The 60,948-nt window shown below is 45.6% G+C and overlaps 1 long non-coding RNA gene and 1 other non-coding gene across 2 annotated transcripts; both read left to right on the top strand.

Annotated features, from left to right (window-relative positions):
* The first annotated feature begins 1,623 nt into the window (after positions 1-1,623).
* Positions 1,624-1,697, top strand: TRNAV-AAC (transfer RNA valine (anticodon AAC)). The gene has a single exon. It is a non-coding gene; the product is annotated as a tRNA-Val (tRNA).
* Positions 1,698-20,104: 18,407 nt separating this feature from the next.
* Positions 20,105-25,456, top strand: LOC140694525 (uncharacterized). The gene is made up of 3 exons (XR_012070141.1): positions 20,105-20,182; positions 25,045-25,192; positions 25,361-25,456. It is a non-coding gene; the product is annotated as an uncharacterized lncRNA (long non-coding RNA).
* Positions 25,457-60,948: the final 35,492 nt, after the last annotated feature.

Raw genomic sequence — 60,948 nt, 5'->3', positions numbered from 1 at the left:
CCCACACTAGCTCATCTGACACATAAATGCTTATTGAGCAATTACCAAGCACCAGGTTCTGTCCCAGATCTGAAAGCCTTCGGTGCCAATCAACAGAGGCAGAAAAGCCAAGAAGTGTTGACAATTCAATGAGATAAGTGCTGTACCAAAGACACATCACACAGTGCTTTGACTGTACAAAGAACGGTCCCCGAGTGTCCTGGGAAGACTATTCAGAGGTGATGAGTCACTTCGCTGAGTCATGAAGGGTGAGTATGTGAAACAGAAAAGGAGGAAGAATTTCAGGAAGGGCGTGGGTCTGCTCAGAAAGCGCAAAACGTGGGACGTGCAAAGCCGCTGGCCCAGCGAGGTCGCAGCGATGATCTAAGGAAGAGAGAGAGCGTGGTTTTCTCTTTCTGTCATCTCCCCACTGCTGCTCCTCGGGGTCAAGGGGGCGAGGACACAGTCTGGCGGGAGAACACATCCTCCTCACCGAAGGCGAACCCGCCTGATGTCGGCTGCTGGGAGAGGGACGGGGAGGAAGGCAGCGCGTGTCCCTGAAGGACTCAGGTTGGTGGTCTTCTCTGTGGACCGTCACCTCTCCCCTAGCGCTGACTGGCGCTCACTGCTTTCACAGGACAAGCGAGTGGGAGTTCCCGCTGATGGGAGCCGCGGACCGAAACAATGTTGCAGAGCCACTTTAAGGAAAAGGATGCAAAATTGGATGAGGAAGTGAATACCTACACAACATGAAAAGAGAAATCACAACAAATTATGACAATTAAAGAGCTGATGAAAACCGCAAACACGCTGGAATTCAGGGAAAATATGTAATTTTGTTCTCAACTGCTTAATACGCATTTATAACTTTTTTCTTCATTTTCTTGCTTCATAATCTTCAGTAATTTACATGACAATGACTTTGCATTTCATTTTTCAATATTGTAAGTTCTCTCAGTTTTTAAAAAATTATCGATAGCTTAGAAAAGCCTTCTTTAGCCTGATATTGCTAAAAACTGAATTGTTTTTAATAACATCTAGTACATCTGAGGGTAGTCATCTGCCTATTTTCCTTTAAATATGAGCTATAGTATTTGGTAGAAAAATTCTACACGTAGCTTCTGATTCCAAACATTTAAAACTGTTTCTCTACCACTATTCGTGTACCTTCTGTGATGAGTACGTAGGACACACTCATGTGATGACATGACCTCCGGCCCTCATGCCATCTGGACGCCTTCATGCCAGAACCTCGGGTGGATGAGGACACCGAGTGGTAGGAGTTTTCCTGAAGGTCATTCCTCTATGAGCAGGGCCAGCAACAACCCAGCTATGAATGCACGTGACTGAGGCCCATGGGAGTGCATCCCACCGACCCCAGGCTGTGTCTATTCCCAACTCCATTTCCTCTCGGCTACATCCCAACACCCCCCAACCTGGGACGAAAGATGACTGAAGGGAAACTGAAGTGGAAAAAGATGATGATGTCAAGAAGTCTTGGTTAGACATTTCTAGATTATCAGATTAAGATGGCAGAGTAGGCCCTTAAGCTCACCTCCTCTCATGAGCATAACAAAATCACAACCAACTGCCAAACAACCATTGATTAAAAACAACGACAACAACAACAAAAAACTGAAGAGGGGAGGGTAATAGCTCAGTGGTAGAGCGCATGCTTAACATGCATGAGGTCCTGGGTTCAATCCCCAGTGTCTCCATTAAAAACGAAGAAGGAAAAAAACAGGACTGGAACCTATCAAAGAAGATCTTCTGTATCTAGAGATATAAAGGAGGAAGAACTGCGAGGCAGTGAGGGGCACATTTGCCATATAGTCCAATCCCACAGCCCTGGGTGGGTGACCCACAAACTGAAGGGTAATTGTATTACAGAGGTTCTCCCACAGGAGTGAGACTTCTGAGCCCAGTGTCATGTCTTCAGCCTGGGAGGGGGTGGGGGGATCCACCAGCAGGAAGAGGAGCCCCCAGGGCATTTGGCTTTGCTGGCCAGCTGGGCTTAGCTGAAAGGGCTCCTCAGGACTGGGGGAAGCAGGGACTTCACTCTTACAGGGCGCAGAGAGGCTCTCATGCACGGCAGGACCAAGGGCAAGGGCAGTAACTTCACAGGCCCCTTGGCCAGACCTACCTGCTGGTCCTGGAGGGACTCCTGGGGAGGTGGGTGGTGGCTGTGGCTCATTCTGGGGACATAAAAGCTGGTGGTGGACTAGTGGGGAGTAGTCATCTGCATGAGCTCTCCTTGAGGCTAACACCTCACTTGGATCCTTGGCACCAGGACCTGGCTCCACCAAACAGCCTGTGGGCTCCAGTGCTGGGGTGCCTCAGGCCAAACAACGAGTGGGGCTCCACCCACCAGCAGACAGGCTGCCTAGAGACCTTCTGAGCCCACAGCTGCCTCTAGACATGCTGCTAGGCACGGCTCCGCCCACCAGAAGGCCAAGCGCCAGCTCTACCCACAAGTGGGCAGGCTCCGGCCCTTCCTGCCAGAAAGCCTGCACAAGCCTACAGGCCATCACCACTAGGGGACAGACGCCAGAAGCTAGAAAACTATGATCCCACAGCCTGTGGATTAAGTCCACAGACACAGGCAGGACTCTGCCTTGGAATCAGCTGGCCCCCAGCCCTCGGGTGATGAGAAGGGAGTGCACTGCTGGGAAGTACAGGTGGCTCCTACAGCGGGCCACTTCTCTAAGGTCAAGAAACATAATTAACCTGCCACACACATAAAAATGCAAATGGAAATTAAGACAAAATGAGGCAGCAGAGGAACATGTTCCAGACAAGGGAACAAGGTAAAATCCAGAAAGAAGAACTAAGTGAAGTGGAGCTGGGCAATCTATCCAAGAAGGGGCCCAGGATGGTGATTGTGAAGACGGTTAGAGACCTTGGGAGGAGAACGGATGCACAGAGTGAGAAGTTAGCACAAAGAGCTAGAAAATATAAGGAACAACCAGAGCTGAAGAATACAATAACTGAAATGAAAAATATACTAGAAGGAACCAACAGTAGACTAAATGAGGCAGAAGATCAGTGAGCTAGAAGGCAGAGCAGTGGAAATCAGTAACACAGAACAGAAAAAAGAAAAAGGAATGAAAAAAAATGAGGACAGATTAAGAGACCTCTGGGTCAACATCAAACACATTAATATTTGCATTTTAGGGGTCCCAGAAGAAGAGAGAAAGGGCCTCAGAAAATATTTTTTAAACACTTTTTATTGAGTTATAGTCATTTTACAATGTTGTGTCAAATTCCAGTGAGAAAATATTTGATGAGATAATAGCTGAAAACTTCCCTGACTTGGGAAAGGAAACAGTCACCCAAGTCCAGAAGCACAGAGAGTGCTGTACAGGACTAACCCTGAGGAACACCCCTAGGCATATTGTGATTAAGATGGCAAAAATTAAAGATGAGCAGGGAATATTAAAAGAACAAGAGAAAGGCAAAATATATATAACCTGCTGATAACCTTGTGGGTGAATAACCCACAAGCTTATCAGCAGATTTTTCAGCAGAAAGTCTGCAGGCCAGAGGGAGTGACATGATGTATTTAAGGTGATGAAAAGGAGAAACTGACAACCAATGATGCTCTGCCCAGCAAGACTCTCATTCAAATGTGATGGAATTAGCAATAGCACAAAAATAGTGGGGGACCTTAACACCCCACTTACATCAATGGACGGACCATCCAAACAGAAAATCACTAAGGGAACACAGGCCTTAAATGACGCATTAGACCAGATGGACCTAAATGATGTCTAGAGAGCATTCCAGCCAAAAGCAGCAGAACACACACTCCTCTCAGGTGCACGTGGAACATTCTCCAGGTTGGATCGCATGCTGGGCCACAAAACAGGCCTCAGCAAACTTAAGAAAATGGAGATCATATCAAGCATCTTTTCCAACCACAAGGCTAAGAGATTAGAAATAAACAATACGCTACTAAACAACCAACGGACCACAGAAGAAATCTAACAAGTAATAAAAACATACCTACAGACAAATCAAAACGAAAACACGACAATCCAAAACTTACGGAACGCAGCAAAAGCAGTTCTAAGAAGGAAGTTTACAGCAATACAAGCTTAGCTCAGGAAATAAGAAAAATCTCAAATAAGCAACCTCACCTTCCACCTAAAGCTGCTAGAGAAGGAAGAACAAACAAAACCCAAAGTTAGTAGAAGGAAAGAAATCATCAAGATCAGAGCAGACATAAATAAAATAGAGCCTGCAAAACAATAGAAAAGGTCAGTGAAACTAAACACTGGCTTTCTGAAAAGATAAACAAAATTGATAAACCTTTAGCCAGACTCATCAAGAAACAGAGGGAGAGGGCCCAAATTAATCATACCAGAAATGACAGTGGAGAAGTTACAGCCGACCCCTCAGAAACACAAAGGATCAGAAGAGGCTGCAAGCATCAGTACATCAATCAAATGGACAACCCAGAAGAAATGGACAAATTCTTAGAAAGACACACGCTCCCGAAGACTGAGCTGGTAAGAAACAGAAAATACAAACAGACTGAGTGCCAGGAATGACGCTGTATCAGTCATTTAGAACCTCCCAGCCAGCAAGATCTCAGGGCCAGGCGGCTTCACAGGGGGATTCTACCAGGCACGTACACGAGAGTTAATGCCTGTCCTTCCGAAACAATCCCCCCCAAATTACAGGCCAGTATCACTTATGAACACAGATGCAAAATTCTCAACAAAATACTAGCAAACCGGAGCCAACGATGTATTGAAAGGATCAGACACCGTGATCAAGTGGGATTTGTCCCAGGGGTGCAAAGAGGTTTCAGTATCTGCAAATCACTCAGTGTGATGCACCACATTATCACACTGAAGAATAAAAGCCACATTATCTCAATAGGCATAGAGGAAGTTTTTGATCAAATTCAACATTCACTTACGATTAAAAACTCTCCAGAAGGCAGGTGTAGAGGGAACGTGCCTCAACATGATAAAGGCCACGTATGACAAACCCACGGCCAACATCACACTCAGTGGTGAGAAGCTGAAAGCATTTCCTTGAAGATCAGGAACAAGTCAGGAATGTCCACTCTCACTACTTTTATTCAACATAGTTTTGGAAGTCCTGGCCACAGCAATCAGAGAAGAAAAGAATGTAAGAGGGATCCAAGTTGAAAGGAAAAAGTGAAACGGTCCTATTTGCAGACGACTTGACACTATACACAGAAAATCCGGAGGACGCTGCCAGGAACCACCAGCGCTCATCAGTGAATTCGGTAGAGGTGCAGGACACAAAATCAATACACATACATATACACATAGAACTTAAACAGCTCAGCAGGGCCACCGGCCCATATAGCACCTTTGTCCAAGTCAGAAAGACAGAATCCCTGTCCCCAAGATATTTTATTTTTGCCTGGCATTAATTGTTGTAATATGCTAAATGACTTCGAACCAGACTCTTTACTGCCACCTGCTGGGAAAATATTAAAATCAATATGCAAATCAATAAACGGCTCACGACCTTTTGGGGCCCTGAACTGAGGCTGAAAACATACTTTTTTCCTTGTTTTAGTTTAGATTTTAATAAAGTTTAAATTTTACTTTTAAGAAATGTGACATCATCACATGAGGAACTTAATGAGCGCCAAGACCTTTGTTTCTGTGAGTTTGTCTCGGCAGAGGGTAGTCTGTTGACAGAACATGGTATTTTCGTAAGTTAGAAGTCTTAGATGTGCTTTTACCGTTTTAGGATAAAAAAGCCCAAGTCTCAGATTAGTAACTGAACAATGCCTGATTTTAGACACGTGTAAATACTAAGTGGTCAGATTTGCATTAGGCATTACAAGGCCACTCTTTGTATGTCTCACCAACACGGGGTGGATCCAAGTTTGGGTGAACTTGATACTTACATGCTTTTGGAAAATTTAAATAGAAATGTACAAAATTATCAATATATAGTCAAATGCAAAAGTGGGTACGTGTCCAGAATGAGTAAAGAAACTACAAGAAATAAAAATGACAAATACCATAAATATCACAAAATCCAGACAAGTAACAATATTTTTTATTAATTAACTGCTTGCATACTCTTGGTTTTCCTCTTGTAACGACAAACATTTTGCTGTAATTCTAGTAGAGAAAATAGAAAACGAATTCAGTCTCTTTTCCCTACAGTTGATAAACCCTGGTTTCTGATTATTGTCAGATGGAATGCGGAAAGCATGGCATTTCACAAACATTCGTGCTGTGTGTAGCACCCCTACGGGTCTGTGCTCTGCAAACCAAAGGAGTTCTTATTTGATTCTATTTCATTTGATTCCCCCATCAAAAAAGAAAAAAAAATAGCACAGTGCTTTGTAATTTATATGCTTCATTATCAAATGGTAAAGAGAAGCTCCATTGTTCTCTTTTGAGTGGAGACCCAGCGCCCTGCCTACAGGTGTGCTCACGTGAGGGCTGCTGAGAAATTTCCGCAGATTAGCTTCTGCCTTGAATGCTTCACCCCTTGTTTCCGCCTCACTTTTCACTGCCCACGCACCTCTAGGACCGCTTGCCAAAACTCACACCATGTGGGGTATCTGTTCATGCCCTTCTGTGTTACAGAGTTCAACGAACAGGCAGAGGGAGTCCTGAAAGTCATTCCTGCACAGGCACCGTTGGCGGCGAGTCAGCTCTCCACGGAGGTGCCTGGGAACCCACACGCACATCTGGCTTCTCCACATCACCTGGCCCACTGCGCTGGCAGCAAGCAAGCCTTATGTGGACCGGATTCGACGAGCAGGCGGTAGTAAGTACTTCAAAAGCCTGAGTGAAACAAGGTGGAGGAGAGGGTGGAACTCCACAAAAACTCGGGGTCCTGCCATCTCAGGGAAGTCTGCGGGTTTGGAGCCTGCCGATCTGCCCTCCCCACGGTGGGAAACGCCTGGCTGCGCCTCGCACCGCCGACGACACTACGGATCCTGTCTGAATGCACTGCTTCGACCCGCCTGAAGGGGCGCCCGCCTGGCTGCCCGACCTGAGCAGACTGGGGAAGCCTCGAGCTCCGCCGGTTCGGGGCCCCGGTCCTCAGAGGGACGTGCTCCCCGCGGGGCGCCGCGCTGAGCTGGACGGGGAGACCCGCCCGCGGCCACGCCAGGCTCCCGACGCACCGCACCGACAGGCCGTGGGAAACGGGTTAATTTTCCAGCTAAGTGATTGCACCTGATTACCAAGGACTCGGGCTACTGCTACAACGCGGGTGGGGGGGGCGACGAGGACAACCGGGGCCCAGGGGACTCTCGGGGCGTCTTTAGCGCTTCCGCACCCAAGCAAAGGGTGATGGAAACCTTCACCAACAAACACACAAAAACAGCAACAAAGGACGGGGCAATGGAGTGCTCAGACCCTCATGCGGTGAAGGGACGCGTCACCCCGCAGGTGAAGGACCAGAGCAGCTGAGGGGCGTTAGGGTGGGGAACGAAGGAAGCAGCCCGGGCGGCCGCTGCCTCGGGGCCCCGCACAGACACGCTGGCCGCAGCAGCCTCCCGCAGTTCCCCTTCTGCACATGGCAGCTTTATCTGCACGTCCGTGCCATTTTCTCCTTTTTTCTCCTTCCCATTTTTATTTCATATCCAGGTTGCTGGATGTTCATTTTCCAGCCGAGTCTGAAGACTCAGCTGAAGGTGGTAGCGTTTGCGCTGGGAGGGGACTGAGCACGGGGAGTAGCGAATAAACGCGACAGTGGATACAGTGACTGCTGGGACCGTCATTCTCATTCGGGGGAAGGGATCTGTCATGAGGTCGATCGCTCCTTTTAGGTGGAGATAGGAAGTTGTTCCGTTGCTGTACACGAGTTCAAGTGCGTGTACAAAGGAAAGCGCACATGGAGGCTCGGCAGCCGAAGGGGTGGACCGTGCTAGTTATCAGTTTATCACTTCTCAGTTCCAAACTCATTGCCTGCTCTATACGAATGGATCATGGATCCGGGCCCCTTATTTATATTTTTTTCTTTGCCAGCTGGTGCAATGTTACGCTTTGTCATTAGAGGACGCTGGAGAGACATCACAGGACAGAAGGGCTTTGCTTCCTCCTTGGGTGGATTCCTTAGCGCTCAGCTCCTGCAGCTCAGAGACCTCGCCACACCGGCTCCTGCAGCCTCTCCAGAAACAGCCTCCTGCGGCGCACAGGGCTCAGCAACACAAGCAGCTAGCGGCTTCTCCCGCCTGCACCCCCGGCGTGCTTCCAGCAGGATGCTGCCCCATAAACAGCCTTCCTGGCTCCCTGGAGGGCAGTTTCTTGCAGGATCCACCAACACAGCACCAAGATGCTTTCTCTGGACCTCAAGGAACCAGGGCCATGCCCTTTCCAGCAAGACGGGTCTCTGTTAAGGAAGGCCCTCCTCTGGGCACTTGATCTCAGCCCTGGGCATGGCTGTCCCTTATACCCGTCATCCCTGTGCTTTTTACATTCTCTCTCTCTCTCTCTCTCTTTTTTTTTTTTTTTGCCAGCCAACCCCTTTTTGCTCCAATCTACGTTCACAGTTAACAATTCTTTATGTTAAGTCTTCCCACCTAAAATTACTGTGATTTTCATCTCCCAATTTGACTCACACCAATACTCCAAATTAAATGAATTCCCACCAAATGTAGTTTCATGCAGCCACTGTGGAAAACAGAGTGGAGATTCCTTAAAAAACTAAAAATAGGCTTACCCTATGATCCAGCAATCCCACTCCTGGGTGTATATCTGAAGAAAACTCTAATTTGAAGAGATCCATTCACCACAGTATTTATAGCAGCAGTATTTACAACAGCCAAGACATGGAAGCACCTAAATGTCCATCGACAGATGGTTGGATAAAGGAAATGTTGTGTACACACACACACACACACACACACACACACACACACACACACACACAGGAATACTATGTAGCCATGAAAAAGAATGAAATCATGCCATTTGCAGGAATGTGGATGGACCCAGAGATTGTTGTACTAAGTGAAGTAGGTCAGATAGAGAAAGAGAAAGACAAATGTTGTATGATATCACTTACATGTGGAATCTAAACAAATGATACAAATGAACTTATTTACAAAACAGAAATAGACTCAGACACATAGAAAATAAACTTAAAGTTACTGGGGGAGAAAGGACAGGGGCTGGAGGGATAAACTGGGAGTTTGGGATTTGCAGATACACACTACTATATATAACATGGATAAACAACAAGGTCCTACTGTACAGCACAGGGGACTATACTCAATACCTTGTAATGGCCTATAATGAAAAGAATATAAAAAGGAATATATATATATGTACAACTGAATCATCATGTTGTGCACAAGAAATTAACACAACACGGTGAACCGACTATACTTCAGTAAAAAAATAAAATAGAAAGGTTAATGTGCCCCCACCTCTGCGTCCCCTCAGCTGCACCCCAGAGAAGTACACAGCTCCACCACGGCATCTGACAGGAAGGGGGGACCCACTGGTGTAGGAGATGATCAGACTCTTACCCCATTATGTTTAAAACAGCTAGCTTTTGTGAATTTTGCAAGATTATATGACCCTGTGAACACACTTCTGAGTCACCACCCTGGCCCTCGGAAGGGTCCGTGCAGGGAGGGGTCCCTAATCCTGGGCTTCACGATAAATCTAAAGCTGTATGTATAACCATCTTTGTCAGTGGATTTCACCCCAGAAAGCATATATTTCTAATTTTCCTAAATATTTCATCCCTACCTCAGCCTTATGTCCCTTCTTCTCCTCTGTTTATTGAATTGGGTTTGATCTTTTCCCATATGCTGAGTTCAACTGTCAACTTGCTGTAAGAAGATGCTGATGGTGTCCCCGTTAACTGCGCCAGGACATGACCTGTCATCGCAGAACTTGGTGACATCCTGGGGTCAGTGTGGTATTTCACCAAATCCCAGAAAAAAGTAAACGCTGCCCTTCCTGTTGCTCACCTACCACCCCCAGCACCGCTTACCCATGTCCCATTTTTTTCTGGATCTCCTCCGGTGAAGAAAATAGGAATTTTCATTTGAAAATTCTTGATCCTCAGTTTTATTTTTCCAAAGACGTAGGTTTTACTCCCAGGGTCTGTGAGCTGTAGTGGGCGCTCTTGAAAGGAATGTGTTCCGTCTGCTCCTGCCGTCAGTGGCCAGAATGTCAAATCTCTCTTGGGTTTGGAACATACCAGTTAGGAAGTTAAAGTTAGATTATCGTTAACGGCTCACATGTTTTCTTGGGGGAAATGAAGGAAACGGTTACCATTAATTGATACATGTTTATATTTGGACATGAATTTATTTAAAAGTAAAATTTTGCCTACGAGACTTATTAGGTCTGAGAGTGGAGGAGTTTATTAATTAAATGTGGAGCTTTTAGTGGGAATTGAAACCATCCTTGGCTGAAGTCTGTGCCTTCTCTCAGCCTACCATCTCCCAGCTCCCCTGACGACTTTTATTCATCCTTCACCTCAACGATCCGGAACACAGGCTCCAACCTTTCTTCAGACTGTGGCTGAATCCAGCCGCTTCCCTCTCCACCCACTTGAGCAAGTTCAAACACTATCCTGACTTATAACATCTTTTATTCTCTAAGCCTGACATCAGCAAATGAAAAAAGAAGCTTCTTTGGGTCATGTTTATTAGTTACCAAAAATGCATGGATGTTGGCAATAGTTTTTATGAAAAGTACCTTCCTTAACTGTATTCACAGAATGATTGATTCCTGTGGAAATATCCAAATACAGTAAAATATAAAGTACTAGATTTTGTTGGATAAATTTTAAAATATTTTAAGGGTTAACTTTTCAGGGAGTCCAGACTCTCTGTTTTTTTAAAACTTCTTCTGTGTATTATGACCCAGAGACATTTAGATGACGACTCAGAAGTAAGCGTTTAGAAAAAAGGTTTGTTTTTAGTTGGCTTGCTTAAATGTTTTCCCAGTTTTTACTCCCAATCTAATTTCAAGAGGCTTTGCGGTCAAAAATTTCAGAAGTTGGGGACAGATCAGTGGTGGGAGACAAGAAATGCCACCTCCTTATATGGTGAAGCCATGTCAGACGCACAAGACCAGAACCGAACACAAAGGAAATGATTTATTTTATTACATAATGTTTCAGGTCTGGTTTTTGTTACCCTGCAGCTCAGAAAGGACTATGTTGATTTGACCAATGTAAATACATCGATGAAAACTTGAGAGGGAGTTTAAGGGATGGAGACCTTTTCATTAGGACTGTGTGCATGGTTTAAATTCTGAATAATTCCCTGCCACGTCACCAGTTACCGAGAAAGGCAAACCACTACCTGTATGCGTAGAAATGACCGCAAGTTTTGCTTCATTCAGGGAAAAAAAACCCTGTGTTTTTAATTTTTACAAATCATTTAAGGATCTGAAGTATTTTCTCTTTTGTAATCAACAATCACAAAGATCCTGAATTGGAGTAGAAGAGATTAAGTATCAAGTATTAAATATCAAGAACAGGTTTTCACAAGTAAGTTAAATCCCAGTTTACTCAGAGGGGTTAAGAAATCCTTTTTCTTTATGCATCTCACGGCTTCGTAGAGAGGATTAGAGAAAATAAGTGAGGCATACAGTACAAACTCAATAAATTCACTGCTAATGTCGTATTAAAGGGGAGGATGAATGCTGTAGAAAGAAGACACGTTTGGGGAATATCAGAGTGAATGAAATCATTTATGTGATTCTTGTATATGCAACAGATCAGCTTACGAGCACATTAGGACAAGTCTTGCTGTGCTGTGGGGGAAGGAGGGGCTACGTTCATTTCTCCCCAGGAGAGACACGCTGTATCTGTAGGTATACGCGAGATTTCTGCAGCTGAGAAAGGTAAAATCTGATTCCTGAGCTCCTAAATGAACTTAGATTGCATTCTGCACACCCCCCCCCCAGTTTATCCCCACTCCAGTGGAAGGGATACATTTGGGAGTTTGAGATTTGCAATTGTTAACCACTATATATAAAAATAGATAAAAAAAACAAGTTTCTTCTGTCTAGCACAGGGAACTCTATTCAATATCTTGTAATAACCTTTAATGAAAATGAATATATGTATGTATATGCAGGACTGGGACGTTGTGCTGTGCACCAGAAACTGACACATTGTAACTGACTCTACTTCAGTTAAAAAAAAGGTTATGGTCCAAACAGACTGAAGGACCTACATTTCTCCAAAGGGAAATTCAACCCACACTCAGATGTTTCTGGGAAGCTTGGGGGCTCCTAGCAGTCTTTGAAAGGGATTTTTGTACTCATGTTCTGGTGGATCAAAATTTTGTTTTTTACAGAAATCTTCCACCTCAGACCCGCTTTCCCCTAAAGGATGAGGAATAGGAGGAAAGAAAGTCAAGGACGCAGAGAGTGGTTTTCTTTCTTCTCATCGAGATGTCGGGTTCAGGCTGGTGGCCGGGGTGGGCTCCGGGTTCTGCCTTTGGGAGCACTGCTTCCTGAGGAGCAGCATGGTGGGCGGAGAGAGCTGCACCGTCTGTAGCAGGTCGACCTGAGTTCGAATCCTGTCACAGCCACGGAAGAACTACAACCTCAGCCGAGCTACTTGGTGTCTCTCGCTTTGGCTTCAGTCTCATAGCAGAGGTAACAATACCTACCTTGAAAACTGTCAGGTGTGAAACGCGGACCATGTTCAAGGGCCACGTGCTCGAGGGTGTCCTGCAGATCACTTCCTGCAGGAGACAGAAATCTGTGCTCTGACAGCTACAGCCTCTCTGGTCAGATACGTGTGGGGGACACGGCTTCGCTAAGTCCCCTTCGGGGGTTCCAGCACACACACTGGCAGGTGGATTCACAGCTCTGAAAGTTCCGTGGTGAAGAGGGAACCTGGTTAGCAGTTGAACATAGCAACTTATTTGTTTGGGACCTCGTTTTTCTTGGGTCATCTAATGACTCCCCACAGAATACCTTGACCTTCACATGTTTGGGGAGCGGTGGCTGGTGTAGCAGGTGGACAGGACAGATCTGGGTAAACAATAGCCATCATCTGTGGACTTCTGGGGACAACTTGAGGACAACCAAGGAGAGAAGGTGGGGTCTTTTGTCCAGTATAGAGCTGATAATTAAGATGGAATGTTCCTGTAGAAAGCAAGGCTAACATAATTGGGTCATACTTAATCTATGTGGCTATTTTTTTTGTCTGTTGGTAGTGAATTAAATCAATACTGAAAGTGTAAGTGTTTGAAGAAACATTTTGGAATCCCAGAAATGATCTCTGACAAGTTGAACACACCCCCATTCCTCTACAAAGACAATAGCCGATGTTGTCTCTGTTTTGATTAATTTTAAAATAAGCTACTTTAAGAACTCATCATTAACCAATTCTTAGTTCTTTAATGACGAGATGTCCTTCCTGTACTTAGGAGAATAATTATCGGCTTTCTAATTAAGATCAGGGACTCGAGCCAGATGGTCTGGCTTTAGTTCTACAGTTTATCAGTCACATGACCTGGAACAAATTATCTCATTTCAGTTTTCTCATCCGAGCAGTACCCACCTCCAAACCATATTGCAAGGATTGAATAAATTAATCCGTGGAAGGAATTTATTCCAGTACTTGGTGTGGGGTAAGCAATCAATACATTTTAGCGATTAGTGTCAAATATTTCTATTTAGATACGAACCTAAAAGCATTTGTTTAACAAAAAACTAACCTACCCGGGGCTGATTATTGCTCTAAGTGCTCTGCAAATCATTTGACCCTGATTGAAACCCCAAGACGTAGACACTGTTTCTAGTATCTATACGTAGAGATGGTTTTCTTCATTCCATGAATGATGGAACTGACACAGAAAGAGGAGCAGGTAACCTGCAATGGTGACGCATCTGCTGAGGGCAGAGGGGCCGACGGCTGGCTGCCAGGCTCTGCTTCTCACCTGGATGCGGTCACTGGCAAGGAGCCGCAGAGCTGCAGTGACCTCTCAGTTTTCCAGCAGAAAAAGAATCTTGTCACCTCCTTCTCTCTGCTCAAGGCTTGAAGTGCACACCGTTTTCTGTCTTGTGCTGTGAAATCGGTGAGGGAAGTTCCCTCTGCTGAAACAGGTCGGGGATGCATCATTCTAGGTGGATGGTTTTGATAGAGCTTTGGGTTTCATCCATCTTACCACTCATGGTGTGACATTCTGAAGGTGAGTTTGACTTTACCCCCTTCTCCACCTTGGGGACGTGTGTTCTGGGCTACCGTGTGTGCAAACGTAACTGCGTATTTCCAAGAGTTTCACTTTTCACGGCTTGAACATGCGTCTTTGACTGTAGTCCATGACATGGTGAGGATGTGTACATACATCCTCCCCTTCATGGGGAAGTGCCAGATACTCTTTCCTTTTTCTCTAAAAAGAGGTTTTTGGAGATGTCTGAGTTGTTCTCATCTTACAAAATCTTTCAAAAAAAGTGATCTCAGAGGCACATCCGAGGCTGGGTCAGCTTTGAAACCAGATAGCACTGGGGCAAGCACTGGGCTCTTCTCTCTGTAGCTGAGCTTTGGATAAATTATTCATCTTTTTAAGCTTTCATCTCCTTCCAGTGTTGTTCAATAAGACAACCCATGAAAAGCATTTAGCATGTGCCAGACACACAGTAGGTGTTCAAAAAAATTAGCAACTATGTTACCTTAATAACAGCAAAGTAATATTCTTTGTATGTAGACCTGCTAAGCTCCTCCCTTCCGCTGCTGTGAGTGCTGCTGAGTACCACATGGGACACTTGGATGAGGGTAACACTTTTTTTCCCTTAACCAAGTTTTTAAGTGATTTTTGTTTTGTTTTGCTTTTGAAAAGATGCTACTTCTCTTCCTGACCTCTGAGTTGTTTCTATAAAACCACAGATAAATCAGACCCAACCAGCACCTTTGAACTGGAGCATTTACTGGCCACGACCTCCTTTGTCCTCAGAGAAGGAATTGCACTTCCAAGTCCTTGCTGAATAATTTATTTGTATTCAGAGGCTTCGAAACATTGAGTAGACAAATGGTTCACTTTTATGTTCTATAGCTGTGGTCAAATGTAAACGCAAGATGAGTGTGTGCGTGTGTGTGTGTGTTTGTGTGTGTATGTGTGTACACACGTGCTTCTAACTTCTTTCTGCTCCAAATCATAAGGGGGCTGAAAATTTAAAGTAATTCCTGTCCAACATGGACGGACCTAGAGATTATCATATTGAGTGAAGTAAGTCAGACAGAGAAAGACAAATACTATATGATACCACTTATATGTGGAATCTAAAAAACAATGATACAAATTCTATTTACTAACCCAAAACAGACTCATGGACATAGAAAACAAGCTATGGTTACCAAAGGGGAAAGGATGGGGAGGGATAAATTAGGGGTTGGCATTAACAGACACATATTACTGTATACAAAACAGATAAACAACAGGACCTACTGTACAGCACAGGGAACACTATTCAATTTCTTGTAATAACATGTAATGGAAAAGAATCTGAAAAGAAAAAACATATAAATGTATATGTATAACTGAATCACTTTGCCATACACTTAACTCCACTTCAATAAAAAATTAACCCCCCTGAACAAAATCCCGTCAGTTGATCAACTGAAGCTTCATACAGTGCCCTCTACAGGAATCACAGGGAAAAGCCCTGACTCTCAGTGAGCCCTCTCACTGCCAGTCACAGCCATCATTGCTTTTCATCTGTGACTTTAATTCTCACATCTTATTGCCTCAGTTTTGCAGATGAGAAAGTGGAGGTTCGGGGAATTAAAGGACTTGAGCAAGTCTCTAGAATTACAGGTGTCAGGAGCAGACTCTAGCACCCTGGCTACGCCCACAGCCAGCGTTCTGTTCACCACGCTGTCCTATGACCATGTGAAACATTTCTGCTCATTTGGAATTGTGCACACACAGCACAGAGAGCTCCGGGGACACTCGGAGAGGGCTCTGCTCGGTGCCCCAGTGTTTCCATTTTTCCACTTAAAAAGTTTGCTGCTCATATTTAATGTGTTTGTCTTTGACCACCACGTGGTAATAAAAGTTAAGGTTGTTTTACAAACTAAACTGATGAATGATCAATGTGGTCCCATAAAAAGATAGATGTAATTGATAGAAAAAGTGGTGAACTTGAGTCCAGTGAAATGGCTGTACTCACTGAGGGTTTCTATAGCCAAGACGTTCAAACACCAGCAGATTTCACTCTGTGCATTGACACACTATTGGGGGCACACCATTTTTTGACCATTAAGTTCTCCCTAAATTAATTCCTAGAGAAATTACAGGCAAATAGCACCTTCCCCGCAGTGCTTTTTTTTATGCTATAAGATAAGGATTAAGAGCCCCCCGTGGCCCGGTGAGCAGCCTAGTTAGCAGTCTCTTTGTACTGATAAAATTTCTTCTGGCACTGAACTCCCACTGTCAGAAGTACTGTAACATTTCACTAGTTTGCGAAAGATGAAAATGTTACCAGATGTTAAATTCAAGGGGCAAATTAACAACTCCTATTTTCCAATAGGTAGCTTTCCACCTTGGAAAGAAATTAGAACAGACTTCATTTGCCAACCACAGCATAAAGAACATTGAGTTGTTTCTGACTTGAATTTTGTAATCATTTAGCCTCACGGGGCTGAGCTTTTGAATAATGGGGTCTGTGCTAATGACCGTAATTCCCAGCAGGATTTCTGAATGCCTTCTTTTGAACCCAAAAGGCGTGGGTTTCCAGAACAGAGTAATTAAATAACTTCTACCCAGTGGCATTATGGCCACAGATAAGACGTGCCTGAACGCTGGCAGTCTTACTATTGTTCGAGGGTCGCGTCTCTCTTGCTTTACTGTGGGGATGGCTCTCCCGCCCCGGCCGGGCTCCTCAGCATGAAAGGTTTGTTGAAAGGGAGGCATTTTGGAGGCCACTGCCTCCCCTGACTCGTTCATGGGGGCAGGCCTTCCCACCACGCCAGCGAAGGGACAAGGACATCGGGAGCCCCCAGAACGCGCGAGGGAAGAACAGGACGTGTGAAGACGCGTAGCAGGCGTGGGCCTGCGTTTTCATGAGTCGTTTGACGGTGGCACCGGTTCTCGGGGAACACGCGCGCGGCAGATTTCATCTGCACTCCGAAACGATTTGCAGCGTCTCACCTTGGGTTCTTCAAAGGAGAAGTCTGGTTCGGGCAATAGCTGTAGAAAGCTTCGCCTTTGATGTCCAAGGGCGGCCAGAAACTCTTCTTTTGATTAAGGGCTGCTCAGGCGGTTGAAGAACATTACAATAGATGAAACAGGGGAAGCAGGCCGGTCGGCTGCCGTTAAGCCAGGCCTCGATGAGAGGCAGCGTCGAGCCTAGTGCAAAAGGGTGTCGGACTCCTTGTGCTAAAACGTGCAAAGCGGACTCTGCCGGCCTTCTGTAATTTTTCCTTTTGGGTTCCTGCCTGTGATGAACTAATATTTTCAGCCTTTTTTCTAGACACTGTGGGTGACGACAGTGTCAACAGGGCCAGCAAACTGGCACAGTGATGGCTGCTGTTGTCACGCAATCTGGGTGCTTTTGTTGTAAGTCCTGACAACTTTGGCTGCAGGGAGCCCCCGCACGGACGGCGCCTGTTGGAACGCCTGAGATTTTCTGAAAAGTTGCACCTCACTGCTGGAAGTGGGGCAGGGACAGTGTTCCTGGAGACGCTGTGGTGCTCCACACAGGAGTGCAAATGAAGAATCATCAGTTTGCCACCACACTTGCAGGATGCTTTGAAAGCAAGAGAGGATGATGTCTCGGTGACAGACACTAACTTAGAATTAATCACGTAGGTGCGGCTTCGCTGGAAACAGACATAAGCACATGCAGAACATGCCCTTTAGCCGACAAGCAATTTGTCAGTGTTTAAAATCTACGCTGGAAAAGTAATATATATATAAAGGGATAACTGAGTCACTTTGTTGTGTGCTAGAAACTAACAACATTGTACACCAACTATGTTTCAATTAAAGAAAGTCTGTATTGGGACGGAGGAGGGAAAACTGCAAGTGTGCGTCAGCGACTCAATGTCTTTGAAATCAAATTTGGGTTTCGTGTGAATGAGTCTATTTGCAAACTCACACATGCCTCCCCTGGACTCTAAACCCACTGTACTAGCCACCCACTTGCCTCTCTCCATCTCTCCCTCCCTGTCTCCACTTCTCTTCTCCCCCCTCAACTCTTCTTTATTCCCTAAATAAAGCCGAGTGCTGCTTCTGCACCAGGCAGCCTACTGCGGGCTAAATGGCGTTCACACAGTTTAAACCCTACAGGGAGACCTATTAAAGGTGCAGTCTCCGGGGGGAGGGTAGAGCTCAGGGGTAGAGCGCGTGCTTAGCATGCATGAGGTCCTGGGTCCCATCCCCAGTCCCTCCATTTAAAAAAAGAAGGAAAAAAAAAGAACCTTAAAAAAATAAACACACAATCCCATAAATACATACGTCGTTACAACAGAGATAAGTAACAGACTCAGGACTCTCCTGCAGAAACTGCATCCTTCTGTTACCCTCCTTCCCTCCGAGAGGGACCCAGGACCGCTGAACCACCCAGACAGGCCTCTTTGCTCTCTCCTTAGCATCCAGCCTCTGAACTAGAGAAGACAGTTTTACTCCCTAGCACGTGCCGGCCACTCCCGCCCGTCCCTCCCCCCTGCTCCTGCCCAGGCGACATCATTCTTCCTCTCACCTCTCTTTCAATAATTACAAAACTAGTCTCTTTCTCCAAACACACCTCCCCTCCAGGACAGACTTCACATTCATTCTCCGTTATCACATACGTACCGAGCGCCCGACAGTGCCAGACGCTGGGCTAGAATGACCTTTCTAGCACATGAGTCTGATCGTGTCTCCCACTTTCCAAGCTTATAAACCTCTGGTGGGTTGTCTTAGCCTCCGAGCTCAATGTCAGGGTCTTCATCGTGGTCTAGATACTCTTCAGACTAAGCCCCGACTTTTTTCTTTCTTTTTTCCGCCTTCTTCGTTCGTTCGTTCCTTCCTTCCTCTCCCCTCACGGTCAGTCTTCGGCGCATCTCCCCTTACCAGCCCTTCCATCGCTCTCAGTCTTTTCAAAGATCAGTCTCTGTGCTTGTCATCGATTCTCCAGCTGATGGAGCTCTACTTCTCCTCTGACCCAGGCTTCCCTCTTCCCTGTGGAAGTCTATCCCACTTCCCCACCTGCTTCATGCCTGTTTCTCACCATCATGCTTCATTTACACGATACCACTTGGGTTAGACACCAGGCAACTGGGGCCTGGGGCTGCCTCTCAGTCATTTCTGTGTCCCCATATCTGTCTCATCACTAGCACATATGAGATGCCCAATACAAACCGAACATGGGCTCAGCGACTTGATGAACTGACATTTAGTTTGTTTTCACTTATTAACCAATCAGTTGCCAAATGTGTTTTCACAGCTTAACTAACAGAGAAGATGATTTTATTATTGATTTTTAAATAACTATCCCACGTAAGTGGAATTGTTTAACCAGGGTCCCACAAAGACCCTGAGATGATGGAACTTTACCTGGGGAGGTGTTCCCGGCCCTTTTCCTGTCCCGACTGGTAGGGCTGAGCTGCTGCTGAGCGTCTGACGTGTCTGGGAGAACGGGATGGAGGCAGACTGGGGGAGGCAGGGTTACTTGCCGGGCTAGGTGAGGAGAAGGCGATCTCTGGGTGCACAAATCTTAGAACCTGCGTTTCCTTCTCATCACGTGTGCCTTCCCGAACTCAGCTGTTTTCTCCATCAAAACCCGGCACATGATCTTAATCACTCTGCTACAGTTCACAGGTGAAGCTACCTTGTTGTGCACAGTTTTCTGCCAGGATCTCCCCATTAAACATTTGCTTTGAGTTGTGTTGCTCGGCCCCGCCTGCGCACGGTGGCCGTGAGCTCGCCCGTGCTGGCGAGTCGGGGCGCAGGGCGCCCCCCTGCCTCCTGCTTTGAGCGGCGCAGCGGGAACGCGGTGCCTGTGGAAGAGAAAGCGCCCCCTTCCTGCTGCTCGAGGCGGCCACCGGGTGAGGGCGCATTTTCGTCGGTCTGTCTGAATAGCTTCCATCGTCTTTCCATTTGGCCACTGAAAACGCCAAGTATTCATTGTCTTTTAGAACAAGAGGCCTACTCGGACTTCATGACGGGATAAACGTGGGATTCTGTACGCCATCGCTGGTCAGACTCACCCCGCCCGGCCCGGACGTTCGTCGCAGTCTCTTGTTCTCCCAAGGGAGCCGACCGGCGAGGATGAGGGTAAGTCCGGGGCCAGAGCACAGACTCTCAGGCCGGGGGCACCTTCTCGGCCCGGCAGGACGGCGTCCCAGGTCAGTATTGCCTGTGACGGCCGCGGCGCCTCGAGTGTGACAGGTGGGCCTCGCAGAAGGCCCCCGGGGGTCCGGTGGTTCCTGGAGTGAGTGAGGGGGACTGAAGCAGTAATCTTTTCCTCAAGTGCAGATCTGACAGCTGAGCTCTGTCTGACGAATATCGAGCGCCCGTATCGACCGGCAGAGGTCAATAGCCGGGCTTCGTTATGCTCCGTATTGACCGCTTGGGCTTCCTAAAGGACAAGGAAACGGCCAAATGGGAAAATTTAATTGCACCTGGAGTAAGCTGGGTTTTCTTTAAGGATAATTTAATGGTATATGGCAAATGAAGGCTCTCTTTTGAAAATGTGGTTGGAGGCTGATTTTGCTCTCGTGAATTAATCCCATAGCGATCGTGTTTTAGGGGAATTACGATGACAGGGTTATTTTCACTCAAATGTAGATCTTGACCAAAGTTGTTTTTTATAAACCAGGAGATTGTGCAGCAAAATGGAAGAATCTTTGGCTTTGGGTTCACAGAGATTTGTGACTGAGTTTGGCCCCAAAGTGTTTATGCTCGATGCCATCTTGAACAAGTGTCTTCAGCTGTTTGGTTTTCTTTCTCTTAATAAATAATAAGATATTATCAGTAATTAGAGGACCAAGAAGTCCTCTAACCCAGTCTAATTAGGACTGGTTGTTAATTAATGAGAAAAGTAATTTATGTGGGAAAATACAAAAATGAGATCTGTGCAACACAAAATTTTAATTTTATTTCAAATGTCTAATAGTGCATTCATTCAACAAGCCTTTGGTGCCAGACCAGTGTCAATTTTCTGGATAGGTTTTGCTGATTAGCATGAACTTTCTGACCTAAATCATGCCTATCACGTATTAGATAGACTTCCAGTTTTTATTTGTCAAGTGGGAAATAACAAAGTGCCTCATGTAAGAAACTCAATACAGTGCCCCTTGATACACTTCCAATTTGTCTCCATCTTTCACATTCGTCACATCTACACTTAACTTGGTAGTAATTTATTTGAGCAACTTGCCATTTTCAAGTATCTCCTAGAAATAAAAGCCTCTTTTTGTTTTACATTTTAATATTTAATCAAGTTGCATCATGCTTGACAATACAAGTGCAATGGGTGACGAGCCAATGTGTGGAGGAACCTGGCTGATCCCTGCTCGGGGCACGTCACCCTTGCTAGGAACAGAAGGGCCCCACTCTAGATCCATGCTGCCGCCCAACTGCAAAGATGAGTTGCTGCTGTAATTTTAAATTTTCTAGAAACCACATTAGAAAGGAAAGAGGAAAAGGTGCGATGAATTTAATGATGTCTTATATTTAACCGAACGTATCTTCCATTGATTGCATTCAATTAGGTGATCAATATAAAATGACTGAGGTATTTGCATTCCCTTCTCACATGCAGTCTTCCAATCTGGTACGTACTGTATACCTGAGGCCCATCCCGGTTCCGACTGGCCACGTTGTGAATGTTCAGTGTCCACGTGGGGCTGATGTCCACCACGCTTACCCACCAGTGCGCAGTGTGCCTTGGGCCCTGGTCCTTATTTGTGCCAGAGGAGTGGGCAGCGGTGGTCAATCCAGTGATGCAGGGAAGGGGGACCTGTTGAGGCTGGCGGTGTAGAGCTACCTCATGGGCTTGTCGAAGGATGGGTAATATTAAGAACCAGCCACAGGCGCTCCTCGCCCCAGGTGCGTGCTCTCTACCCTGTCATGTAATCCTCACAGCAGCCCTTGGAAATTTGCGTTGTCTGGAAACCAGGTGAAGCGACTTGTTGGTAATTACAAGCCTAGTGTAGAAGGGAGCCGTTTAAAAGCCACATTTCTCCAGCTCTAAAGGCACTGTTCCAAAAGAAGGTTGGTATTGTTTATTGTGATAATGGTAATGCAGACAGGGTCACCGTGGTAATGATACCTGCAGAGGTCGAGTTCTCCATCTGTGGCCGGTTGTCTCTGATGCGAGCCTTCTGCAACCCCCAGCCGGCAGCAGCTGCGTTGAGTATCACGTGAGCTGGTGCTGTGCAAACACCTCTCTCCCTCCAGACTGGGCGGGCTGCAAGCCGCGTTCCCTGGTTTGAGATCACTCCCAGCACCACCCTCTTGGCCCCGTTTAACAGACCCAGTTTAAATGCTCTCTCCTGCCTGCGGCTTCGTGGACCCTCTGCTTCCCACGCCTCTTCATTTGCTCATATCAGGAGCGGGATCACTCGTTCCTCTCCTGGGGAGGACGCGTTGGCTTCCCTCCTAGACTGTTGTCTGATGCCTTCAACGTGGACGGCATCCTGTGAGCCTTCTCACTGCTGCTTTAACAAATCACGGCACCTTGGTGTCTCTTAAGAACAGAAGTGTGTTCTCTCCTACTTCCGGAGACCAGAAATGTGGGCTGACACCTTCGGGGCTCAGCCAAGGTGTGGGCAGGGCTGCTTTCCCCGGGAGGGGGTCTGCTTCCCTGCCTCTTCGAACTTCTGGTGGCTGCTGGCATTTCTTTGCTTCTGGCCACCATGCTCCAATTTCTGCTCCCTTTGTCTTTGATCTGCAGTCAATCTCTTGGTCCCCATTTTACAAGGACATTGGTGATTACCTTCAGTGTCCGTCCGGATAGCGCAGGGGAATATTCCCACCTGAAGGTCTGTAACTTCGCCACACCTGTCAAGTCCCTTTTGTCACATAATGTGAGCGTCACAGGCTCCAGAATTAGGAGCTGGCTGTCTTCAGGGCTTGTGTTCAGCCTACCACAGGCATTTCGAAGGAAGAGACAATGCTTCTTTGTAGCCTTTGGCACCGCGTTTAGTGTTATGCTTAAAATAAGTGCTTAGCAGGGTCTGTCACCAGTTTTACAGTGGGGCTCACATGGTGAGGTTTCCACGTAGTATGTGGAGCATATGCAGCTTGTCTGATTTGTAGGCAAACGTAGACGTGATGAATAAAAATTGAAGATGGCTGCGTTTAGGAAAAAAAATTAACTTCTAATCCCCAAGAAGTCTCGAGCCCTTTAACTTCTCTTCTTTGAAGACTGAAGGGGAAGGTCCAGTCAAGCATTCCTCGCTGCCCAACTCCAGAGGCCCCGTGCACATCGTATTCTGTGTCTGGTGTTCCCTGGAGGCACGCTAAACGTCAGTATCTTTTTGAATCAGAGTTTCCTGCAGATCTATGCCCAGGAGAGGGATTGCTGGGTCATAGAGCCTATTTTTAGCTTTTTTAAGGAAACTCCAGACTGTTCTCCACAGCGGCTGCACCAAACCGCATCCCCACCAGCAGCGTAGGAGGCTCCCTTTTCTCCACAGCCTCTCCAGCGTTGATTGTTTGTGGACTTTTTAATGATGGCTACAGCAGAGCATGGGGAACAATATTAATACCTCGTAATAGCCTATAATGAAAAAGAATGTGAAAAAGAATACATATATGTGTATGAATAACTGAGTCGTTTTGCTGGACACCAGAAATGAACACAACATTGTGAGCCGATTAAATACTAAAATTAAAAATGCCCCACAGTCTGCACGGGAGCAGACATGCGTGTGCTCCGGACTCACGCAGGGAACGGCGCCGTCACAGGGAGGTGCCATGAGTGTGGCCATGTTTCTAGCACTAACATTCAGTATTGATCTCGATGATATTTAAGGTTCTGTCATGTTGAGAAAGATTTTGCTTGTTTTTCCTTGGCTCTGCCTCCATCTCAGACGACTGTGGCATGGGACGTATTTTGAAAGAAAAACATTTCTGGGGTGGAGGGGACCTGCATGCTGGGGACCTGTGTGGATTTGGGATTGAGGAGGATGATTCCAGGAGGCAATTGAGGTTGAAATCCCAACGTCTGTGATGCTGAAGAGGTATTCTAAACATCCCCCCAACCCCCTGCCCGCAGATAGCCCGCCCTCAGTCTTCACCTGAGTTAGCCATCCCCCCGACCCCGGCCCTGGGCACCCATCTCAGCGGTGACGTTCTCCACCACGGCGTGTTGGTTGCAGCTGCTCCTCTGGTCCTCCTGGCTGTAAGCTTCTGGGGTTTGGGGTTCAGCTGTGTTCCTTCATTAAGCATACCATGTGCCAAGACCTGGGCCAGACACGGTGGATGGTGGGGCAGACAGACAGCATCACAACTTTCGCAGGGCTCACCATTTACCAGAAAAAAAATTCTAATCAAAGCTGCCATTTACTGCGCTTATGATGTACCAGGAGCTGTTCTAAACAGCGTGTGTTAACACACCTAGTCCTTTCAACAACCCCGTGAGGTGAGTTGTTCATATCCTTATTCCGCATGAAGAAACTGAGGCACAGAGAGGTTAAGCAACTCCCCCAACATCACACAGCTGGGATTTGAACCATGGTGGCCTCACGTTAGGACTCAGCTCTTAATCTTTATGCCATAGTGCTTCTTGGCCAGTGATTATGTTACACGTGTCGTGATTCAGGCATGGGCATTACACTGATACGTGAATTTAAGGCCAGTTTTGAGAAAGTGGGGGTGGGGCAGGAATGGGTGAACACTTTGTGAATGGAAGTTCAAAATGCCACTATACTTAGAGGAATATATAGTGGCATATATATTATATAATGGATATGTGGTGAGAGGAATAATAGAGGAAGCCCAGTGGAACCTGTCCCCATTCTGAGAAGCTAAGGATGGCATAGATACGTGTGTATATATAAATTTTTAGTAATATAAAATACATCTAAAATTAGATATAATAAAATATAAATATTTTTCATAAAATATTGAAAGATAATTTTACATACATGTATTTTATATAAAATATGTATTTATACTTTTTCTACCAGTGAAGGAATCCAGTTGAGCAGGAGCCCACAGCAGGAGCGGGAGAGGTGGCAGAAGGGAGCTCTGGGCAGAGGTGATGAAGGCTACAGCCTGGAGATGACAGAGACTCTGCCAGAGTTGAGGGCACAGAGCAAACTGCCGGCTCTGGAGGTGCGAGCATGCGGGTGAGCTCAGAATGCAGATCTTTACCTTTAAAGATTTTAGCACGAATCTCAGCAGAGAACAGACACAAGCGTAACCACTTAATTCATGAATAAATCCATGGGCACGGGATACGTGATATGTTTTGATGTTGGTATTTTTGGATTTTCCCAAAAGTTTCTGACTGTGTGGATGATGAATTGATGTACAGTTCTCACCTACTGCGTCGGGGGAAAACCAGTTTTCCAGGAATCAGGAGCGTCTTCGTGGCACTGCTGCACGCGATGGTCTTTGACTTCTCCACTGGGGGTCAGCGAACCCGCCGCAGCCCAGACCTGTCATCACGGTAGCAGATTATCAGCGCGCCGAGTGTGCAGGTCCTTGTTAACGGAGATTCCTGGCTGACAGAATCCTGCGTGACAGTTCACCTTTCTTCCTTTTCTCCAATTAGTAGCATTTTATTTCAGTATCCATACCCACGACTGCCCTAGAATCAAGAAAAATTCTCGGAATCAACCTTCTAAGTGCAAAGCACAACAAATAAATAAATAAATATAAAAAATAAACAAGGTACGCTCGGGGGCCTTATTTTGCTTTGTTTTTAGCTACCGCAGTACCTGATTATGTTGGATGCTCGAGGGACGGTGGGCAGGGAGCACATGAAAGCCGGCTTTTAACGTTTTCCTTAAAGGAGCCTCAGCGATGAGATGAAACTGCTTCAGAAGAGAAGGGCGCTCTTCAGAAAGCAGGAAGAAGGTAAAAGGGGATGAAATCAAAGTAAGAAAGAAGGGAAAGCATTATAATAAAAGGCTCACACGTACGGGAATGTCATTTGGGCTGAGGGAATAGCCTGTGAGTGAAATGGGGAAATACTGAAGACCACATAAAACAAAAGGCCTTTGAAGAGGGTCTGGCAACCTGGAGAGAAGGAGGCTGTTTGCTTAACAAGAGGGTTTGCGCTCGATCTAAATACTCGTTTAGACTAGATGAAGCAGTGAAATGAAGAATAATTTCCACTCTATTTCGTGTCTGTGGATTGCAGCATTACCTCAAAATCGCTCCTCACACCTGCCATCCAGAAAAGGCTCAACCTTGAACCCTAGTTTAAAGGATCTGATGTGAACGCAGCATTGAATTCAAATTCCAGAACTAACTTTCTGAGAGACCTTAGGCGAATCACAACGTGTTTCTCCCATTTCAAATTCATCCCCTCCTTTGATAATTGGGACTTGCATAGAAGTGTGAATTTAAAACTGAGTCTGAGAAAAATGGGGGGAGATTTGTAAACACTTGTAAGTGGGAACTGGAAAATGTCTGTGGCTTCAGTTCTACAAAGGCCATATAGCAATGTGGACGTGTTGAAGGTCATGAAAAAGGGAATTCAAATTGTACTTATATTATGACTACAACTAAGGAGAAAAGAGGAAATAATTGATATGGTAGAGACAATGACTGTTTTTTTTCCTTTGTATCATTTTAACATAATTCATACAATTAAAAAAAATGTTAGAGTAAAAGATAAATTGACACACAGAAATTCAGATGCAGAGAGGTTGTCTCCTTCCTACAGTTTGTCAAGTCCTCACTTCACACATAGTTTGAAAATACATAAATGACAGATTTCTCAGACCACAGTATCTCAGACTGCAGTACATCAGAGGCAACCCCAGCCCTGACACGGGAGAGATGAGATTCCTTGAGATGGAACTGCAGACAAAGCCACGTATTACCATGAATTTATCCTTCTTGTTTATACCCATTTCTATTAACAGTCCTTCTGCCCCCAATTTCTGTGCTTAATCAAAGCCCAGATCACGCACAGAGGATCCCCTTGGGAGCTTATGCTGAGTAGCTCTAGGAAGGTGTGTTTCTAAGTTATCTCCCCTCTTAAGGAGCTATTCCTTTGTCTTAAGAATCTCCTTTCTTCAAGGTCTTCTTTGAAAATGTAAATAATCCTGGGAGTGGCAGTGTAGAAAACCACCTGACCCTTCATGTGAATGAATTCTTCAATCTGACATTAAGAACACTCTGCTTCTCGCTGTCTTAACTCTGAATCTGTTGCCTGGACCGCTCTCCTGGCTGTCCTAACCAGCCTGCCTACCTCCCAAACTCCTCCTCTGTCACTAGCTCTCTTTCCAAAATTCAGATTAAGTGTATTATTTACTTTCTAAAGCCCATCGCCTATAGCCTTTTTTTTTTCAAATCGAGGTCACAGTCCATTGGGTGGGTTATAACAGACCTTCACAAAATGAAATAGGATAGAATCAAATAGGATAGAAATATCCATGCTTCACACATTGAAAGGGTAAGTTATGTCATGTAAAACTTGTATTTTAGTGATTACGCACGCATTTGAGCTGGGCTATGTAGGAAGCGTGTCCTTCTGTGCCTTGTGGTCGGACATTTGAAAGCCACTGGCCTTTAGGGTGCAGGCCACACCCCGGTGGCTTATGGAGCTTTTCCCCCGTGGCCTCCTCTCTGCCGTCCAGCTTTGTCCCTCCTGCCCCTCATTCTTTTAAACCTGTGATCTGACTGCCTTATGCTCCTGTCAGCTCCCTGGACGTGTTCTACGTCTTGGTGTCTCTACCCCATTTCTCTGTTTGGTGAACCTTTAGGATCTGGTTCAAATATCAACCTCTCTGTGTTCCTCTTGGGTAGAATTAAGCACTTCCTGTTGCAGTTTGGATTTCTCGCTCTCAGAGTGCTCACCGCCTCCCGTGATGGTTAGTGTGTCCTTTCTCTGCAGGAAGGCTCTCCTCGGAGAAGAGCTCTGTGCTGTTGTGTCAGGCTCTCAGTGTCTGCTCCGCCAGCGAAGCAGGAATCCAAAGGAAATGATAACTCTTATAAAGTATAGAAAAGATATTTTGGCTTCCTAATGATGGGATTTTGAGGAAACCTTGAAGAAAGCAAAATAATTAAGGCAGTAGATTGGGAGAGAATTTCTTCCCAGCTAACAGTGGTTGAGAATTCTGTGGAGGAGTAAGAGGTCAAGAAGGTAAACCGTGATGCTTAGCTGATGGTGAATAGCTTTTACATAAAACACTCATTGTCTTTAATCCAAGTCAGAGATGCCTGTTATGTTCAGTGTTTTCACTGAGCATTTAATAGAAAGGTCTGTGGCATAAAACGACTGGCCATAATCACTGACAGACTGGAAACTACCCAATGAATCTTGTTATCTTCAATATTTTTGGCAATTTTACCATTTTTTACATATTTTTCCTTAGGTGGCAAATGTTATTTTGTTTACTTTTCTTTCCAATTTTTATTGTTTTGGGTATAAAAATTAATTTTTTATTTTAAAAAATGTAAAGACTTTCTAAATCTCATTGTTGATTTCCCCTGAGGATGGAAATTAGCACAGAGCTGACCAGTAACCACTTCTGCCCCCGACAAGCTCAATCCAGATCAGAGCGTTCGCCCCCTGGCACCTGCGCGGGGCCCATCCCGCCCTTCACCGGAGGTGTGTGTGTCTGGGTGTTCTCACCTCTGTCGCTGACACGTGCTTCTCCTTCCGGTCCTGCGTAGTGCTGATCATCGGACCTATGGTTTACTTAATTTGAATTGAATGAAGCAGAACTGGATTAATTCCAGAGGGAATCAGGATTAATAAGGACAAAAAGCTTGTGTTCCAATTTTATTGTAATAAAAGCCTGGTGCAGATTAGAGCCCCAATGCCGCATATTGCTCCATGCAACTCACGTTCAGGGGAAAGAAGCCACCGTGAATCTCCGGTAGAAAAATGTCTCTTTCTCTTTCTTGACATCATAAAACGTTTATAAAACATGGCGGCACTTCTGCCTTGACTTTTCCTGTGCAGTTTTCATTCGCCGTGGATTCCTTCTGGCCCCCGTTGGCTGTTGCGGCTTTTCAGCGTTCCCTCATTTCCGTCTCCTCCTTTGTGTTTCTCTGCAGGTTTTCCTCTTCCTCCTCTTTTCCATTTCCTCTGTTCTCCTTTTCTCTTTCCTCTCTTTCCACCTCGCAGTGTTGTTTCAGCATGCTGTAAACTCATTCACTCCCCAAGGGCAAAAACAGCTATCTGAGCAACACTTTGTCAGCATAATACATTTACAGAATGCATATTTATGAACCTTTGAGCTTTTATTGTTCCACAGGGCAAATAAAAAACATGAAAAGTAGCAATATAGTGTTTCAAAGGTCCCTCAAGGAAAACAAAAGTAGCTGGAAATAAATTTAGAAAAAGGTTCTTCGGTAAAAACAGAGCCTTGAATTGGTGCTTGCAAAAGGTTGACTAGGAGGACCCATTTTTGTTCTTCCTCCTAAACTAAGACCTCGGAAATTTTAAACTTTTTAATAGGTCTAGCCTCTCACGGTTTGGAAAAGAAAAATGATTTTAAAGGAGGATTGGACATAAATGTTTACAATCCAGAGAATCTTAAAACAGCATGTTGCATTTGGCTGTAATAAAAAGTAGGGAGGGAGGGGGACTTCAATTGGAAAGCCCAACTTACCTCCAAATTACAAGTTTGCCTTCCAGCTGGAGTCTTGGACTAAATTAGCCAGACTAAAGAGCTTGGGAGTAGAAATGAAAAGCTTATAAAATGTCTTTTGATAGTCTAATTTGAATTGCTCTTAGCAGAGTAATTAAATTCTCATTGTGTTCCCCAACTCACCAAAATGAATAGGTTATTATTAATATTTAATGCCTGGTGGGGAAGTGGCCACATATACCCTCCACCACTACGTCCAGACAGAGTGGGGTAGCCTGGAGAAGGGGAGCGTTCTGAAGATTTCCAAGGGGGACGCTATGCCCCAAACCCTGACTTAGATGTCAAGAAGCAGGAGTGGGGAGGTCTTTTCAGAATCATCTGTCCTTCAGTACAGTTTATTTATTGATGCTCTGTACTTCAAGCTCTCAATAAATGGCATATCCCCAAGAGTTGTATCTCAAAGGCATGAAAGGGAGCCTCCGATTTTGGGGGTCTTGCAGTTTGAATAGTTAGGAATGGAAAATTCTATAGCAATGACCCCAAAGTCATCCTTTGATCACTGGGCAAATAGGTTCTGGTGATGAGCTATGCTTAAATTAGCGACAGAGCTCCAAACGGAGAATAACATGAAACTAGGTTCTAAATTCCATTTAAAGTGGGAAGAATTGTAGACATCTTGAACTGAGGACATCATGGTATTTAATTTCCATTGGAGAATGTGTGCTGAAGAATGGCGGATCCCTCAGGACCCCAGTAGTTAAGTTACTAGAAAGTGACAACATGGATGACATAAACTTGCCCTTACAAAGAGTTCTTTAATGAATGGAACTCGGACACTATACCATTGGCTTTTATTGAGGATGTTGCAAAAATAGGACTTTTTGACATTTGTGGATGTTACCCTGTCCCTTAGTGTTTCCTTTATGAAGATTCAGGGAAGGAATTTTTCTTAGTCCTTTCCAAAATCTACCCTCCTGGATTGCTGGCTAGATTTTGGCTGATGCAATGTTGCCTTGGCTGCCAGGTTGCTCAGGGTCAAATTCACAATGTAATTCTGAAAATATGTATGTCTCTACGTGATTCACCACATTTATTATTATTGACACTGGTTTCACCTTATTTTTTGACCTTCATTTTCTTTCTATCCAACTTTTTCCAACTGTTATTTTTTTAAAGTCTTGATTGCATTTTTAAATAAACTCTCTCAGATTCTCTTTGAAGAAAATGTGACCCAATTCACAAGAATAATCGAACATTTTAATTTTTAGGACAATTTCCTAACTTAATAATAATATACAAGACTTGCAATACTTGCAAGTTTATTTCAAGCCTTCCTAATAATTTTTAATTTCACTGTCTCAAACTGACATGATTTTCCATCATAATGGAGAGGAAGAATGTACAAAGATGTCTCAAATCACAAGCAGTCCCCAAATAATTTATTTGTATTTGGCTGGAAATAGGCATTGCCATTTACTTACAACTCTGAGTTCATCTGAGTTCTCATTTAAAAATTTCAAAAAACAACCTTTAAACCATTATACAACCCTGACTTAGGAGGACTTGTAAAATTATTCCAGTAATTTCTGTTGCCCTCGGTTTAGCAAGCCCCTTCCTCTTTCCCACAAAGGAGGGGAATGGTCCAGACTTTCAGTGCACACGAATATCCTGAACTGAACTGACATCTCTTTTTTTCTCTCTCTCTTTGTTACTGATGTGGCTTAAACTTCTCCTAGTTTAGCGGAGAAAATTTTTTGTCTCAAAGTTACTGACGAACTGCAAATTACTTGCAGGAATCAAAGCCAAAAGTGAAAAATATTAACTAAGGACAAGCTGCTTAGTTACACCAACAAGAACCTGAAAGCATCAAATTCATGTTTAAAAGGCATATAAGCAGAAAAAATTTTTCTCCAGTGTGATTCTGTTATATTTGACATGTGTGTGTGTGTGTGTGTTCTTACATTTAGGACAGTTTCTGCCCGTGTCATCCAAGCATTTTTAAAAATTAAAATTGGATCAGAATATAACATCCATGGCTGTGTGACCAATAAATTGTACACACAGCATGTTTTCCTGCTTTTTTGAAATTGCGTTAATTTATTTACCTCTTTTCACACAGAGTTCATATATTATAAATCACAGAGACGTTTCAGGGCATGACAGACCCTCATTCCTGAACAGGATGGTCTCTCATGCATAACTTTCTTTGATCAACAACTCAAGCCAAATGAGTTTAGGGTGAAAAGAACATGGAACATATTTAACCCGGGAAGACAGCAGCACACAGACTCTGTCATTTGGTGGGAAAAATGTCTATTGTCTGCTTGGTGCTTTGTTTCCACTCCTCATGAAAACAAGTCGCTCTCGCCATAGGGCATGTCTAAAAGGTTTTAAATCTTGTGAGATTCAGTCATTCTTTTTGTGGCTCATAAAAATAAACTCTTGAACTGATTTTAGAAAAGATCTATTTAAAGGCTCTGAAGTGCTTTTTGATTTAGTTCTTGGAAAATCAACCCAACTGGTATCCATCTATAATTCTAAGTTAAAAGGTGAAGGGTTTTGAAGGGACCACCTGTGGTAGGATAAGTGACTATTTATCCACACAGAAATTCTTGGCTGGAGATATTATAAAATCTACTTTTATAAAAATATTACAGATATTTCAACCCTTGATGGCTTAGAGGAAAGTCCGTAACTGGATTGTGATCAAGAGAGTGACTGACGACTTTAATGTTGACTAGAATATAATTCCAGAAGCTAGATGCAACTCTATCATAAATTTAAATGTTTTAGGTCGATCTGATTTTTCATGCTTTTGAGAAAAGGTTTATTTTTACTTCATCACCCAGTATATAATCTTTATGATTTATGCAATATTAAGTGAGTCTTTCGCTAGTGAAGTTCGTTGATGTAATGTTTACCAAATTCTTATTAGACTAAAACCTAAATGGCATCTTCTGTATATTTAACATGAGTCTTGGCCAGAATTTTATTGGAATGTCTACAGTTTGATAATATATTGGCATGATAAAACAGCCATTTTTTTGTTTGAGTGAGCCTCATTTAAAGAAACCACCCAATTTATGTAATTACATGGAGAGTTTTAAGTCATTCCAGCTTCTCAGGTAAATAATACAATACACACGTCTAAAAAAGTGGAAGGGCTAATTGCGTTTGTATCAGAGAGGTAATGTTTCATTTACAATTAATACGTTTGAGTGTCTTAGATAAAACGATTTTCTGTAAAATAAACTTAGAGTTGAAAATGAAGATAAATCTCAACTCGAATCGTTATTAAATTTTATTTAATACTTTATTTGATCAAAAGTTTCAAAGACTCTGTCATTCCAGGAATGTTAAAATTAATTCTTTATAAATGGAAGACTATGATTTAATCAGTTTGAAATAGCTTTCTTGCTCTAATACATGAAAGATCCCAAAATATTTTCAACCCTTTGTTGTCATGAAACTAATTCTTTAGTTTTAATTGTGAATTCCATTGAAGAATAAAACTGCCCTCACCATAGATTTAATGTTTTATTATATATTTAAATGTATTTATACTTTTGATCAACTCGTGTCTGAATTATGATACATTTAATTTTTAAAATATTTTGTGTGGCTGTGCAAGCAGGGTTTTCTTTTGACCGGTGAGAGTTCCTTATCTCATGGTGATTTCTGAATGTTCTTCTACATAATTTTTCACCAAACTAGTTCAAGACCAGTTAGCTAAACTCCTAATATTCAGAAACTGATTTTTCTGGTTACGGATTAGTCAGCGTTTTCGACACAGCTCATCGTTTCTGATGGCCGGTTTTCAGCTTTCTGCCTGTGCGTCTCTCCAGCCGTCCTTCTGTCTGCTCACTCTACACGACCTACTCTGTCCCCATGGTGCGCCCTGCTGTCGGGGCTCTGCTGCTCAAGGCAGGCACACGGCCTCTGTCCCGGTTTCCTTCATCTGGAGGTAGACGGGCAAGGCATCATCAGACAGTGACTTGCGCTCCACTGGAGCAGGGGGGTTGGAGGCCCTGAGACTACTGGGTGGGAGGAGCTGAGCGGCCACGCTGGGGAGGGATCGGGGCAGCATCCCGGGAGACTGGCCTTTCCGTTCAGACTCGAGGGATGGGAGTCGTTGGCCCGGGGGTGGGGATGATGGGTTGGTGGAACAGCACTCCTGGCCCAGGGAGCAGGGTATGAAAAGGGACAGACCTGGAAAGGGGGCTGGCCCTCACTGTGCGTTAAACTCGGGGACGGGGAGGTGGCTGCAGTGACAGTGGCCTGTCAGAAGGACAGGGAGGGGCAGTGCCTTCAAGGGTCCACTGGTTGTGTTTCGCACAGAGGCTCTCTCAGAAGGCTTGGGGGAGGGAGCGGAAAGGAAGTTACCCTCACTGGATGAAGCACTTCACTAAGAGATTCCATCAGCACGGAGACAACCGCTCTGAAACAGTGCTTTCCTCTCCTGTGGTGATGGCCTTCCACCTCCAGTCTGACTGTCCCCCTCCGCCTCCACGGTCTTGTGAGAACATCTCTGTCAGGGAGAAAATGCAAGGGAGGTGGCTCTGGGCAGGTAGCTGTCAGTCAGCCTGTGAGGGGACTGTAGGCATTGCTCTTCTGTCACACTTTCCCTTCGTCACCCGCGGTCAGTGCCCCCTGCTCTGCCTTCCAGCACCCAGACCTCTAACGCCACCACCTCTCCGCACCCTGGTCCCACGTCCCCTCCAATGAACACTTCCTGTCACTGACTATGTCCAGCTCCTACTTTCAAGTGGTTGAGAATGAGTCAGAGCAACGGTGATCAGCCACCGTTTACTCACAGGACACACGCAGTAGGCGGTGTTCGGATGCCTGGTGGATGGGGTACCCAGCTATCTTTCTGGACTGAGTGCATGAGAGGCAGGCTTCATGGTAAGTCAGTTTCTGTGAACTCACTGGAATTCAGCCCCCTGATTTACAGAATTTCCACAAGAATCTTTGAGTGTTTGAAATGCATAGTCCTTGTACCTGGCAATTCCATTTTTAAGAAATTATCTTTCAGAAATACTCCCATAGGTGCCTAAGGATTTATATGCTGGCACGTGAGTTGCAACTTTTTCTGTAATTGTAAACATCACAGACCAATGAAACGCTCACCAACAGGAGACTGAGTCCATTTTTACAAAAGCCTGACTGCTTAACTAAATTCACTGAAAAAGACTGGGGAGGGGGCACTTCAGTCCTCCAGTGCTGATTGCCTCTGGAGATGCCTGTGGGTGTGGAATGAAAGGATGGCAAAAAGGGCCTTCCATGCTTTATTCCGTGGGCATCCATTTATGACAAAGGTCAGTACAAGATACCCTTGTCCCCTGTCCCTCCAAACGGTGGCCCTTCTGGCAGCGAGACCAGCCCGCGAGGGAGGCATTTTGGGAGGAAAGCTCCTGTCGGCACCCGTGCGTCACCTGGTGGGGCAGCGCCTGCTTGTCCCCCTGCATGGCCGTGCCGGACTAGGGACAGGACCCGGGGGGACAGACAGAGGCTGGGCTGGGAGTGAAGTTCGCGGAAAGCCCCTCCTCCGCTGCGCTGAGGTCAACGCAGCCTGGGCAGGTAGGGCCCCCCGGCGTTGCCCCCCCCGCCTCGGTGAGGGGTGAGGCAGCTTCCACGGAGCTTCTCGCTGGGAAGGGGGCGGCCAGGACTTGAGGCTCGGTCTAGCGAACCGCGTGCAGCTTGGCCCCGGGGCCCCGGGAAGAGGCTTGGCAGAGGCAGCTTGGTATTTGGGGTGCGGATGGTGCTGGGAAGACTAGCTCAGCTTTCGAGTTTCCTTGAAAAAGAAGAAATTTTATTCAACAAACAAACATGTTTTTATTGGCTCTGAAGGGGCCAGTGTGAACCAGTTTCAGGAGGCCCGGGAGGCCTTCCCCGGGGCCCCAGTGCACGGGGACACTCAGTGTCTGCGGCCTTCCGTTAACAGCGAGCGTCTTCAAGGGAGAAACGGCCATGCTCTCCCTCCTGTCTCTACCCTGAGCCTGGCATAGCGCAGCATGTGGTAAAACACCCTGAATCTGCTGAAGTCGTCTCCTCTAGTTTAGTCTAGAGCAGGTTGCAAATATGGGAAACATAACTTGCAAGATCTGGCTAATGTCGTGAGGCTGAAAGCAAGCAGGCGGTTGGCCCTGGGTCACCCTGGGTTCCGGGCTCACCCGCGACACTTATGAGGTGTACGTCCTCGGATAGTTCAAACCCTCAGAGGCCCGGCTGTCTCAGACGTCAGGTGGGGATACTGAGATCAACTTGCAGGGCTGGGATCACCAGGAGAGACAGTATCACCATCAGGAAAGGACCTGGGACCTCGCAGAGGCCCCGTCAGCGGGAACTGTCACGGGGCAATGAGTTGCAGGGCAGAGAGGCAGCCTAAGCTATTGTGAAATGATAGATAATGTACCGGGGGCCCAGCACAGGCCCTGACATTTCTGCCCCATCCTTTGATACCACGTCCAGCAGAGTACGGCTTTGTTTAAATCAACCATTAAGGCCTGTGACTGAAATTTTGGTTTGTGTTTGGATGGACACCCAGAGTCGGAAGGAAGAGGGAGGCCTGGTGCAGCCGAGCGGTGATCACACCTTCAGAGGTGACGGAACCCGGAGGGGCCCTTTACGTCTCAGGCGTGGTCTCCGTCACAGCCGCCCCGCCCCCTGTCTGCCGTGGCTTCCGATCGCCAAGACTAATGGCAATTTTATAAATAGCTGAATTGAGTGACCTTTGCTGCAACAGAAACATTAAAGGAGATTACAGGGCCAAATCCTCAGAGCAGCCTCACTCTCAAATCCCTGTTCTTTAAAATGGCAAAGCTGCTGGAACTTCGCCAGGAGAGCCCCACCGAAGCAAGGGGAATGCATAAATCATCATTTTGGGGCATCTCGTCTTCCTTTGTTTGAGCTCTTAGGGGCAAAGGCAGCAACCACTGATTAGAAAAGCTTTTCCACGTCTTCTTACGGTTTACAATGATTTTGTTCCTTCCTGTCGATCCCTCGTCAATCTCCTTCCTTCCCTGCATCACCTGTCCTTTCTCTTTTCGTGGCTCGGTTGTTTTCAGCGTCCCCAGTTCCCTTCTGGGGGCTCATTTCATTCTGTTCAAACATTTCCCGTTTGCTCTGGACTAAATCTTCACTCTGTTTATTCACCAGTTTATCTTAGTCATCATCCTCATTCGCATTTGCTGCTGCAAAATGTCCCTCGTGGTAATGCTTTTCTATATTCCTCCTTCACTTGCCCCCCGTCACCCACCTCCTTCCTCTTATTTTTCCACTGTGCATTGTTTTACTGAAGTCAAACTTAAGAAACGAGTTGAAGCGATCCTCAGTGTACAACCCGCATCTTTGTTTCTTGACTCTGGCTTGGGGGTTATCTGTGTAATGTGGTGTATCCATCCTGGACCCAGCAGAGCTGGTAAGCCTGCATATTAAGACTGTAACGAGCTTCAGGGGCAGGGAGACCCCACAAGGGTCAGGATGTGGGCAATGTCAGGGCGGTCGGAAAGGCCTTTGCGTGGCTCCATGACCTCACGCCTCTCCCTCCGGTTTGGGAGTCGTGGGTGACTGACCATCCAACTCCCTACATCCTTCAATGTTTTAAAATAAAAAGGCTGTGCAATTTTCTAAAAATTTTGTTCAACTTGTCATCATTTCTCTATACCTTTCAGAGGTCAGATCGCAGTTCTATCTGTTAATGATGAAGTGGGCTTTGTTCTCAGACAGCTTCTAAGTACGAAGTGTGCCCAGGAGAGGCCAGTGCTTACCACCTTGTTCCCAATTAACCTTGGGGTTGTGTGGCATCCCTCATGCCTGCCAAGCAGATTACGGCTTTGGGGTGGTAGGGAGCTCTGCCGATGCCAATGTTCTGCATAACACACTTGTGCTGGCGCAGTGGCCCCCCTCTTCCGCAGACAGCATGTTTTAGCAGAGCGTGTGTGTCCCAGAGCATGGGCTTGGCCATGTGAACGTGTGAAAGCACGCACACACACACAGCTTCTCCTCTGCACAAGCTTGTCAAAATTATCAGGAGACTCTGCTCACATGGGTGTAATTTGGTCTGATGTTGATGCTCGAGTGAATAAGAGGACCTTTCGCTGCTGAGCATTTACAAGTTCCCAGCAAGGCAGGCAGACGTTCACCGAGACCTCAGCACGAAGGGCACCAGCCTGGGCGACAGAGAGCACTTCAAACCCAGGATCCCAGGACAGGAAAGAGGCTGGAAGATTGCTCTCGTTAGCACCTGTCTGATGCTGGTGGCCCTGCTCTCTGCCAAGTCCCCAGAAGCCTCCTGATGTGGTGATCGCTGCTAGTGACTGAGAACTCTCTGAGCTGCAGTTTGAATAGAATTTCAGTCTGCTAGCTGGTTCCAAACCTTTCCCTTTGTCTCCTAGGGCTCTCTCGGGAAGGCGGAGACAGGCGTGGCAGTCTCTGGGCACACCTCACTGTTTCTGCTCCTCCTTTGTGTCCCCCTGTCCTCGGGTGGGTGGACATGAGGGGACAGGAAAGGACCAGCTCCCTGGGGCAGCCGCCGCAGAACTCAATATAGAGGCTCCTTAGAAAGTTAAAACTACCATGTGATCCAGCAACCCCATTTGGGGTATTTATCCAAAAGAAACAAACAAACAAAGAAACAACTCAAAAAAATGTACCTGCATCCCTTGCTCACAGCAGCGCTATTCACAATACCAAGGCATGGAGGCAACCTGTGTGCACTGATGGGTGAATGGATAATGAAGAAGTTACACATATATGTTACACACACACACACAGGAATATTATCCAGCCATAAAAACCAAGGAAATCCTACCATTTGCAACATCACTGGGTCTTTGTGGAAAATCCATTCTGCTGAGTGAAATAAGACAGAGAAAGACAAATACTGTGTGATCTCACTTGTAGGTAGAATCTTAGGAAAAACAAAACCCACCAACCTGGTAGAAAAAGGAAGCAGATCTGTGGTCACCAGAGGTGGGGGTGGGGGAAGGAAATTGGAGGAAGATGGTCAAAAGGCACCAATGTCCAGAGGTGAGGGAAGCAGTACGGGGACGTGATGGACCGCAGCGTGACCACGGTTAACGCTGCCCTGTGACACAGGATGTGGCAGTTAAGGGAGCAGAGCCTAAGATTTCTCATTGCCAGGAAACACTTTTTTCTTCTTCCTTTTCTTTTTTTGAGTCTACATGAGATAATGCCTGTTAACTAAACCTTCTATGGTCATTATTCCACCATAAATGCCAATGAAACCTTCATGCTGCACATATTCAAATGTAACAGTGATGAATGGCAATTATTTCTCAGTAAAACTGGGAAAAGAGAAAGAGGAAACCCCGCAGCTACCTGGTGTCCTGTCAGTTCAGTGTGTTGGTGAAGGACGGTTCCCTTCGGGTGGGGGTCACAGAGTGTCCTTGTGTGGAGCCTCTGTTCCTCTTGGCTATGTGGGACCCCCCCTCCCTCCCCACGTCTCCGACTTTCTGAGAACTATGAAAACTTTCCTTTGGGCACTAGATCAGCTCTTAACACAAGCATCACCTTCAGAACAGATTTAGCCCATGGCCCTTCTAACATCATCTTCCAAAGGAGGTGCACAGTGGTGAAATTTTTATGTACGTGGCATCACGTATTCTGAACAACACAAATGCTTCTTAATGTATACTTGAGGCCCCAAATCATACTCATAAAATCTCCACAGTGTTCCTGAAACAGAGTCAGAGCCATTTCCCTACTGCGTAGTGGAAAGGTTGGCAGGGAGGAGGCACTGGAAAATTGGGGTTTCCTTCAACTGTTTCTTCCATCCGCCTCCCAAGTGGGTCTATTTAGGTGGCTGGTTGAAAAGTCATTCTCATACTGAAATTTATCTTCATGAATTCCCCAGCATCTCTTTAGATTCACGGAGAGCATCCTGAATCTCTCCTTCACAGCCTTCCAGACAACTGAAGACGACGCGGTGTTCCTATTTCTTTTCCTCTTCGGGGAAAACACCCTCAGTTCCTTCCGTCCTTCCTCTTAGGAGGTGAGTCTGCATCACTGGGACGCTCAGGTCCCCTGCTCTGTGTGTAATCTTGTCTGACTGTGTTCTTTCTCATCAGGGTGACGTCCACACCTCAGTTCAACACTGCAGGTATTTCCTATTGCAGGTGTTGCCTGTTCCAGATACTCCGCTGAGATTAAAAAAAATTATGTATGTGTGTGTGTATATATGTAATTTTTATATATATACACATACATATATATGAGTTGTTTCAGGCTGAACACACTGTCCCTGGAGACGCACAGCACATTCCCTGATGCTACCCTCATGCACTGGGTTTGCGGTGTTCACACCCAGGATCCTCTTTCATCCTGGGAATCTCACTTTCCTAGATGCAGGTTATTATTTCAACCTAAGGAATTCCTTTTGGATCCTAACTTAATAATTCAAGGAGCTGACAATTCCTCTTCACCACAGACTTGACAGCCACGTCCTTTAGATGATGCAGATGGAGCAGGGGCAGGGCCACCTTGAGGCTGGGACCTGCCTTATGGACTGACATCAGCACAGTAACTGGGCGGGGCATGACAGTCTAACCTGTTAGGTCCTTAACGAATGCTTCTTGCATCCAGCCTGTGTCGCTTCATCTTTCCCCTGAGGGTGGATGTCATCGAAACCCTAACAAATGCGTTGCTCCAGCATAAGTACCTATCAGACTGTGAAGCTTGTGCGGACGAGGACTATGTACTAATCACCTTTGTGACCCTAGGACTCACACACGGTCTGATGTCCAGTAGACGCTTAATAAATGATTATTCAGTAAATGTTAAGAGGGAAACGCTGCTAGAGTCTACAGAGAATTCTAAGAAACTGAAGACACGTCTGTCTTGAGGGATCTTAGGAAGAGGAAAATCTTATGCACGAATATTGCAGTGTCCAAGCTACGATTTAAGTACCTAATAAGTGAAACAAAATAGTCAGCGGAGAGAGAAACGGCTTGAGGGTGACTGGAGTGTCAGGCAGGCTTTCAGAGGAAGGAAATTGGAGGAAATTAAACTCGACCAACTCAAAAATTCCCTTCCAGCTCTAAAAATCCTATAACCATAGACTGTAGAAATGTCTAGGAATGAAACCAGGAAGGAAGCTCTCCGTCCAGATGGGAAGAGAACGGGGGAAAGACGCTGAGAGCCAAGCACAGCTGTCACGTGATGTTCAGTGACTGCACTCAATAACTTCTATTTACCTGAAGGACCAGGAGCAGATTCCTCTCCTGGCACCGAGAGCAGAGGACGTTCCCTCAGGATGCACTCTTAAATGCATTTCTGGCTCTGATTTCTCCCTTCTCCCGGGTCCAGCAGCACTGGGAGCGCATGTGTCCTGAGCCCCTCTGGGCAGCTGTGAGTCTTAGGAGTCTGCCCTGGGTGGGAGTTAAGAAATTGTCTCTACCTCTGTCATTTCGCAGATGGGAGTGGGAGCGGTGAAGGGGACCCCAGGTCTCCCTGTGCCTGCAGAGCCTGAGGCCGACCCACGCTGGGCCACCCGGCAGAGGAGGTTTACCGCAGCACGCCGTCACTGGAGCGCCCATCCGGGTCGCTGCTGGGCGTTAGGAAGGGGCACTCTTCCCGTATGTAATTCCTGAATGTCAGCTCGTTCAGGGAGACGCAAGGCTTCTTTTTAAAAATTTTTCCACAGTCTTGAAAAGTTTAAGGGCTCAGAAAATATTTAAAGAGTGAAACAGTGAAATTGGATCGAGTGGAAACTGGCAAGTGAGTCTCTTGAAGACAAACCAACACACTGTCTGGTCCTTGGCCCTAGAAACATGGGAAGGGATTCAGATGGAAAATCCAAGGAGCGTAGATGGTTCTTCACTTCATTCAATCAGTGTTTTCCTGAGACGGACGCTCAGACGGCCTCGTTTTCCCCAACAGCGCTTAGGAAGCCTGGAAGGGAGTGGATGGACGTCTGCGCGCGGTTGCCAAGGTGATGGTCTGGGAGGGCGTCAGGTCCAGGGCTGCTCTGCTGGAAGGGCCGGGGTGGCGTAGCCCCCGCTCGGTTTGAGAAAATGACTTTTGTCCAGACGGATCTGAGACACGCTGGTCTCCGCCTGCCCCTGAGTCTCTCCCTTCTGGTTTCTGAGCCTTTCCTTCCTTTCAGGTCACGTGAAACTCCCCAGACTCGCACACGACACCCACGCTTAGTTAAGTGGCAAAACTCACCTCTGCAAAGCCCGAGCACTGGAGTCGTGGAAGCCGCTTGCCTGGATACATGAGAAATTTCTTCCAAGGCTTACGTTTCAACACAAGACTCTGGCTTTGAGGGTGATCATAAAACAGATGATTAACATTGACCATTTGGAATTTTTTTTTAAATAAGGGAATCTGAAATTCGTTTCTTCTGCTGTTGCCAGTGTAGACACACGGCTTCCCTCTGGTTCTTTACGGCCCGCCCACAGGCTGAGTCAGCCAGGAGCTTGGCTCTGTCATTAGAGGGGAACCTCCCGCCAGGCCCAGACGCAGCCGGGCCGGCCGGCCCCCCAGCGCGGGCTGCTGGCCCGGGAGCCGGTGCCGGAGGTGCCGGGACGTCTCCAGTCACCCCCATCTTATTAATGCTGCGGCGTCACATAAAGCTGCATTCATTATTCATAATCGTCTAGTCAGAGGGCACTGGGAGACCTGATAAATTCTCACCTAAGTGACAACGGCCGACAGGGCCCAGGGTTTTATAGCCCTTCTCCCGCCACGGCGAGGTGCGCCGGGCGGAGGTCCACAGTGGTCCCCGCTAATGACCAGCGTGATATACGAGCAGCTGCCGGTTTCCTGACACCCGGCTGCTCGGCTGAGCCTCCCAGCTGCGGGCCGTGAGCGGAGACGCGTGCGTGTCAGGCTGTGACACGCGGGGACAGGTCAACCCCGCGCCGGGCGGGAGCGCGGAGGCGGAGAAGGAAGCAGGCCCGCCCGCCGGCCCGCACCCCGCCCGCCCGGAGCTGGGGTGGACCCGGGGCTGCGTCCGGGGCGGGCGGAGGGCTCTCAGCCCTGCAGGCCCGCTTGGTGGCGTCGGAGGGCTGAGCGGTCGTGCTTTGCAGGGGCTGGTGAGTTGGCTGCTGACAGATCAATAATGCGAGCTGAAGAGCCCTGCCTGCAGTCGTCCTAAGGGGTGGACACTTGGGGATGTTTTGTCAGTGTTCGAAGCCATCTGTGCCATCACAGGGTGTGAACGAAAAGCGGCTTCCTATTGTCCCGACCAGACCTACTTTCTTACGCGCAGCTCTCGCCTCCTCTCGCTGCGGCAGGTTCCAGCCCCGCGCAGGGGCCGTTGTTGGCTGGCGGCTCCCCTGGGCTTTTGTATTAATAGAGCTGACCACTGCCAAGATTCTCTTTGTTTACGTTTTTTTCTTTTAATTTTCACATCGTACGTGAGTGTGTGGCTCACTGTCTTAATTTTAAAGCTTCTGGAGATTTTTCTGGACTAAGAAGTGTGGTGAGAGAAAGCGAGACACGAAGAGCAGGGGTCCTTGGCAGAAACTATTCAATTCTGGGCGGCCGAGGTGCATTCAGATTGTATTTCTAATACTAATAGATTATATTAATATTTACGTATGTGCATTTTTTTAAGTTATTTTGTTTTTTAATGCAATTAAAAATTTTTTTAAGATTCTCCCCCCTCTTTTTTTTTTAAATAGAGGTACTGGGGACTGAACCCAGGACCTCACACACGCTAAGCACGTACTGTACCACTGAGCTGTACCCTCATTCCCTCTATTTAAGTGTATGTATTTAAAAAGAACTGTTCATGGGGACAGTTCATCTCCATTTATCAGATTTCTATAGGAAGGGGGTTCTTTTGTTATTTGTTTTTGTTTTAATACCCTTGGCTTGTTGCTCCACCCTCTCACTCACTTCTCCCTGGAGAAGAGACAGTGAACTGACCGTGAATTTGGGAGGCGGCTGTGAAGCGGTATGATTCAGCCCTGTTTCTCTCCTCCCAGAAGCCAGGCTTTCTCAGCGCGCTGCTGTCTGGCCTGGCCCCCATGCAGAACCGTTTGCAGAGGGCAGGCCCTGCCCCTGAGGGAGGCCTGAGCCTGGGCAGGTGAGGTCTGCGCTGGGAAGCCCATGACTGCCGAGCTCAGCCACATCTTCCAGTTCAGCTTCTGTCTGATAAAACCGGCATTTTCACGTCTTTGTGGGTCGTCCTTTTTGTCGAGCATTGAACTTAGCATTCAAGTGGGGAAAAGAGTAGTCGTATTGGTTCCCCTAAAACCCCAGCAGCACATCGGTTAATCATGGCCGTGTAAGAGGCTTGCTGAGGTGCAGGGCACAGTCCACAGGACACCATTCTGTCCACATAACTGATGACCTGAGGTTGCCACCATGGCTTCCTGACAACTGGTAGACTTATGCGTTTGCATTTAAATGTTCCTGAAATGAGGGTAACTGGAGCACAGCAGGAAAGCAACTGGATGTCAAAGAAAGGTCCTCATCATTTGCAGATGCTCACTAATATACATAAAATAGGTAAACAACAAGGTCCTACTGTGCAGCACAAGGAACTCTACTCAATATCTTGTAGCAACCGAAAATGAAAACGAATCCGTGCCTGTGCATGTATGACTGAGACATGATGCTGTGCGCCAGAAACTGATGCAACGTTGTAACTGATTATACTTCAGTTTAAAAAGAAAGGTAAAAAGAAGACTGAAATCTACCTGTCATCCTCTGTGTAGCTAAGACCCTGAGGAACATATCCCAGGGCCACAAAAACAAGTGGCTGAAAGCTTTGAACTCTAGTGCCAAGCAATAGATTTTTCCCCTGTGGTTAGGATACTGCTAGGCACATAGAAAACCTCTTAAAAATAAAAATTGGTTTTCATATTCAGAGGTCAACATACAGAGAAGGATCTATATTCCATCGCCTCTCTTTCTAAAAAAAAAAAAAGGCTGCTATCCCTTCCTCGTCTCTTGTCTGCTCCAACAAGAAGTGGAACCCATTTCCTCTCCCTTTGAACCTGGGATGATCTCGTGACTCTTTGGCATCAGAGGTGGCAGATGTAAGGCCGTGCTATGCCTCACTTGACATAATTTGCTGCAGAGGCTGTTGACGTCTCTCTGAGTCTGCCTCTTACCCCCACCAGGTGGTGCCTTGTTCCAGGCCAGGACGACCTGCTTGTCTTCCTTATGCGCTCTTCAAAGCCCAGCTAGGAGTTTGTGAATTGTAGGCATTCAGTAAATATTACTATTAACCATTGATTGCTGGAAGGATTTTATAATTTTTTTCATCTTAAAAGGCTAGCATTGACCGTTCATCGCAATTTGTGATAAGAAATTGAGAACACGTACTTTGACTATCTCGTATCTTCCAAAATACCCGAAGCTTCCGAGATGTTAACACATTCAGTTAAAAACGTTTTTAAGCTCACTCCAATCTTAGCCTCAATACCCACTTTTCCTTAACCGTTTTCAAAATTTTTGTCTGAGATTTTTACTCCCTTTTTAACATTTTTTATTTGTTTTTTGTATATACTGAAAAAGGACAAAATTGAATACTCTGGGGAGAGAAGGGACTATTGAAAGTATAATGGATATTCTTGATAAGGATAATTTATTCCTTAAAAAAAAGTTAGATAAACAATGATGCACTTCAATGGAGGAAGCACAGATTTCTCCGAGTAGAGTGTCTGTGGATTAATGTTTCGTGTGGAATTCTGGAGGCTTCTGGTCCTTTGGCGGCAGAAGGAAGTAATGCCTTGTTGGTACCTGTGTGTTTCCATTCCCTTCAGAATTTTTATAGACCCTGCTAACCCACAGGGCCCGAACAGACATACCAAACAGGGGTAATTCTCTTTCTCATCCTGTCCTCTTCCCCCATTTATTAGGCTAATTAATTTATTTTAATCAAGAGCACTGCATTCCGTTTCAGTCGGGGTCGAAAGGCCCTCGGAGGGGAGCGGAATTCTTGTTTTCAGCTGTTTCCTGGAGATATTCTGGCCTGGCAGCAGCCTCTGGTCTTTTTCTGAGCCAGAGGGAAAGGTGTCTTATGTGGAGAGATTCTAGCCCTTTGTAAAGTAAGTAGGGAAAAAAAGCCCCCTTTTTGTGGAAGAAATGGTTAAAAGTGTTTTTTTTTAATTGAAGTGCGGTTGATTGACAACGCTGTGTTACTTTCTGGTGTGCAGCACGCTGACTCGGTTGCACGTATACATACGTTCCTTTTCATGATCTTCACTGTAGTTTATTACACAGTATTGAGCACCAGTTCCCTGTGCTGTACAGTAGGACCTTGTTGTTTATCTGTTTTATATACAGTAGTTAGTATCTGCAAATCTTGAACTCCCAATTTATCTCTTCCCACCCCCTTCCCCCCAATAACCATAAGTCTGTTTTCTATGTCTGTGAGTCTGTCTCTGTTTTGTAAATAAGATCATTTGTGTCATTTTTTTTAAGATTCCATATATAAGTGGCATCATATGGTATTTTTCTTTCTCTTTCTGGTTTACTTCTAAAAGTGTTTCAGTAAGAATTTTTCCTAGAAATTTTCTTGAGAGAAGGTGGTTCTCTTTCTGTCTCGGATTTGGCCCTGTACTGAGTGGTTGCTGCGGTTTGGAGAGCTGAAGCCAGAACCCTGAAGCAGGGCTGTCTCCTCTCCCCAGAATGCAGAGTGTAATCATTTCATAGAAGGATTCCAACCAATCTGACTATAAACACTTGGGTGGCCAATGGGTGGCTTTCTGGACACATGTCCCAGATAGACGCTGCTTTGGGGCCCTCACCCCGGCTAAAGGGCTGAAATGCCGGGCCTCCTCACATGGCACCTCGACTTTGCTGTGTTTTCTCCTCTCCTTGTCTTGCTTATTATGATCCGCCTTCCCCAGCTCATCACTGGTGGCAGAAGCTCATCTTCTGCGGTACCGAGTGGACACAGACTTTCATCTCAAATACCTTAACGCAACAGGATAAAACCAGACGGAATATTTCCTTTTGAAAGTCCCCGGTCCTGCCTGCAGGCGCAGAGGAGGCTGGCTCCATTTTGCTTTATCAAGTCAACTGCAACATCTGGACGTAAACCCCAGCCCCAGTTCCCTACGTGGCAGGTCGTGAGTACAGCTGTTCGCACTTTGTGTTTGGGTACGGGGCTCACTTTCTCAGAAAATTCTCATTTCCCCAGTCCTTGCCTTGGGCTAATAGTTAGTTACAAAGCTCAATCTCAAAAAATGACAGGCCTCATGAAAAGAAAGAGAAATCATAAAAGAGAAAGATGGCCGCAGTTACCGCCCCGGCTCCCTCTCACTCCGGCCCGTAGATCCGTCAGCCAGTTAGAAGGGCAGGCCGCTGCCTCCGTGCCCATGGCTGCCGCGGCCCCCCTCGCATCACTGGGGTCCTATTCATCAAAGAACACGTCTGGAAGAGCAGTACAGCCAGACCTGGCTGCCGACCGCAACGGAGATCGACCACGTTTCCACCTGCCTCCGTCTACTCACCACGGTTTCTGTCAATCATGAGTGTTAAAACGTATGAATACGTTTAATTGATAGAACAGACAGCCCTTTTCTCCTTCTTTGCCTGGGATCCCAGCCTGGGACACCTGGGTTTAAAGGAAGTCCAATGCAATAGGATGGGAAGAAGGCTTCTGAGAGGCTGTTAGAGTTTTGGGCAGGTATTGAAATTTTCTAAGCCAGATTTTGCCACGGCAAAGAGGCTGGTACCCAGAGAAAGAATCCAACGGAGAGGATCTCTGGGACTGAAGGAAATCAACGCTAGTTGTCTCTGACAAGAAGATACTGGGGCGTGCAAGGTGCAAGGTTCTTCCTTGCCTTCATCCCTTCCTTCCTTCCTTCCTTCCTTCCTCCCTTCCTTCCTTCCTTCCTTCCTTTCTTCCTTCCTTCCTTCCTTCCTTCCTTCCTTCCTTCCTTCCTTCCTTCCTTCCTTCCTTCTTCCTGTTGTACTTTCCCCAAACATCTGCTACACACTTGGCACACTGCTTTGTATCTAGTCTTTAACAGTGAGCACGGTGGGGACAGTTCTTGACCTCACAGAGCTTACCTTTTAGTTGGGGAAACATACTTAAGAAAACATTCATGCATAAATATAAAACTAGTAATAGTTATTACTGTGGTAAGTGCCAGGAAGAAGAGGAACATGGTGTCATGCAGTCATGCAGGCATGTGATGAATCTGGGGAGTGACCACACGTGGCTACTGAGAACCGCCGTCAGGACATGCCTGTAGAGGTCGTGGTCCTTCAGAAGCTCAAGGTCATGCCTCGAGGTGGGATCTGGTAGAGGACACGTGTGTGTTCATTGGGAAAGCCCGCAGTGGAATGAGGCCTTCCGCAAGTTCCCCTGTCGTTCTCATGGAATCTTGACTTGCTTTCTGCCTCACATCTGATCCCTAATGTCAACCTGTTTTAAAACACATGGCATTAAAAAAAAAATTCATCCTGGGAGATCCCGCCTTTCTGAGTAATTGGAAGATGACAGTGATCTGGTACACGTAGCCAGCAGCAGAGAACAGACATAGATTACAGGGGTTAAAAATGATTTTAAATTATGACAAAACAGGGGCAGGGGAAACCTAGTTTATTCAGTGAATCTCAATTTTCTTCTGTATTTCTGGCAAAAGAGACACAATCCCAGAAAGCTATTGGTGGCTTTAGGCAGTATATGCAGCATTCTTTCGAACTCAGGCTCAGAGAGGGAAGGTAGGAGGAAGGGTTCCCGGGACGATGGCTGTCAGGTGGGTCCAGGTGTGAACCTGCTGGGCCTCACCCAGGGCGCTGCCCTGGGGGCTCGGTGTGGACGATGTGGAGAGGGAGGCCCAGCGCGTCTGCTGCTCTCCCCTGGGCACTGGTGAGCCGCCCTTTGCAAGATTTTATTCATTCGTTTAACAAACTATTGAGCACCTCATATGTGCCAAGCTCCTTTCTGGATTCTGGAGACACTGTAGTGAACAAAACAGAAGATCCCCTGACCGCACGTGGTTTATCTCCGTGTTACACCACAAACAAGACCAGCCGTAGAAAGACATGCTGCCTTAGGTGGTGGCCGTCAGGGACTGCGTTCCCATTTCTGCGGTCAGGGCTCTCAGCCACTTCATGTTTCACAGAGTTAAAATCCAGTCCAATCCAATCCAAATTGTTTTCCTGAGATCAAAAATCCATCGAAACTAATGAACCTAACTGTAGAGCAAGTTACTAGAATAACTTCACAGAGAATAATTATTTCCAGTTATTTTAAACCACAGCATTTTGACAGTATAAACCGAAGACCAAACAAACAAAGCAAACCAAACAAAAGAACCAAAAAGTCTTAAACTGTATTCAGAGGGCGTAGTGTTAGTGATAGTGTTGGCGTGATTATTTTGGAAAAATATGTATTTGATAAAAGAAAAAAATTCTTGTGATATTTTTAGGAATCATGGTCTTCAAAATAAGAGAAAAAAGGCCAAATATATAAAATACATCATTTAAGTAAAATTTCTATGATTGCTAGTATAAATTAGAAATATTAGAATGAACTTAGGACTTCTTTTGTCCTTATCAAAAATATACAATTCTTATTTCTGTCCTTTGAAAATGCCTAGAAATACTGACAAACTTCTAGCAATAAATATCTCTAATGAGATTAAGGTCCCTTAACATGATTTCACACTAAAAGAAACCAGGAATTCCTGAAGGAATGGCTGATTCCAAGCCAGGAACTGAAAGTGCACAAAAGACGCTGCTCGGCAGTGAGGAAGCCACCAACGCGGGAAAGTGAGAAACAACACAGGGCAGAACAAAGAACGCACGAGCCACCTGGAAGGGCCCCTCACTGGCCACAGACGGGTGATCTCATCACGAGGAAGAAAAATACCTGTAAATGACTGAGCGAATCAAATACATGGAAGTGCACGACGTATATGGAAGTCCATGAATGCATAATCATTCTCAAAAATAAAGCAAATCGAATTGGCCAAGGTTAATGCTGGGGTAACAGTGCATACAGTAAAAATGGTGAATGAAGGGAAATTTCAAGCATTTACACCACCTTTCCTGCGGGCTGCTTTTCAGGGTAAACAAGGGTTAAGGGGGAACATTCTTATTTGTAGAAAAATAACAGCTAATATAAAAAACAGGGAACTCAGACATCGGAACCTCCTGATGTGATGCCGTATAAACTCCACAGCAAGACCTTTGAAGTCATTTTTGCCAAAAAGTTCAGACTGGATCTAATCAAGTTTCTAGATGTAACGACTAGTTTACAAGAAACGCAGGAACTAACGCCACGTGGTAAACAGAACCCCAACTCCCTCGCGGCCTGGGAGTTCCTATAGGACAAGTGGACCTTTTTTTTCCTTCCCCAACAAACAAGCAGAATTAAAAGGGACAGTTACAGACTTCAGAGGCACAGCAACGAAATGCAGTGTGTGGACTCTGGATCTGGATCCAAACCAACCAAGTATACAAAGGCATTTTGGGGAAACTGAGAAAATGGAAGAGTATGTGCATGAGATTATATGAATAAATTACTATGATTTGGGGGTTCAAAAATGGCATTGTGGAAAAAAGACTGTCCATTAAAGGTGAACAATAGATCAAGACAAAAAGGCTAAATGCTAACGATTGTTAAATCCAGGTGGTTGGTATTCGGAAATTCAACTTATGGTGCTCTCTAATTTTCTGTGTGTTTTGAATTAGCTATAATAAAATTCTGAAAATAAGCAGGAGACACTGTCTATCTATCTATCTAATCTATCTAACAACTATGGGTTAAAGAACAATAATGTCTCTGAGGAATTCAAACTGGTAGAAGTTGATGAAGCAACAACACCCCACGCCGGGGAGTGTGGTCAACGGTGGGTCTCCCCTGATGCTGCTGGCGCACATTCAAATTTAACTGTAGACGCCAAATGGTTTTGGAAAGCAATGGGGAGATAAAAGTTTTACAAATGCCCATGCCTTCCCTCCGTGTGACCAGACGCTAGTATGTCCTCTCACTGGTTATTGATTGTTTGCTCCATTTAGTTCTAGGCAGGATTAGAGCAGCACTTTACTGAATCAAATTCCATTACTGTAAAGTCTGCAATGTTTCAAACACACCAGGCTCATGTGTACTTCTCCCCTGCTTACGGAGGTTTAACAAATTAACCTACAGTAAGATGAAAAAGCTTATTTTTAAAATTAGATAAGCTTAAAGAAGCTAGTTCCTTTTTAAAAACGTAAAATGTTAGCATCAAGTGATCCTCTGCTCCTGATGAACTTCGAGTTTAATAGTATGGTCGTTTGAGTCGTTCTTTTTTTCTTGTTGGAATAGATGTACCTGTGACTGGGGGAGTTTTACCTTTCGCGTTATTTGTATCTTTTCAAATATTCTGCAATGCACGATTAGAAGCAATTTAATTTTTGAAGAAAAATGTTCTTGTCCTGAAGCACAGCAGGTGGGCGGGGATGGTGTGTTACATCCAACATTCTGTATTTTTTATCGGGCGTTCTGGTACTCAGATTCAATTATTCTCTTACCAGAGTTTTATTTTTAAAACGAGGCAGAGAGGAGAAAACCGTATTGCATTAATTTCCCAAATTTCAGTAAGACGTGACGGCTCTGCTCTGCGGCACCCACCCCCACCTGCAGTGGCATAAACAGGTCACTTTATTTGTTCTGCATTGTGATTTGAATTCTGTATCATTGTTATATTAAGGCCTCTTTATTACAGTTGGATTTTGGATGTCTTTCTCCTCTATTTTATTTTCTTCACGTGCCCTTTCTTCTTACACTTCCTCCAGTGGTAGCAGGAGACGGTTCGCAAGGGAGGGAAGTTACTCCGTTCGCTAAGCAACCTCAAAAAAACCCCAAAACAAAAACAGAGAGAAAGTTTTTTTTGTTTCGTGTTTCAGACAAGAGCCTTTCATTCTGCCTTGGGTAAATAAAAATCGAATTCCATAACCCCGAATTGTGTTTTAACTTTAAAACTTTGAATCCCACTCAAACAAAGGGACTCATTCTCCTAATTTTTAAGGGCTACAGAATTAGGTGAAAATAAGTGTTTTTAGCACCCATAATATTCTTAACACACAGTTTCGCTCTTGGGGGCTGGAAGGTTCTCAGGGGCTGGGTGTGCTGCTTAAGGGATTTTTGAAAAGTTTTGTGAAAAGACACCACACAGTTCATACACCCTCCCTAGGGAGAGCTTTTCCGTGGGCAGAGGAGTTCCTTCCTTCTTAAGGCCTAAAAACGACGTTGAACTTGGATGATGCTCCAGCTGAGGCCTGAATAATGGAATGGAGATGCGCAGTTGTGGCGGTGACAGCCCGGCAGCCGAGTCGCCGCGCGTGGCTGAGACACGAACACAGGCTGTGGGGCAGGCGTCCTGCAGGCGCCGCGACCTCCCTGCGAGTTTTCGCATGTACTTTTCTAAACATTTCCCCTTCGGCCTCCTTTTGGGAAACTAAGCCTGAAGGAAGGGAACGTCCGAGACCCGCGTGGAACGCCTCCGGCGCCAGGAGGAGGCCGCCCGCCCTGCACCCCCCCGCATCCCCCCTGCACCCCCCCGCCCCGCACCCCCCCGCATCCCTCCCCCCCGCCCTGCACCCCCCGCATCCCCCCCGCACCCCCCCGCCCCGCAACCCCCGCATCCCTCCCCCCCGCCCTGCACCCCCCGCATCCCCCCCGCACCCCCCGCATCCCTCCCCCCCGCCCTGCACCCCCCGCATCCCCCCGCACCCCCCCGCCCCGCACCCCCCGCATCCCTCCCCCCCGCCCTGCACCCCCGCCCGGCCGCCCGCGCCCTGGGGCCGCGGGCAAACTCGGGAGCGCGAGGGCCCCGAGGGACGGGACGCTGCGCTGCTCGAGTGTCTCTCTCCCGACGCCGCATTTAGAGAAAGGAAAGAACGACACGATGAAGCCCGTCCCCAGTGTCTGCAAAGACATAACGCAGGCGATTTTACTTGGGGACTGGGGGCGTCCGCACGAGGCCCGGTCCCCGGCGCCCCCGGCCCGCCTGCCCGGCGCCTGCCTCCCGTCCTGCCCGCCGCCCGAATTCCTTCTTTTGCAGACAGCATCGCAGGCTTCTAGGGATTTTTCCAAGGTGCGGGTTAAAATAAAAATAAGTCAATAGGAACAAATCCTGCCACACAAACCGTGTTTCTCTCTCTCTCTCTCTCTCTTTTTTTTTTTTTGATAGGGTTCTTATACTTAAGAATAGAAAACTATTTTAGACATTATGTCTCTAAGTTCAGAGCATCTGTTTAGATGTTTTGGTAGATAAGTTGGAGACGCGTAGACTGAATGACTCTGCAGTCACTGGATTGGTGGGCTCTGTGCCATAGGGGTTGCTGGCTCACAGGTCCGTGTTACCTCGGGGGAGCCTTTCCTGACATCACCAAGGCTGTGCTCATCTAGTCCTGGTCAGCCTTTTGATTAATGACTTGAATGGGGATAGAACACGTCTTATGATGTATTAGGCACCTGCTATTGTGGGTCTTGTTCTAAGTGCTTGACACTTAGAGGGGAGAACCCACGTCAAAACCTCGGTGCTTCATTTGACTTCATCAGAAAGTCAGCCGCGTGTCCTGGTCCCATAGAGACTAGTGCATTTTGGGTTGAGCCAATCAGGTGCCTTAGAGAGTGTGCCCCGAGCCTGGCTCACACTAACACATTCACCCATCCATCCAATAATTAACTAATTTGATTAATAATTTGAGCAAAGTGTTCCCTAGGAACCTGCCGTTTTCCAGAACTAGCTGTGAAGAAAGGGAGAAGCCAAGCTAAGTCAGAACTAAGCCCCATATATCTTTAAACAAGCAGTCCCACCCTATTGTTTGCCCAAAAGACATGTGCGGGGAAACCCAATTGGGAAACCATTGCCTGGGAGCCTACACGTTCCACTTTAGACCAAAAGATGGCAGCTGGATTCCCTGGGGGTGTGTGATGAGAGAGATAGAGGGAGAGAGAGAGAGAGAGAGGGAGAGAGAGGTAGAGAGGGGGTGGGGAATGCCCAAGTGACACAACCCCAGACTGTAACGGAGTCTTTTAACACCTAGACTCTATAGTAATTTACCTTTGCTTCTGCCACGTGCTGCCGGTCACAGGAGCCAACCCCGGCCAGTGTGGAAGGACCAGTGAGGGTGTGCACACCAGGAGGCTCCAACACCTTAGTATTAATAGGCCTTTGGTTTGAATAAATTGTCTTCCTGAAAATTCAGAGTAAAGCACAGCCAGCAAATGATGCATATATCATGAAGTAACAGCTCGAGATTCTCTCTCAACATCCGTATTAAGTTCCACATTTCTCGGGAAACTTCCGTAACCACTCAAGCACAGCGCAAGGCATTACTTTCCTGGATCTAAATTTCTAAAGCTCAATTTCATTGAGGTGAAATAGCATTCAATCAAACTCAGTAATTAAAAAAAAATCAGAAGTCTCATCTCCCTAGATAAACCTAATGGTATTTTTTTTGATGTTGTGTTTTTGTTTCTTTTTTCAAGTGAAGGACCATGTTTTATATTATTCTGGCTATTAAATCTTAAGTCTGCCTAGGGCATAATTTGATGCTTAGTATGGAATAATAGTGATAGTAATATACCATTATTGACACTTTAAAAGGCCATAGATCTATTGACATTTCATGACTATCTCATGCATCAGCTCTATCATCACTCTCATTTTAGAAATAAAGAAACAGCATTGGAGAAGTTGGGTAAAAAGAGCCAAAGCTGGACACTGAACTCTCATCAGGCTCGTTGATACCAAGACATTTGAATGACATCGAGCAACATTAATTTGTCCAGAGAGAATGTTCCTGTTTCCTCTCTCCTAACAGATGGTCACACACTGTCTACAACAACTTTGAGGCCAAAGTCTTCTCCGACAGGATGCTGGGAATCCTGTGGCTGTTCCCCAGCTGCCGCCCTCACTTTATTTTGATCCTACAGTCGCTCGTGATGTTTTTCTAAAACACATACACGTTTTGAACTACTTCTTGGTTATTTTGGAGAGAATATGTATTATGCTCAGAGTATGACCCCTTTGGCTGGGCACTTTCTAATAATTCATTCTTGAGTAAAATTCTTATTCTGCAATTAATTGCTACTGTGGCTACCTTGCTCTCTTTTGAAATGGATTGAAGTGGCTTATTGATTGATTCCCAACTTAGGATGAATGTTTTTCCTGAAAAATAAGACAGAGTTCAACAAGAAAGCATGTGCCTAGAGGCTTTTAAGAACCATGTGTGGACAAGTTTGCTCTAAAATTTTAAAAACTAAAGCAAAAAGGAAAACCTGTGGTCATGTGATGTGCATTTCTCGATGACGGAACGGAAGTGCACCAAAGGGTTTGCAAAAATGAGGGTCCTCTTCCCTTGGCTTGAGTGTCCTCCTGGTGAGATAAAGTCATTAGGCAGTGTAATCTCTTCGTTTCCACTTTGCTCTGTTCTAATCTTCAACTGCAGCATTATCAAAGTAAGATGGAAAGGCATTTCTTAAAGTAACCATCGACAAAGACACAGAACAGGGAAGAAGGAAGGGCTTTCTCTGATGGAATGATACGCTAATCCACGGGCTTTGCATTTGGATGGTCTCTAAATAGTACACGGCTGAAAAATCACAAACATGACGGCGATTTTCATAAATTCAACTAAGGCTTTCATTATAGCCAATGATTATTTTAAAATAACCAGTAGTTCGACATTTTTAAAATTAAAGCTTGGCTGCATATACCGTCTGCATACACACGGCTCAGTTCAGTTATTACCGAAAGCAAAGTTTCAGGGTTTCTGTCTATTTAGTTTTTTCTGTCTTCTTGTGAGTCTGGATTTTTGTTTGTTTTTACCAGTATTAAAAGAAACGGTGACAGTGAGGAATAAAACATTTTCCTTCACTCGCTCTCCTGATCCTTTCCTCTCAAGAGTTTCTGTCCTCAGCAGGCTCTGAGTAATCACCTGCTTCCTGTCTTCTGTGAGTCGGGTCTGAACCTGGGAGAGGGCATGATGCCCACGTCCGTATCAGACTCCAGCTCTGACCTCCTTTTGTTCCTGGACAAATCTTGCTGGGTAACTTCGCCTGGATGTGCAGCTTTCATCTCAAATTCTACACACCCCCAGTTGAGCTCTTTCTAATTCATCCTCTGAAATGTGCCCCCATATCCTGGTTTCCTATCATCGTCCATCCATTAATTCTTTCCACACATACTGATTTAGCTCCTTCTCCACGACCGGCACTTGGCTGGGTGCTGAAGAGAGGAGAGAGAACATGAGGGTGCAGCATTCCCACCGGTTGTAACCTTCAGACAAAGAATGAACAAGGCAATGGAAAAATACATTAAGAATTTACATTGTTGGGGGAAGGTATAGCTCAGTGGTAGAGTGCTTGCTTGGCATGTACAAGATTCACTGGATTCAGTCCCCAGTACCTTCATCAAAAAATAAATAAATAAACCTGGTTACCTCCCCCCTAAAAAAAGATCAAACACATATTTCTTGAGGTATCACCTCACACTAGTCAGAATGGCCATAATTTAAAAGTCCACAAGTGATAAATGCTGGAGAGGGTGTGAAGAAACGGGAACCCTCCTACACTGCTGGTGGGAAAATAGTTTGGTGCAGCCACTATGGAAAACAGTATGGAGATGCCTCAAAAAACTAAAAACAGACTTACCATGTGATCCAGCAGTCCCACTCCTGGGCATACATCCAGAGGGAACTCAAATTTGAAAAGATACATGCACCCCAATGTTCACAGCAGCACTATATACAATAGAAACAATTGGAAACAACCTAAATGTCCATTGACAGATGACTATAAAGAAGACATAGTGTATATATACAATGGAATACTACTCAGTCATACAAAGAATAAAATTATGTCATTTGCAGCAACATGGATGTTCCTGGAGACTATCCTTCTAAGTGAAATAAGCCAGAAAGAGAAAGAAAAATACCGTATGATATCACTTATATGTGGAATCTAAACACACACACACACACACACACACACACACACACAGGCACTTATTTACAAAACAGAAACAGATTCACAGACACAGAAAACAATCTTATGGTTACTAGAGGGTAAAGGGATGGGAAGGGATAAATAATTGGGAGTTCGAGATTTGCAGACACTAACTACTGTATACAAAGTGGATAAACAACAAGTTTCTACTGTACAACACAGGGAACCATATTCAATACCGTATAGAAACCTATAATGAAAATGAATATGAAAATGAATTTATGTATGTATATGTATGACTGAAACATTATGCTGTACACCAGAAACGGATATAGCATTGTAAACTGATTATAGTTCAATTATAAAAAAATAGAATACACTTTATAGTCTGTAACCAGAAGAGGCCTTTTGTGCTGGCAGCGAATGCCTCTGTGAGACCTGAAAAATGTGCTCTGATTCTCCGTGTACCTCGGTGTAGAACAAGGAGCTCATCCTTACTCCTCCGCGCACACATTTATTCACTCATTCAATCATTAACCTCCAGTTCATGTGCACGTGTTGCAGACCCAGCAAACACTGCTGAAGATGCAAAGGTGACTAACACACAGCCTCTGCTCTGCCAGGGCGTTACAGCCTCTGCTCTGCCAGGGCGTTACAGCCTCAAGTGAGGGGCAGGCGACGAAGCAAATGAAGTCAATGGTGTGTGATTATTTTGATGGATTCCTAGCTGGCACTCGTAGGGGTGGGCAGGATGAAAGTGCATACTAGAGTATAAGCTTAAAGGCGTGAAATACACTTCACTCATCCTAACATCCTCAGCGCAGGACCTGGAAGCAAGCACGATGGACCGATACATATGTGACGTCCCACTGCTGTTTCTGCCGGAGCTGATGCAGAAGAATCCCATGGACTTGCTGTATTTATCCATGATTCTGTAGTCCCAGATATGGTGTATGTCTCTCAATATCACTCTATCAGTGTCTCATTATTCATAATTCTATATCTGGCATTTTTAAACTCTTTTCTTTCTCTGGAGATTTCCTTCATTTTTGTACAAGTCCCCTTATGAAAAGAATTTATAGCTAAACCTCTGAAGCAAGGCCTAAATATTCCCCCACCAACCCCAGAACACGGCACTGGTCACCATCCAATCCAGAATCCCAGTGTCCCCGTGTTCTCCCCAGATCTCCCATGAGGGCACGTGAGCTTTGGAGAAGGTTTTACGATTTTAAATCCCAGGGCATATGATGGCTTCAGTGGTACAAAAGATAAAAAATTGTGTCATGTCTCAAACACCAACAAGCAAAGACTGCAAAAGCAAACAAACCCACCAGAAGCCCCAGTGCATCTTTCATTGGCTGTCTCGTTGGTGTGTCATGGTTCTGGCATTTGTATTGTCTAATTTACTCTCACAACAACCTAAGGAAGTAGGTAGTTTGGTCTCCCAGATGCGAAGACTGAGCCTCAGAGAAACTGTGTGGTTTCCTGAAATCACCGGACTTAGACGTGGCACAGTGGGAGTGGGTGTACTGTGGACTAACAGATGATGCCCTTCCGTCCACGTCTGATGTTTGGCAGAAAACTGAAGGCCCAAGTCAGATCTCCGTTTCAACCCTGCAGATTCTGGTACCATTTATTCCTCACTATAAGCAAGTTCATGATTGTTTTTAATTTTGCTCCTGTTACTCAGTGTAACCAGAAAAAGCCTCACCTTTCCCTGGCTTTGCTGTGCTGCAGGAGCTGCAGGTTAGCTTCCATTTGTAAGGACTTCTCGCTGAGGGAGAGATGTATTTGTCCTTCCGATGCCTTTTCATCCAGTTACATAATCCTTTTTTGATGTTTCGATTTTTTTTTAAGCTGTCTCTTTAGTTTTGAAGAAAGTTAATTATTTCTTGTTGAAACAAAGGATCTCAACCTTAAATCCTGTGCTGACCATCTGGTTCCAAGCCAAAACCACGTTGGCTGTGAATTCCCCTCCAATGTGTTCATTTTTTTGGAGGAAATTATTTATACAGTTCACTGGAAAATTATGGCTGATAATATACATAGTTTTCACTTATGGCTTGATTTTTATAATTACCTGGAAATTCAGTAGATGTAGATTATGTAAAAATATGAACCTTTAAGGCAGTGCTTTGTTTAATCTAGCTCAGTGTTTCCTATAACCACCCTTACAATTTTTTTCAGAATGCACTTCGTCTCTCTGATCTATTTTATCTTCTAGGGCAGCAACCGAACATGGAAGTTGGTAGTCTTATTTTTTTAAATCTACTTTCTAAAAATTCAGACATCTGTCTGGCTTATTATATTCACTGTAGACTATATAAATTTGATGGTTGGGGAAACAAAAACCTTTCTAGAGATCTTAACATTTTCATAGACAAGAATATTTTTCCTTTTTTTTTTTAATTGAAGTATAGTTGATTTACTATGTTGTGTTAGTTTCAGGTGTACAGCAAAGTGATTCAGTTACACATGTGTATATATCTGTCTATCTATATATTATGTTTCAGATTCTTTTCCATCATAGGCTATTACAAGATATTGAATACAGTTCCCTGTGCTGTAAGCAGGTCCTTGTTGTTTATCTATTTTATACATAGTAGTGTGTAAATAGTGTACACATGTTAATTGTGAACTCCTGATTTATCCCCTGCCTTCTCCCTTTGGTAACCATAAGTTGGTTTTCTATGTCTGTGAGTCTATCTCTGTTTGGTAAATAAGTTCATCTGTATCATTTTCTTAGATTCCATGTATCAGTGATGTCATGATATTTGTCTTTGTCTGACTTACTTCACTTAATAGGATAACCTTTAAATCTCAAGAATATTTTTAATGGGATTTGTGAACTAGGAAAAAATTTTTGATAGCCTGCAAGTTTATAGGCAGTTGATAAGTGTGACTGGACATCTCAGTATTTTAATTATGGCAGATTGAGCAAAGCTCTGTAAAAGGTGACAGTTACCCAGCCCGGCCCTGTGGGGAACCCAGTGGTCTGTTACACGTGACTTTTGAGAGGCAAAAAGACACTTGTGCAGAACTGAACCCGAAAAACAATGCAGGAGCCATTCTTTTTGTGTTTCTCTTTCTTAAACTTGGAGGTAACAGAGTCCAAGGGCGAGTCAGAGCCATAATGATATCCCTGCACCGGTGGTGAGACAGTGTTGCTAAAAGAAGGAAGAAGATACAAAATTGGAAATAACAATAGAGGAACAGTCACAGTTAGAGACTCCCCAGAATGGAAAGCAGAAAGCTAATTGTAAGGCCTGCAGCCACGAGCGGGCACAGAGAGCACCTCCGCGCTGAGGGCCTCGGGAAGAAATCTTTGGTGATAACAACACAGTCCACAACAGGGACACTTTTATATTTATAGTTTATTCCCTATTATTGCCAGAGGCCTCCAATCCCACATAGTCAAAATCTCCCTTCGCCGCTGCCCGCTGGGCATTTAACGAGGGCCCTTGTAACAGGACCCAGAACAAGTATGTACATGACGAAGGAGCCAGGGGCCAGCTGGGCACCGCAGGCTGCCAGGCAGCCAAGTGGAGGCACTGGAGGGAGGTGGAGGGGCACACGGTGACCCTGAAGGCCTCGAGGCATGGCTTCAAAAGGTGTCAACACCAATTAAATTGTCAAAGCTCTGTCAGCTTCTGAAAAGTCATGCAGACAGGGACAAGACAGTACATAATCAAAGGGCCGCGATGGGTCCACACTGGACCCAGGACACACACGCGTGCCTGACAATTTGTGGTTCATAGGTGAGCCCCCAAGTTCAGACGGTGCTGCGAGGTGTGACTCCCCTTCCACTGGGAGCTCTCCAGGTTTACCACTGGGGGACCTCGGAAACCTTTATGAGCCGATGGACACCGGTAGCCCCCACAGGTAACCTGCCCCAAATATAACTCAAACTAAAACACGTAGCACTGATTCTGTCCATAGATGTACCAGCTGGTAATTGCCCAGTCTCCTGAGTCGAGCTGAACAGCGACAGAGAAGCTCCCGGTAACAAACAACGCTGCGGGGAGCTCTCCTTGTCGGCTGGAGGCTCCGCGAAGCCACCCCTTCTGGCAACAGGACGTTGTGACAGTAATGAATTTGCAGGGGGCTTGTTTTAAACAGTTACACCAATAAGGAGCTGACTTTGCGTTTCCGATTTGGCCTTGGAGAGTGTTAACGTGGCTTTAAAGAGTTTATTGGATCTTGGCAAAGGTACCCTCATCTCAATTCATGAAATGATGTTTCTCTCTCTCTCTCTTTCTCTTTCTCTGTCTCTCTCTTTTTCTCTTTTTTTTTTTTTTTTTTTGCCTACGGGTAACTATGATAGGTATGATCAATTTATTGGATGGTTTTCAAAGTGACAGCAGAGTTGGGGAGGAGAAGAAATGCGTTTCATAGCCAGAGGAAAAAGATCGGGGGAACTGCCAAACTAT

The sequence above is a fragment of the Vicugna pacos genome, unplaced genomic scaffold (genome assembly GCF_048564905.1).
Source record: "Vicugna pacos unplaced genomic scaffold, VicPac4 scaffold_21, whole genome shotgun sequence".
In the NCBI taxonomy this organism is placed as follows: Eukaryota; Metazoa; Chordata; class Mammalia; order Artiodactyla; family Camelidae; genus Vicugna; species Vicugna pacos.
This window is presented reverse-complemented; position numbering and strand designations above follow the sequence as displayed.